General features: G+C 43.1%; 2 protein-coding genes across 10 annotated transcripts; both read right to left on the reverse strand.

Moving 5' to 3' along the window:
- Window positions 1–3,569: 3,569 nt before the first annotated feature.
- On the reverse strand, window positions 3,570–33,147 carry LOC110489255 (zinc finger MYM-type protein 4). Of its 2 annotated transcripts, XM_036971110.1 has the most exons (29): window positions 32,433–33,147; window positions 30,431–32,108; window positions 30,030–30,176; window positions 29,760–29,821; window positions 29,359–29,511; window positions 29,139–29,190; window positions 24,978–25,248; window positions 24,523–24,712; window positions 24,158–24,361; window positions 23,732–23,882; window positions 23,512–23,627; window positions 23,108–23,284; window positions 22,777–22,927; window positions 22,490–22,662; window positions 19,090–19,234; window positions 15,870–16,001; window positions 14,539–14,576; window positions 13,774–13,909; window positions 12,827–12,939; window positions 12,398–12,596; window positions 11,979–12,038; window positions 9,824–10,033; window positions 8,854–8,978; window positions 8,506–8,683; window positions 8,168–8,319; window positions 7,969–8,083; window positions 7,490–7,747; window positions 5,007–5,139; window positions 3,570–4,812 (listed from the first exon to the last, which is right to left on the reverse strand). In XM_036971110.1, exons 1-29 carry the CDS (start codon window positions 32,463–32,465, stop codon window positions 4,578–4,580), a joined length of 5,787 nt encoding a protein of 1,928 aa, XP_036827005.1. In that variant the 5' UTR covers window positions 32,466–33,147; the 3' UTR covers window positions 3,570–4,577. The 2 variants fall into 2 exon arrangements, with proteins under 2 accessions (XP_036827005.1, XP_036827006.1); XM_036971111.1 differs by lacking the exon at window positions 11,979–12,038.
- A 14,546-nt stretch (window positions 33,148–47,693) lies between these two features.
- Window positions 47,694–69,212, reverse strand: LOC110489271 (splicing factor, proline- and glutamine-rich). 8 transcript variants are annotated; one of them, XR_005041310.1, is made up of 12 exons: window positions 68,305–69,212; window positions 67,487–67,675; window positions 67,064–67,365; window positions 66,857–66,952; window positions 64,817–65,013; window positions 64,644–64,728; window positions 64,447–64,561; window positions 64,317–64,359; window positions 64,017–64,129; window positions 48,941–48,992; window positions 47,932–48,010; window positions 47,694–47,803 (listed from the first exon to the last, which is right to left on the reverse strand). XR_005041310.1 is itself a non-coding variant. In XM_036971114.1 (11 exons), exons 1-10 carry the CDS (start codon window positions 69,064–69,066, stop codon window positions 48,966–48,968), a joined length of 1,929 nt encoding a protein of 642 aa, XP_036827009.1. In that variant the 5' UTR covers window positions 69,067–69,212; the 3' UTR covers window positions 47,694–48,010; window positions 48,941–48,965. The 8 variants fall into 8 exon arrangements, 3 of the variants coding, with proteins under 3 accessions (XP_036827009.1, XP_036827008.1, XP_021417622.2); XR_005041312.1 differs by having other exon boundaries at window positions 47,908–48,010; XR_005041311.1 differs by having other exon boundaries at window positions 47,895–48,010.
- Between the last annotated feature and the right edge of the window lie 2,877 nt (window positions 69,213–72,089).

Here is a 72,089-nt window from a genome sequence, read left to right on the forward strand (position 1 = left end):
CAGCCACATGAGGTCTAGCATTTTCTTGCATTAGGAGGAACCCAGGGCCAACCGCACCAGCATATGGTCTCACAAGGGGTCTGAGGATCTCATCTCGGTACCTAATGGCAGTCAGGCTACCTCTGGCGAGCACATGGAGGGCTGAGCGGCCCCCCCAAAGAAATGCCACCCCACACCATGACTGACCCACCGCCAAACCGGTCATGCTGGAGGATGTTGCAGGCAGCAGAACGTTCTCCACGGCGTCTCCAGACTCTGTCATGTCTGTCACGTGCTCAGTGTGAACCTGCTTTCATCTGTGAAGAGCACAGGGCGCCAGTGGCGAATTTGCCAATCTTGGTGTTCTCTGGCAAATGCCAAACGTCCTGCACGGTGTTGGGCTGTAAGCACAACCCCCACTTGTGGACGTCGGGCCCTCATACCACCCTCATGGAGTCTGTTTCTGACCGTTTGAGCAGACACATGCACATTTGTGGCCTGCTGGAGGTAATTTTGCAGGCCTCTGGCAGTGCTCCTCCTTGCACAAAGGCGGAGGTAGCGGTCCTGCTGCTGGGTTGTTTCCTTCCTACGGCCTCCTCCACGTCTCCTGATGTACTGGCTGGTCTCCTGGTAGCGCCTCCATGCTCTGGACACTACGCTGACAGACACAGCAAACCTTCTTGCCACAGCTCGCATTGATGTGCCATCCTGCATGAGCTGCACTACCTGAGCCACTTGTGTGTGTTGTAGACTCCGTCTCATGCTACCACTAGAGTGAAAGCACCGCCAGCATTCAAAAGTGACCAAAACATCAGCCAGGAAGCATAGGAACTGAGAAGTGGTCTGTGGTCACCACCTGCAGAACCACTCCTTTTATTGGGGGTGTCTTGCTAATTGCCTATAATTTCCACCTGTTGTCTATTCCATTTGCACAACAGCATGTGAAATTGATTGTCAATCAGTGTTGCTTCCTAAGTGGACAGTTTGATTTCACAGAAGTGTGATTGACTTGGAGTTACATTGTGTTGTTTAAGTGTTCCCTTTCTTTTTTTGAGCAGTGTATTATCTGCTACACCAGCCCCAAACCTGGGACTTGTAACTGGTGCTTTACTATTTAGGTAGTGGAATTACTTCAGCTCCTTTAGGCTTTGGGTAAAGACATCCAAATAGGGGTGGTTAATACAGTCTGCTACCATTCTCAATAGTCTTCCATCTAGGTTGTCTATACCTGGTGGGTTATCATTATTGATGGATAACAATAGTTTCCCCACAAACTTGACCAAAATCCAAACAGCAATACTTCGGTCATTATTAGATCTTTAATACACAAATAAATGGCTCACTGTTCAATGTTTTAAAATTCTCTTCAGTTTGTCCACTTTACCAGTGAAATAGTCATTGAAATGATTGGCTACATCAAAAGGTTTGTTATAAATGGCCCATCAACTTCAATGAACAATGGAGATTAAATCGGGTTTTCTGACCATAATATAATTTAAGGTGCTCAAATCTCTTTTCATTGTTTGTCATTTATCTTATTTTTGGTAATATAACTTTAGAGCATCACCCAATCAGCCCGACTTGTTCGCCACTTTTTTTTTTGCACCATAAAAAAATTGTTTTAATTCATCATCGAGCCGAGGGGCACTAACAGTTCCCAGTTTCTTAACAGGTGCATGCTTGTCGACAACCGGCAAGAATCATTTTACTAATACGCAAAGCGCCGCATCTGGATCCTCCTCCTCATACACACCAGACCAACAAATGTTTTACATCTTCAACAACATTTATATGATCTCATCACTTTAGGCCCTGCATTTGGAACTTTGGCTTTACTTGTTATCGCCCCAGTGTTACGATCACCACGGCCAATGGGAACGGACATTGCTTTGGAGAAAAGCTCTGCATCATTAGTAAAGGTTCTGTTCAATACAAGTTGATGTCACAGATACAACACTTTGCATACACTAATTGGTTGAGCGATAACCTGGGTCATGTCAGAGGCATTCGTCCCAGTAAGAAGCTTTCACTTGAGAGGAAGATAACCAGTCAATGTTCAGGTCACCAAGAAAATACATTTCTGTTAGTATCACAGGCCTTCTCTAAAAATCACACATTCTCCAGATACGGAGTTTGCACTTTGTGGCCTACAGCAGCACGCATAAAAGAAGAGGCTTCAGATGAGGCAGGGGAACCTGCAACCACAGGACTTCCACTTCACTGGTCATATAGATCCTTTCTGAGCTTTACAGGAATATGACTCTGAATATATACAGCAACACCTTCCCCGTAGACATGCCTGTGTTTTCTATAGCTGTTATGTCCTTGTATTCCTACTGCTGTCATTTAGGTTAGTATTGTGGAGTAACTGATGTTGATCCAGTCTCAGTATAACCATTATGCTTTGTAATCCTTTTTTAAAAATCACCATTGGCCTCGTGGTGAAATCCCTGAGCAGTTTCCTTCCTCTCCGGCTACTGTTAGGAATGTCTCTGTAGTGACCAAAGCCTAATTAATAACTTCACCGTGCTCAAAGGGATATTCAACATCTGCATTTTTACATTTTTTTGTTGTTGTTTTTAAACCAAATCGTTGCCCTTCTTTGCGAGGCATTGAAAAACCTCCCTGGTCTTTGTGGTTGAATCTGTGCTTGACATTCACTACTCAATTGAAAGACCTTACAGATAGTTGTGTGTGGGGTACAGAGATGAGGTCATTATTTCAAAATCATGTTAAACACTATTATTGAACACGGGATGAGTCCATGCAACTTAATGCGATTTGTTAAGCACATGTTTAGGCCTGCCATAACAAAGGGGTTGAATACTTGACTAAAGACATTTCAGCTTGACATTTTGTATTGTTCTACAAACAAAATCCCACTTTGACATTATGGGGTATTGCGTGTGGCACAATCTACATTTAATCCATTTGAAATTCAGGCTGTAACACAACATGTGGATAAAGTAAAGGGGTGTGAATACATTCTGAAGGCACTGCATTATGGGGGAAAGTATTGCTCATCTAGTAATACACTGACCTGGACTGAGAGTCGGGATGACTGTCGTCTCCATGGGGGAACACACCTGATCATTATAGACGGCCCAGAGGAGCAGGTAGCTTTAACTCTTAACTGACAATGTAATGAATTACATCTAGAGAAATTCCATTCCTATTAAATTCCCAAGTTGTAAGCAAAATTATAGATTTTCTACAATATTAATTTAAGGGTATTCTACTGTGTTTAACTAATAGTATAGAACTTTGGGTGGACAACACCTCTAGGTCCAAATAAAAAGTCAGAATATTAGTTTCATTCTATTTCAAATAGTACATTTCAAGTATCACATTTGCTAGCATTGATGAATGAGTAGTTAAGGGGTTTGTGAGCTGATGACTGAAGTTCATCTGTAATACTGCTTCGCTATGTTGTCATTCTAATTGCTTTCTAAAACTGACTGACAAAATGTAATCAGAGATCTTCACTTTGAGCATGCTTCTTAGATTGTGTTCAGGACTCAATAATAACAATTTAAACCAAAAAAATCATCTGTAATTCTCTGCATTAATAAAGCTTCCAAAGTTAAACATTTGTTTTTCAGTATTTATTTAAAAATATTTGATTTAAAAAAAAGTTTCTCAGAACAAAATCAATGCAATTTTGAACTAGTGTGGGGAGCACTTGCAAGGTAAATGCTTGTCTTTCCAAATGAACAAACGATTCTACGTCCTCTTTCCTGACATCACAAGTGTTCTACATAAAGGAAACACAGAATGACATTTTTTTCCTTCAACATTATACATGCATGTAGGGGCACTGACGTGACATCAAGCATTTTAATTAACAAGTTGAAATGACTCACTATAACAGCCAATTCAAGGAATGTCTGCCAGCCATCAATTTTAGTAGGCAATGGACAACACCACTGATAGCAAGTTATATCACTCGTTGTTCGTACAATATTATCTCATTCCCAAAACAACGAGGCTAATCCCTTTAACACACAAAATCTCAAACAACTTCGCTGACATCACTGGCATTTTTTTCAATCCATTGTAATTTCTACAGTGACCCAATAAAGAAAAACAGGGAATATTGAATTCAGCAGTAAAGGACCTGGTCAGATATGGGATCCCAAATTCTTAAAAGCTTTTGACCATTTCCCCAATCGGAGTCCATGTTGAAGAGGGCTGGAGAGCATCGTCTCTCTCCTATGGTGACGTTACAGAACTTGAAAATAGCTTGTTAACTGGACTTGTTTTTCTCTACGACCACAATAATGCTGACAAAGGCAGTATGGCAGTTCTTAAAGTGATTCCTCCTGCTTTTTCCCATCCATTTGCCTTGTAGTGACCAGACAGCATGAACAGTGTCTCCATTGAGCAGTTGAGCATCTGTTTAGAATTTGCATGTACACACATCTCCTACACAATGTGTGTACATGACACCGTCTCAGTCTAGAACTGTGTGAACCCACTCCTCTGCACACACGGCTGAAGGTGGATCCTAGGAGTCCTTACGGATCAACATGTAGTGTTTGTGTGTAAACAAAAGCTTATAACTGTACGTGTGTGTGTGTGTGTACCAGTCCTCATGGTCAATCCGAGTTGTCGTCGTGTTGGTCGGGGACCCACTCAGGGTCCTTGGACTGGGGCTTGTTCCTCTGGGGGTCTCCCAGATGAATCTCCCTGACGGTGAGGATGCGTGTCAGCATGGTGTCCAAGGTGTGGTCGTCCAGGCCCTGGGAGGAGAACCACATGGGGCTGTTGGGGACGCACGAGCGCTCCGGGAGCAGGAAGAACACGTTAGTGCGCTGCTTTACCGAGTCCGAGCTGGAGGAGAGAAGAGGGTGAGGAGGAGAGCTCTGTGTTAGAGAGGGCTCGTTTTCAGTGATATGAGGAAAGAGCTCAGAAAAGCTGAGTTTTGAAAAGCAATGTCAAGAAGAATCATTTCTGGTTACACTACTAAATGTTAGATTGGCCTGCAACATGGCCTGCAGTATGGGGAGATGGTGTGTGTCACTCACCACTTGGAAAGGTAGAACTCGTACAATCGGACAGGACAGCGGAGGGGATTCTCACTGTTCTCCATCATCTCCAGCACCTCCTCTTTCTCCTCGTCATCCCTTTTCCTCTTCGCTGCCACACCATCTACATCCGCTACACATACACACACCGGTCCATGATTACATACGAATCAAATTTGATCTGTGTCATACTTTTTACAAATGCACTAGTTGAAAACAGCAACCCACACACAAATCCCCTGAAGAGTTAGCCAAGGCAACAGTGGCAAGGGAAGAACTCCCTAATTAGGAAGAAACCTTGAAGGCAACACAGAGATAGTGTTTAATAGTCATGTACAGGGTTGCAGGTGTGATTGCAGGGCACAATGAACATCTTAGGCTGGGAGCTCCAACATATGGAAGAAGTGAAAAAATGAAAATGATATATATATATATATATATATATAGAGCATTATATACATAAACTGTAGCAGTAATGAAGACATAAATGTCCATTGGGGTGGAGGCAGAGTAAAGACTTTAGGAGGTGGGGAGGGAATTACCATAGCGGGAGCACCATGACCATTGAGGGGGCATGGGGACCAAGTGAAGAAAAAGAAAACTGCATTTGGATAGTATTCAGACCCCTTGACCATTTCCACATTGTTACATTACAGCCTTATTCTAAAATTGATTATATAGTTCCCACCCCTCAATCTATACACAATAACCCATAATGACAAAGCAAAAACAGTTATCAATTTTAGCAAATATATTTAAAAAACAACTTTGAATATCACATTTACATAAGTATTCAGACCTTCTACTCAGTACTTTGTTGAAGCACCTTTGGCAGCGATTACAGTATTCAAGGGGTCTGAATACAGAAAGTATTCAGACCCCTTGACTTCTTCCACATTTTGTTACGTTACAGCCTTATTCTAAAATTGATGCAATAGTTTCCCCCCTCATCGATCTACACACAGTACCCCATATAGAAGGAAATATCACATTTACAGTTATGCAGACTCCTCAGTACTTTGTTGAAACACTTTTGGCAGCAATTACAGCCTCGAGTCTTCTTGGGTATGACGCTTCAAGCTTGGCACACCTGTATTTGGGGAGTTTCTCCCATTTTCTGCAGATCCTCCCAAGCTCTGTCAGGTTGGATGGAAAGCGTCGCTGCACAGCTATTTTCAGAGATGTTCAATCGGGTTCAAGACCGGGCTCTGGCTTCAGACTTGTCCCGAAGTCACTCCTGCGTTGTCTTGGCTATGTGTTTGGGGTTGTTGTCCTATTGGAAGGTGAACATTCGCCCCAGTCTGAGGTCCTGAGCAGGTTTTCATCAAGGAACTCGATCCTGACTAGTCTCCAAGTCCCTTCCGCTGAAAAACATCCTCACAGCATGACGCTGCCACCACCATGTTTCACCGTAGGGATGGTGCCAGGTTTCTTCCAGATGTGACGCTTGGCATTCAGTAGAGTTGAATCTTGGTTTCACCAGATTCTGGTCTTAGGTGCCTTTTGGCAAACCGTCTCATGGTGACACCGTTGAGGATGGGGACGTGTCCAGTCTGGTTCCTAGTGAAGTCCACAATCAACTCCTTTGTTTTTCGCTGACGTTGAGGGAGAGATTGTTTACCTGTCACCACGCCGTCAGTGCCTACCTCCTCCCTGTAGGCTGTCTCGTCAACGTTGGTAATCAGGCCTACCACTGTTGTGTCGTCAGCGAACTTGATGATCGAGTTGAAACTGTGCGAGGCCACACAGTCGTGGGTATACCGCAAATACAGGAGGGGACTGAGCACACACCCTTGTGCGCCCCCTGTGTTGAGAATCAGTGTGGAGGAGGTGATATGGTCTTTGACTAGCCTCTCAAAGCATTTCATGATGACGGAAGTGAGTGCTACTGGTCGGTAGTCATTCAGTTCCTTTCCTGTTCTTGGGCACAGGGAGGATAGTGGACATCAGAGGCTTGCAAGTTCCTGTACATTTCCTCCGTCGCACCATAGGGTGTTGGTCATAAAGCATTGCCCACCACCTTTGCGCTTGCCAGAGAGACTGCTTCCTATCTGCTAAAAAAAAAAAAAAACCTGCTGGTTGTCGGAGGAAAGCCAAGTCTCAAAGGTATGTTGCAGAATCTGATGTCTCTCTGGAAGGAGATCCTCGCTCTGAGTTGGCCAAGTTTGTTCATTAATGATTGAACATTGATGAGTAGTATACTCGGTAATGGAGGACTGGTCTCCCAGCGTCTTAATCTCACCACGTCACGTCCGGCGTCTTTGCTTCCTACTCTCCGGGAGGACTCCCAAGCAGCTTGAGGCCTCGCCGAAGAAGCTAGTCCATTATTTTCCAGTCTCATGGAAAAATAATTAAAATCCTGCAATGTTTTATCGGAGCAGAAACATATGCAAAACACAGTATCAGAAAGAGAAAGACACATGAACAAGACAATAGCAAAGGGTAGAGAGGTGAGTGAAGGAGACAACAAAAAGACAAAGCACCTGCTGTCTCAGTAGCTAGGTCTTTCTTGGGGATGGGCGGGTAGAAGCGCAGGAAGTTGGACTTGGTGTTGTCGTGGATGGACTTGGTGCAGCGCATAACGTGGGCGAAGGAGAGCTGGCGGTGCTGGGCCACCGTCTTGAACTGGAAGAACTTGGTGCAGAAGAAGAGCAGCGTGTTGAGCAGCACGATGGGAGAGTAGGCCCCCAGCTGTTTACAGTCCCACAGGTACTCCTCCTCCACCCGCGAGTGCAGGTAGCCTGGGAGGGAGGGAGGGGAGAGATTCAAACATGCTAACAACACAACCCCAACACCATCAACCTACCTACTATACCTAAACGGAAAGGAAGAGAGTGGGAGTTAAGATGGAGGAGCGAGATATGGAATAAGAGGTCAAAGCAAAGGCCTTAATACCATTTTTTTTTGTTATAAACTTTATTTTCCCCACTGGGAGTACGAGTGTGTGTATGTGCCGTCTTACCACTGGCTGTTATGGTAGGTTTGAAGCCTTTCAGCAGCTTGGTGATCTCCAGGGTGAACTTGCCATAGAAGAGATCAGTGAATATGTTCTCCATTCGCCCATTCTGAAATAAGTACTGCAGAAAGAGGGGCCATTATACATGACATTTAACCGAATGATATCATCAGAAGTGAGTTTTTTGTGTGTATGTCTGTTCTACCTGCTGGATGCCGAGGCAGAGATAGAACAGACTGTCCTGGCTGTAGGACTCTCCGTTGGGTCGTTTGACTTCACAAATAAACCGACAGAGACCGTAGCCCAGCTCTGCTGTAGTGCACTTTAAAACATCCTCTTTAATCTCCATTGGTCGCGCTGTAACGGGGAAACAGAACGTCAAGGTTAACTTATTCAGTCTACTAAGTTAAACGAGTCCCACAGGCAATTAAGAGGTAGGTTGAATTCTATAAAGGAGGCAGTAAATGAGGAAGAAGCAAAGCAACAAAAATGTGTGATATCAGGATTTTCACAATAGGCAAGTGTATCAGTGAGCAGACCCACAGCCAAAACGAGGCTTCTCCAGGTCAGGCTGGGTCTTGCTCCACTGGACCCATCTCTTCCAGGCGTCCACCCCGTACATGTGCTGCAGTTTAGGGGGCTCGCCGGGCACCACGTCACTCTGCGCCTCACCCAGTGACGCCACCACTGACGCAGTCTCTGCTGCTTTCGACTTGCGCCTCTGTGGGGTCAACATGGTAGTCACAAACATACACTGAATTAGGTAACACTTAACTTGAAGCCCAGTGTCAAGTAAAGTGTTACCCATATTTACAAAGAATGAGGAAAATTAAAAAAGGCGCACTGCTGGGAGTCAAAATATGGATTTTTTTTTTTTTGGGGGGCTCGTGCCTTTTTCTTCTGTGGCAAGCCATCCCGAGCTTTCCTTCTGGCTCTTCGTCGTGGAGGAGAAGGTGGAGGACTGGGACTTCGATCCCTCTCCTGATCCCTCCAATGGGCCATCAGCTCCAGGGTTTCTGGCAAAACGATAGAGATATTTGACTACAATGAGAATGAGGCCAGAAGAATTGCAGTGTGTAGTATCAAAGAAGGGTTGTTACATGGTTAAACTATAACAGGGCAGTTGAAAGATGGAGATATATAGAGCTAGAAGCCATTCACTATAAAGTCAATATGTTTTGACCATATAATTACCCTCATCAGAGATTGACAGTCTTCAACCAAGGTATAAGTAGTTTCAGGTTCCTTGGTGTCCACATTACCAACAAACTATCATGGTCCAAACACACCAAGACAGTCGTGAAGAGGGCACGGCAAGCGGTACTGGAGCGCCAAGTCTTGGACCAAAAGGCTCCTTAACAGCTTCTACCCCCAAGCCATAAGACTGCTGAACAATTAATCAAATGGCCACAGAACTATTTACATTGACCCCCCCTCCATTTGTTTTGTACACTACTGCTAATTATGTAGTGACTTCACCTCTACCTACATGTACAAATGACCTCGACTAACCTGTACCCCCGCACACTGACTTGGTACCGGTACCCCCGGTATATAGCCTCCACATTGACTGTGTACTTAGCCTCGTTATTTTATTGTGTTACTTTAGTTTAGTAGGTAAATCTTTTCTGAACTATTCTTGACCTGCACTGTTGGTTAAGGGCTTGTAAGTAAGCATTTCACGGTAAGGTCTACCTACACCTGTTGTACTCGGTGCATGTGACAAATAAAGTTTGATTTGAAGTGCTATACAAGTTACACTGGGAAACTTGAGAAACAAAAAGTCTCAGACTCAGTCCATGTAAACAATGATCGAAATCAGGAATCCCTGAGAAGGTGGGAAAATTCCAGCATCACTCACGGACAGGGAAGTCAGCCTCTATGTCCATGATTGGGGGTGGGGGTGTGATGGGGGTGTGGATGTCCATGATGGGTCGGAGCGTCTCGTGGGCATAGGGTCGACTGTGGCGTGAGGAGACGCCGGGGGTGGGAGGTGGCTCGTCGTGCCAAGAGGTGAGGAAGTTACTCAATTCTTCTGTGTCCAGGTCTCCACTGTAGGTGCTTCCCTGGTCTGGTCCCCGAAGAGAAAACACAAAAGCATTTAAGTTATGGGACAGCTCAACATATTCATTGGTAACCCCTGTTATTTACTTGACAGTTTAGTAAGAACTACTTGTTAAAATAGTATTAACAAACTATGTTACAGTGCCTTCAGAAAGTATTCACACCCCTTGGATTTAATTATTAAAAAAAAAAAACGATCTACACAAAAACTAATGTCGAAGTGGAAGACAAATTAACATTAGAAAAAATAAACATGAAAAAATGAAACACTATATCTTGATTAGATACTGTAAGTATTCAACCCCTTGAGTCAATCCATGTTAGAAACACCATTGGCAGAGATTACAGTCTTTCTGGGTAATTCTATGCCCATTGTTACTTTCAACATTTTTCAAGCTCAGTCAAATTGGTTGTACTGAGAACTACAATCTTGTTGATCAATCCTCAGGTTTCTCCTATCACAGACATTAAACTCTGGCCTGATGGTGAAATCCTTGAGTGGTTTCCTTCCTCTCCGGCAACTAAGTTAGGAAGGACGCCTGTATCTTTGTAGTGACTTGGTGTATTGATACTCTATCCAAAGTGTAATTAATAACTTCACCATGCACAAAGGGATATTCAAATGTTGTTGTTTTTTGTACCAATAGGTGCCTATCAATAGGTGCCATTCTTTGCTAGGCATTGGAAAACCTCCCTGGTCTGTGTGGTTGAATGTGTGTTTGAAATTCACTGTTCGACTAAGGGACCCTAAAGATAAATGTGTGGGGTACAGAGATTAAGTAATCATCCAAAAATCATGTTAAACACTATTATTTATTATGTGACTTGTTATGCAGATATTTACTCCTGAACTTATTTAGGCTTACCATAACAAAGGGGTTGAATACATACTAACGCAAGACATTTCAGCTTTTCATTTAATAAATTTGTTTTTTAAAAATCGAAAAGCATAGAGTGCATTCGGAAAGTATTCAGACCCCTTCACTTTTTCCACATTTTGTTACGTTACAGGCTTATTCTGCAAACACCTGTCTATATAAAGGTCCCACAGTTGACAGTGCATGTCAGAGCCAAAAGGGTACAGATCTGGCACAGCCACTTCTCAGTAAAAGGCACGACAGTCCACTTGGAGTTTTCCAAAAGCCACCTAAAGGACTCTCGGACCATGAGAAACTAGATTATCTTGTCTGATGAAACCAAGATTGAACTCTCTGGCCTGAAAGCCAAGCGTCATGTCTGGAGGAAAACAGGCACTGCTCATAACCTGGCCAATGCCATCCCTACGATGAAGCATGGTGGTGGCAGCATCAGGCTGTGGGGATGTTTTTCAGCGGCAAGGACTGGGAAACTAGTCAGAATCGAGTGAGACCTGAAAATAGCTGCGCAGTGATACTCCCCACCCAACCTGAAAGAGCTTGAGAGGCTCTTCAGAGAAGAATGGGGGAAAACTCCCCAAACACAGGTGTGCCAAGCTTGTAGCATCATACCCAAGAAGAGGCTGTCATAGCTGCCAAAGGTGCTTCAACAAAGTACTGAGTAAAGGGTCAGAATACTTACAAGTGATATTTCAGTTTTAATTTTTTATAAAATTAGCAAAAAATTCGAAACACCCATTTTTGGTTTGTCATTACGGGATATTGTGTGTAGATTGAGGGGAGGGGGGCAATTGAATATATTTTAGAATAAGGCCGTAACATAACAAAATGTGGAAAAAGTGAAGGGGTCTGAATACTTTGCGAATGCACTGTAAACACAAGGTAAGTCCGATCTTAAACTGGGCTGTAAAATAAAGCGTTCCCTATCATCTCCCACGTCCCTCAGAGTTTGGTTGTTCTAGACAGTCCTTAAAGTCCCAGCCTGGACCACCCCTAGCTGTCCAATTGGCTCATTCATCCCCTCACCTCTCCCCTAGGTGGTTGCTGCAAAGGAGAATATATCCTCAGTCAACTTACCTACAATAAGGGTTAAAAAAGAAGAATCTATAGTAGAGAGGCGAGGCAAACTTCTCATATCTGAAAAGGGGGAAAATAAGCTCAATGAACCAATACATTACCTGAAAAAAAAAACGCGGAATTCATACCAATAGCTTTTTACACTCTTGTTCAACTGTGAATTGCTTTTAAAAGAGAGACTTGGTGGAAGCGCCAAGAAACCCCAGTTATAACACACATTCACCGCTGTAGCTTGGCCTATGAAGCCGTAGAGGTCTCACAAGATCCAACTGGCTCATGTTCATTAGGCCACGCAACAGACAGAAAATGTTGTGCAAGTCCATGTAATCTTTCCATGTCGCAGTCCGTTTTCTTTCATTTGGTGCATAATGAACATGACCCAGGTCTCATCCCAATCCCTGACTCCCGCCCCTGGTTACCATCTTGTACTGCTGGGGCTGGCCTTTCAGGGGGTCGCTGCGGGGACTTCTCCCTCCCCTCCTCGGCTACCATCTCGGCCATGAGGATGAGGTCTGCCTCAAACGGGTCAGAGGGGATCTTCTCCTTGATGTCCTGGATGGTCTCCACGATGCGCTCAGCGTTGTCCAGAGTCACCGGCAGGAACATGGGCACGGGCAGCTGGAAATGGGGCGGATAAAGGGTTAGATGTGGAGGCTATGAGGGCTGCAATTCTTTACTCATGTTGCGCTTCTGTTCTGCAAGAGCATGTATCAGCCAACCTCCAACTGCTATTCAATGTTAGTTGGTTTCAAATGAGTCCAGAGCACACAGCTCGTTTGAGAGAATTTGAGGAGAAATCTGTGTACCAGACTGAGGTGAAGTCTAGGTAGTGTTTGGTGTTAACATACCGGTATGGGGAGTCCAACAGGCTGGGGGGCGTACTGGGTGTACAGGTTCATGGGGACTGGAACATACACCGGTACTGGGACAGGCACTACGATCACCTTGGGGAAATTGTCATCTGTGGACCAACAATGTCAAGGTAAATAGAAACACTAAATTTAGATGTGTGCGCCTTTTGAATATGTACACTACATGACCAAAAGCTATGTGGACACCTGCTCGTCAAACATCTCCTTCCTAAATCATGAGATCTTTACACCACTCCGGCTGACACTCGGCATTGCACAGTCATCTGCTCGGCCATGGAAACCCATTTCATGAAGCTCCCGACGAACAGTTCTTGTGCTAACGTCGCATCCAGAGGCAGTTTGGAACTCGGTTGTGAGTGTTGCAAGCGAGGACAGACAATTTTTACGCGCTTCAGCACTCCCGTTCTGTGAGCTTGTGGCCTACCACTTCGCGGCTGAGCCGTTGATGCTCTTAGATGTTTCAACTTCACTTACAGTTGACCAGCGCAGCTCTAGCAGGGCAGAAATTTTACGAACTGACTTGTTGGAAAGGTGCCACGTTGAAAGTCACCGAGCTCTTCAGTAAGGCCATTTTACTACCAATGTTTCTCTATGGAGATTACATCGATGTAATACACCTGTCAGCAATGAGTTTGGCTGAAATTGCTCCTTTGAAGGGGTGACCACATACAAAAGTATGTATTCAATGGCCTATCATAGCCATTTTGTTTTGGTTATGCATTTTACTTGAATTATGTGTTTTATCCCCTAATTCACCATGTTTTCATTTTAAAGGGGGAGGGGCCTGTTTTTTTTACCTCTCCTGCACATGTTATTTTTGATACCTTTTAAACCTTCATATTGTTTTGTATTTTCTTGAGTGCAAATAAATAAAAAAAATAGTGCATGTGGTATATATGCTGTGTGTGTGTGTGGTGTTGTACCTGTCTGGCACCCTGAGGTGGTGAAGTTGGGTTTACACATGATGCCCTTGTTCTGGACCATAGGTTTACAGAGTAGTGCCTTGTTCTTCTGAACCTTGGGTGGAGGGGCCCGAGGGGCCTGAGTCTGTGTGCTGGCCTGCCACACAATGAAGAGACTGTAAGTAACCATGGGACAAACCTAATACCACTTGAAATTCACTTAGTTTCCAATTGACATAAACGCAGGAGTTCCAATTTGCCACCATGTGCATAACACAAACATACACTGGGTATACCAAACATTAGGAACACCTTCCTAATATTGAGTGGCAGCCCCCCACCCCACTTTTGCCCTCTGAACAGCCTCAATTCGTCGGGGCATGGACTCAAGGTATCGAAAGCCTTCCACAGGGATACTGGCCCATGTTGAGTCCAATGCTTCCCAAGAGTGTGTCAAGTTTTCTGGATGTCCTTTGGGTGGTGGGCAGGTAGCCTAGAGGTTAGAGCGTTGGACTAGTAACCGAAAAGTTGCAAGATCGAATCCCCGAGCTGCCATGGTAAAAAAAAAAAATGTTGTTCTGCCCCTGAACAAAGCAGTTAACCCACTATTCCTAGGTTGTCATTGAAAATAAGAATTTGTTCTTAACGAACTTACCTAGTTACATAAAAGGTAAAATACAAATTTGAATAAAAAAAAATATTGATACACACAGGAAACTGTGGAGCGTGAAGACCCCAGCAGTGTTGCAATTCTTGATGCAAAAAGAACACCTATGCACAACTCACATTTCCAACATACTTCACATGTCTTCTTGGAACAGTCCCTGTAATGACGCAACAGAACAGGAGTTAGTTTTAAAACACCACAGTCAGTCAGGCAGGCCTGCTAATGAGATCATTTATCAACCTAATTTCATCTGTAATTAACCTGCACCTTAATGGGTGTCAAAAGGCTTTGCTATTAGCAACAACCCAACCCTATTCAAAGACATTTACTGATGAATGAACACACTGGTTGAACACTCTCCAGTTAGACTTAATAGTGTACAACACCTTGTGTGTATACCCGTGTGTATACAGTAAATTGTATTTAACTGGTAACCGACTTTAACCGAGTCCGCGTGTGTATGTTTGAGTTTATTTTGATTTTTACAGGGACAGTGCACATTAATCAACGTTTCAGTAAAAGTGCCGGTTTTAGCCAGCCGGGCTAATTTTCAACCGCAGTCCCTGGGCAGGTTATTAAAAACAATTACAATATAGACAATCATTGAGCAGTGAGCACACGCAGAGCAACATAGGACAAGCAAGACGTAGCATACAGACAGAGCAACATAGGACAAAAAGCAGCAAGACAAAATTCATAAAAGCAACAAAGTGTTTCCACACCTCACAAGCTACAGACAACAGACGACATGGAAAGCGGAAATACACAGCTAGGGATTATGATCACAAATCTGATTGCTCTTTAGCCATGTATTCATACATTTTGTGAAAATGTGATAGGTGGTGCAGTTGTGTGTGTCTGATGGCAGTGTGCTCCAGACATGGGAAGCTCTCACAGAGAAAGCAGATTTACTAAAGGTGCTTATCCTTAAGGGAACTATACAGTCACCTCTCATGGCAGACCTTGTGGATCTGCTGCCATATGTTTGGGTTTTCTGTTTAACAAACATACTGAGTGGAGGGGGAGCCAGGCCATTTAGGATCTTGAATACAAGACATGCGTCGGTGTATTGCACAAGATTTTCCCAACTCAGGAGTTCATGCTTTCTGAGGATGTAACAGTGATGATGGCTATTGGGCTTCCTATCAAGCACTTTGAGAGCCTGTTTGTAGACAGACTGAATAGGTTTTAATGTTGTACAGCAAGCTTGGGCCCAACTAGTCAAGCAGTATGTTAAGTGGGGGAGTATCATAGATTTGAAGTACAGTTTTGCTACCGCAGTAGTCAAACAATTTCGTATAAATCGGAAATTAGCTAGGTTGAATTTGGTGATCTGAATGACCTTTTTCACATGCTTTTTAAAAGAGAGGTTGGAATCAAGTATGTTGCCATGGTACTTAAAATCAGAAGCCACCTGGAGCTTCTCCCCTGACACAGACATCTGGTATACCTTGCAGAGCAGTGGTGTAGTTGGGCTGGCCAATGGGGGAGCTGGCTAGTGAGACTACGTTGGCGATGACGGGATCAGACACGCTCGTAGCAGTGGTAGTACTGGAGGGGGATTGAGCGATTGAGATGGCCACTGGAAGGATGAGTGGAAGAGAAAGAATGAGAGCGTGAGAAAAAAATGTTGCAGTTATTACACAGTGCTTATGGAACGTGATTAAAATGGACTGTTTTTTTGTCAACGAGCTACACAAAAATACTAATTTCAAAATGGGAAGAAAAATATATATATTTTCAATAATGAAAAACAAAAGTAACACTAATAAACCTTGATAGAAAAGGTATTCACCTCCCCAAGTCAATACATGGTAGAAACACCTTCGGCAGCAATTAGAGCTGTGATTCTTATTGGGTAAGTCTCATAAGAGTCTTGCACACTTGTACTGTGGAATATTTGACCATTATTCTTTTCAAAATTCTTCAAGCTTCTATCAAGCTTGGGGATCATGGCTATACGGCAATTGTCAAGTCTTTCCATACATTTTGAAGCAGATTTAAGTCAAAACTTTAACTTGGCCACTCAGGAACATTCACTGTCTTCTTGGTAAGCAACTCCAGTAAATATTTGGCTTTGTGTTGTAAGTTATTGTCCTGCTGGAAGGTTAATTCATCTCCCAGTGTCTGGTGTAAAGCAGATTATCCTCTAGGATTTTGCCTGTGCTTAGCTCCACCCCGTTTCTTTTCATCCTGTCAAGCATACCCATAACATGATGCAGCCACCACCATCCTTGAAAATAAGGAGGCAGTTACTCAGTGATGTGTTGGATTTGCCCCAAACGATGCTTTGCATTTAGACTCAAAATTGAGCTGAGGTGTATCCTGTTCCATTGATCATCCTTGAGATGTTTCTACAACTTGACTGGAGTTCACCTGTGGTAAATTCTAAATTATTGGACATGATTTGGAAAGGCACACACCTATCTATATAAAGTTCCCACAGTTGACAGCACATGTCAGAATAAAAACCAAGCCATGAGGTTGAAGAAATTGTCAGTAGAGCTCCGAGACAGGATTGTGTCGAGGGACAGATCTGGGGCAGGATATCAAAAAAAAGGTCCCCAAGACCACAGTGGTCTCCATCATTCTTAAATGGAAGAATTTTGGAACCATCAAGACTCTTCCTAGAGCTGGCTGCCCAGCCAAACTGAACAATCGGGGGAGAAGGGCCTTGATCAGGGAGGTGACCAGGAACCCGATGGTCACTGACAGAGTTCCAGAGTTCCTCTGTGGAGATGGGAGAACCTTCCAGAAGGACAACCATCCCTAAGGTGAAGCATGGTTGTGGCAGCATCATGCAGTGGGGATGTTTTTCAGCGGCAGGGACTGGGAGACTAGTCAGGATCGAGGGAAAGATGAACGGAGCAAAAAGTAGAGAGAGATCCTTGATGAAAACCTAATCCAGAGCGCTCAAGACCTCAGACGGGGCGAAGGTTCACCTTCCCAACAGGACAACGACCTTAAGCACACATCCAAGACTTAGGGACAAGTCCATGAATGTCCTTGAGTGGCCCAGCCAGAGCCCGGATTTGAACATCTCTGGAGAGACCAGAAAATAGCTCTGCAGCGACGCTCCCCATCCAACCTGACAGAACTTGAGGATCTGCAGAGAAGAATGGGACACACTCCCCAAATACAAGTGTGCAAAGCTTGTAGCGTCATACCCAAGAAGACTTGAGGTTGTAATTGCTGCCAAAGGTGCTTCAACAAAATACTGAGTAAAGTCTGAATACTTACGTAAATGTGATATTTAATTTTTCTTCCATTACAATTGTTAACATTTCTAAAAACCTGTTTTGCTTTGACATTATGGGGTATTGTGTTGATTGATTAAATTATTATTTTTCCCTCATCAATTTTAAAATAAGGCTGTAACGAAACAAAAAAATGTGGAAAAGGTCAAGGGGTCTGAATACTTTCCGAATGCACTGTATGTATGTTTTGGGATATTTTAATCATTTTCACTGTCATTTAGGTCATTATTGTGGAGCCACTACAATGTTGTTGATTCATCCTCAGTTCACTCCCATCACAGCCATTGAACTCTGTAGCTGTTTAAAAAAAATCCCCAATGGCCTCATCTCTAAGGAGTTTTATTTCCTGTCCAGCAGCTCAGAAGGACAGCTGCATCTTTGATGTGTCTAGGTGGTTTAATACATCATCAAACAGCATAATTATTAACTCGACCATGCTTAAAGATATATTCAATGTCTGATTTGATATTGTTACCCATATACCAATCACTGCCCTATTTTAAGAGGCAGTCGAAAAAATCCCTGGTCTTTGTAGTTGTGCTTGAAATTCAATAGTTCACTGAGGGACCTTACGTATGTATGGGGGACAGAGGAAGTGGTAGTCACATTCAAAAATCATGTCAACCCCTATTATTTCACACAGAGTGAATCCATATAGCTTATGTGAGTTGTTAAGCCAAATTTTTACTTCTGGCCAAATCTTACTTTACTTCTAATTTTACACTTGCAATAACAAAGGGGGTGAATACTTATACAATGACAATTTTAGTTATTACATTTTTATTAATTTGTAAAATAATCTCATTTTATTATCCACTTTGACATTATGGAGTATTTTGTGTAGATCAATGACAAAAAAAAAAAAAAAGACAATTAGAACTATTTCAACCGCACTTTGTAAAGCAACAAAATGTGAAAAAGATTCAAGGACGTGTAGACATTCTATAGGCAAGGAGTGTACCGAACATTCAGAACACCTTCCTAATGTTGACCTCAGAACAACCTCAATTCCTCAGGGCATGGACTTGTCAAGTTAGCGAAAGTGTTCCACAGGGATTCTGGCCCATGTTGACTCCCAATGCTTCCCACAGTTGTGTCAAGTTGGCTGGATGTCCTTTGGGTGGTGGACCATTCTTGATACACACGGGAAACTGTTGAGTGCGAAAACCCAGCTCTTGACACCTACCATACCCCAATCTTTGGTCTTGCACATTCACCCTCTGAATGGCACACATACACAAGGTCCCAATTGTTGCAATGCTTAAAACATCCTCCTTCAACCCATCTCCTCCCTTTCATCTACACTGGGGGACGCCGAGACTTTGTGTGTACCTCTCTTTTCAAATCACGAGCTGTGAGAGGCAACACAAGGACATGTAGTACCCTATGATGAAACAGTATCCTAAGTCCTACCCTTTTGGCCCTGGGGCTTGCCCTGGGTCTGGAGGCTGCAGAAGTCGAGCAGACACTGGAGGTTGCAGAAGTGCTTCACCTCGCCCAGCATCGGCAGGGTCTCAATCAGCTTCCCCTGGCGCTCGCACGCGTCACACTTGGCCACCTGAGGCAAAAATCAAGATGTAGAAAAGGCAGTTAGAGAGTACCGCAGAGTAAGACTTTCTTAAGATTTAGCCAGGTGGGACATGCACATACCAGTATGTAAATGTTACCTCAAAGTATCAGTAAAGTCAGAGCTGGTAATTTAGGGGGATAGGGGGGGGGGGGGGGATTTGGGATTATTTAAAATAATCTGAAGAGGTTTTAGGGGTTTGATGGCACAAGAGGGGAGCCCAGCCAACAGAGAGTTGCAGTAGTCCAGACGGGAGATGGCCTAGGACCTGCGCTACTCCCTGTGTGAGGTAGGGTCGTACTCTATGGATGTTGTAGAGCATGAACGAGTCACTGCTTTGATGTTTGCAGGTAAAGACACGAGGTGTTTTTCCTCAATAGGCATACTGCTGTGATCCACACTCGTGCTCTGAGTGAATTCTCTTGAGTACCTTCTTGTGAGGACGAGAGTGTGGAGAATGCATAAAACAATACATTTGAGAAGCACTCTCACTCCCCCTACTGTATTACCTCACTCTTCACCTCCCCATTCAGTGAACCTTCTTCCAAGATATACACAAAACAAACGTTTTACTTAATTATCAGCTAGATATATGAATCGTAATAATCAAGCTAACCAGCTAGTCAAACAGGCAAAAATGACCTAAAACTAATTTTATGCAAGGTAGATGTACCTTTTGTGGGTAGCTACCAATTCTAGCCCTATTGACTTACCCATTCACTGAACCATCTCTCAGCCAGGACAACAATGGCAGTAGAAACTAAACAAGAAACACAAAGCAACTGTTTTACTTCATAATTATCTGCTAGCTACATGTGAATCGTAATAATGCACACCAGTAGTGAGAGTACGTGGTGCAGACAGATCCTCTCCATGTCACCTGGCAGGAGCGGTCTGCCAGGTAGGATGCAAACCAAGAGTGTGCAGAGCCTGAGACGCCCAGCCCTGAGAGGGTAGAGAAGATCTGATGGAGCCTGAGACACCCAGCCCTGAGAGGGTGGAGAAGATCTGATAGAGCCTGAGATGCCCAAACCCTGAGAGAGTGGAGAAGATCTGATAGAGCCTGAGATGCCCAAACCCTGAGAGGGTGGAGAGGAGGATCTGATGGTTCATGGTGTTGAAGGCATTGGATAGATCTAGGAGGATGAGAACAGAGGAGCGAGAGAGTCAGCTTTGGCAGTGCAGAGAGCCTCCGTGACACAGGGAAGAGCAGTCTCGGTTGAGTGACTGGTTAGGGTCTGAGATAGTTGGTCAGAGAGAGCACGCTCAAGTGTTTTGGAAAGAAAAGGAGGGATACCGGTCTGCAGTTCTTGACGTCAGAGTCAACGAGCGTTTGCTTTTTGAGGAGGGGAGTGAATCGGGCCATTCTGATGGGACGCAGCCAATGATCAGGAACGAGTTCATAAGGGAAGAGAGCAATGGGAAGTCTCCAGAGATGGTCTGGAGAAGGGTATGTGGTCGAGCAGGCAGGCAGGTCAGGCGGCCGGACCTCAATAGTTGCAGGGCTTATAGGCTGAGTGAATGAAGAGCAGATGTCTTCAGCTTTCGTTTCAAAGATGTTGACAAAGTCGTCCGCAGAGAGGAACGAGGGAGGGGGTGGAGGATTAAGGAGGGAGGAGAAGGAAAATAGTTTCCTATGGGTAAGAGAAAGAAACGTGACATTTAAAGTGACAGAAAGTCGCTTTAGCAGTGGATACAGAGGAAGAGAAGGTAAAGAGGAGGGAGTGAAAGGATGATAAGGCCGTCCACAAGTGTAGTTTTCCTCCATTTTCGCTCAGCTGCCCCGCAGCCCTGTTCTGTAAGATCGCAATGAGTCACTCAGCCATGGAGGCCCGTGCCGGCCGGGAGGAAAGGTGAGGGAGAAGAGAGAAAATCTCCCCCCAGGAGACATTAGCAGCCCTGTGCCACCACCGCAACGAACAGATGCTCTCGGGCTGTGAGGGGAAAGCTGGAGTAGCAGTCTTCTCTGGGGTGTTCCATGTCTCCGTCAGGGACAAAAAGTCAAAGGACTTAAGGGTAGCATAGGCTGAGATGAACTCTGCATTGGTCCAAATGTAACAGTACAAATTTAGACCGTCCCCTCGCCCATACCCGGGCGCGAACTAGGGACCTTCTGCACACATCAACAGTCACCCTCGAAGCATCGTTACCCATCGCGCCACAAAAGCCGCGGCCCTTGCAGAGCAAGGGGAACTACTACTTCAAGGTCTCAGAGCAAGTGACGTCACTGATTGAAACGCTATTTAGCGCCCACGCTAACTAAGCTAGCCGTTTCACATCTGTTACACTCACCCCCCTTTTGACCTTCCTCCTTTTTCCGCAGCAACCAGTAATCCGGGTCAACAGCATCAATGTAACAGTACAAATTTAGACCGTCCCCTCGCCCATACCCGGGCGCGAACTAGGGACCTTCTGCACACATCAACAGTCACCCTCGAAGCATCGTTACCCATCGCTCCACAAAAGCCGCGGCCCTTGCAGAGCAAGGGGAACTACTACTTCAAGGTCTCAGAGCAAGTGACGTCACTGATTGAAACGCTATTTAGCGCCCACGCTAACTAAGCTAGCCGTTTCACATCCGTTACACAAACAAGGCCAGAGACCAGGAATTCCACATAAGTTGTGCGCGTACTGTAAACTAAATTAGAAGGGTTGCATCCAAGGGGTGGGGAGCGTCTGTAAAGCCTACAGCGAGAGGAGCAAATGGGTACAGAAATCACACACACAGATGCCAAAGAGCAAAATGAGATCTGAAAATAACTAGGTAAGATATTTAAGTGAGAGAGTGGTGTGGAGCCTTCCTCTCTTTCCATCCTGGAATAACTCGGCAGAACAAAGAACCGTCTTTGTTTCGGCGGCAGTCTTAAGTTCTGCGACGAGACTGCTGCTGACATGGATGCCGTTTACAGCCGCCGCTGAGAAAACGGGGGAGACCGAAGCACTTACACTAATTGCCCTGCCAACAGCGATTCCAACTGCCACGTTGGATATACCATTTGGAAAGTTCAATTCATTCACTCATGTGGTTTCTTATTCCCCACTTCTTCCTTCCACCTGCACAAATATGAGAGAACAAGTCTCCAAGTTTTCAGACAAGTCTACAAAAGTCTGTAGTGGAGTCATTTCAGATCCATTCAAACTGAAAGAAAAAGGGGATACACACCAACAGAAGACTGCTCCTCAGTATTGAGCCTCATTGAACCCTAGGTGTTTTGTTCAGTTCTTTAGCGTGGTTCCTTCCTATACCTGACAGAAGAGCAGGGTGTAGTGGGACTTGCACTCATCCGAGCAGAACTCCTCCACCTTGCCTCCGTACTGGCCCGTGACGGCCTCCTGCGCGGTAGAGGCGCAGTAGGCACAGGTTCTGCAGTGTTTCCCCCAGCGCTTGGTCAGGTCGTGCTTGTATAGCAGCTTACAGCCTGGATATGGCGGAGAGAAGAGGGCGAGAGACAGGGAAATGTGTCTTTAAACACCAAGGCGCGAACTCCTGGAAGTAGCAGGCCTATTAAAACATGTCTGATCTCCATCCTCACCTTCACTGCAGAAGGTGTAGTCCCTATTGTTGATTCTCTTGACCTCCTTGGCTGGCTTCTCAATCTTGCAGTACTCGCAGCGCGCCATCTCATAGTTGATCTTTCTGTATTCCTCGGAGCAATTTACTGAACAGAGGAATACCATCTTATCCTGTAGGGTTGCAGACATACATTCAATCAACTCTACAGCAGCATTAACAGAGGCTGTCGACATAGTGTGTTTGTGAGAGGGCGAGAGAGTTCCACAAAATGGAGGAAGATGGAAAAGCAAAGAGAAGAGAGAAAGAGAAATGAGGGGGATAGAGAGAGATATTAAATACAGTATAGGTACCTTGAACTGAATGAGCTCGGGCTTGGAGGAGAAGAGGCGGTGGCACTGGAAGCAGGGCAGTCTGGTCCCTTGGGATCCCCTGTCCCTGGTCTGGCCCGGGGCCGCGGGGGGAGCTGTGGTCCCTGTGCCTGGGGTCACGTTCATCTGGCTCTGGGAGTTGCTCTTATTGAACTGATCCTACAGGCCACAGAAATATTATAACACTGTAGTGTCAGTGCAGGACAGCAAACAGTACTTTGTACAGCGTACATGGCTATGTTTTATTAACAAAGCGTAAAATATCAAAAGCAAGCGCTATTAGAGCCTCAATTAAGATCATTGAAGATCATTAAGTTGCCGTCCTTGAAATGTTTCTACTCTAACGTTTCAACTGAGCTAATTCATCAACCCAGAGGAGGTGTTACCTGAAAGGTGACGACACAGTTCATGGTGCAGAAGTTCCGGATGGAGCCGTCCGACATGGCCAGGTGGAAGGAGGGCACCGTCTTCTGACCACAGGTGTTGCACTCTACCTGAGCACCTAGGTCGACACGAAAGGAGGAGAGTGTTATGAATGTATATGCATACGGGTGAGCGAGCGAGAGCACGGTGTACATGTTGCCGAGGTGGTTAGCCTAGCTATACCTGAGGAGCTGACGGTCTGTACTTTGTGGGCTGTAACACAGCCAGTAGAGCAGAACATCTCCAGCTTGCCATCAGAGTCGGCGCTGTCGACCATCTCCACCGGTGCGCGGAAGTTGCGGCACATAGTACACGCCACAGACTTCTTAGCTTTCTGAAAAACCAGACCGACAACGGAGGACGAGAGAGTGAGTGCTTTTGCTAGCATTAACTTACAGGTAGATGGTTTTTATGTACTGGAGAAGATCCAAGGTCCCTCCCTGGGACCTCCACCTCCGAAGAGCTTTGAGAGGAATTGAGAAAACAAGGGTGGTCGGAAGCAAGGATTTGACAAATTGTAACGTTTTTAGAAAACAGCCCTAGTTACAGTCCACAGACCAACGGCTTCTTCTGACTGCGTGACCTGTATCTCAGGGATCAGATTCTTACCTGTTTGAAGGTGGTGACACAGCCGGCGCTGCAGAAGGTCTTATTGACCCCCTGCATGACCAGCACGGTGACCTTGCCATAGCAGTAGTTGTTGCAGCTCTGACAGCTGTTCATGGACAGCTTGTTGGTGGAGCGGAAGCGCGTGAAGCACACCTCGCTGCACAGCCTGTGCATGCTGCCCTGGAAGATCACCTCGTGTTTACTCTGTGTGGGAGAGAACAAACTAAAACCCACTATAAAAAAAGTCTGTCAATCCAAAAATTCTCACTTCCCTGTCAACTCTGACATTACCAGTTTTATATGGCCAATTTTGTTACTCCTAGCAACTACCACACTGACACGCGCAGAGACCATAAGTCCCTTACAATGCAGGCCTTTTTGCACATGCTGCACTTGACGGCCCCAGTCATGGTGGAGAGGGAGGAGGAGAGGGTGGAGACGGCAGAGTTCCTCTTGAAGTTGAAGGAGGAGAGGCAGGTCTGGCTACAGAAGTCCTTCACCGTGCCCATGGTGTCCACAGGAGCTGTGATCACGTCCTTGGGGTTTGCAATCTCCCTGAGGGGGGTGATAAGTTCATAATTGATCTACAAACATATTTTTGTTTACATTCAGGTAGCTCACAGTGCCTTACATTAAAATGCATGTGGAAAAAGGTAGCACAACGGAAGTCAAATGTGAATCATAGAGTAAGGCTTAAGTACAAAAGGTAAATCAAATGATTTTTATTGGTCGTCTCCTTTGGAGTTTGGTCCATTCCTTTATCTTCCTTAAATAATTATCTACATAGCTACTCCATTGGCATGACAACAGCAAGACTCACTTGAGGCAGTAGTGGCAGGGTTTCTTGGCTGGGCATGGGGCAGTCGTCTTGACGACAGACGGTGGACTATAGGAGGTGAGGCAGGACGTGGAGCAGAAGAGGTCCGAGGAGCCCTTCCTCTGGTAGGCTGTTTGGCCCTTCAGTAACACCTTGTTACAGGCCGAGCAGGCCACCCGCATAGCCATGGGCATCAGCGGAGGGATGGAGGAGGCGGCCGGGGTCAAGGGAGGCATTACAGTCTTGGAGAGGGAGGTCACTGGTATGGATGTGGCTGTGAATAATAGAGAGGATGGGTGGAGATTGAGGGAAGAGAGAAATATATTTTGCTCCTTGAGAGCTTGCGGTAGACTATAACGATCCACTCACAGCCCAGGGATGTTTCTGCCATGAAAATATATATTTTTCAGGTTGGGATGTCAATCACATTTTTGGGATGTTAAAAAAAAACTATTTCCGGCCTCTCGAGTGGCGCAGCGGTCTAGCGGCTAGAGGCGTCACTACAAATCCGCGTTTGGTCCCGGGCTGTGTCGCAGGCGGCCGCGACCAGGAGACCCATGAGGCAGCGCACAATTGGCCCAACGTCGTCCATGTTAGGGGAGGGTTTGGCCAGCCGGGAAGTCCTTGTCCCATTGCGATCTAGCGACTCCATGGCGGGGTCATGTTTCGGAGGGCGCATGGCTCTCAACCTTCGTTGCAGCGATGCGACAAAACGAACTACCAATGTGATATTACGAAATTGGGGAGAAAAAGTAGACTTACATTTTTTTTAACGCTTTCCGTGTAAACTTTAACACCTGAAACCAGATATAAAATATGTAGAAAAGATAACGTACCACCAGTGTCTTCAGAAAGCATTCAGAGCATTCAAAAAATCCTCAGCAACTTACACACAATACCCCATAATGACAAAGTGAAAACAGGTTTTTTGAAATTGCAAATTTATTAACAATACTAAACAGAAAATCCTTTATTTACATAAGTATTCAGACCCCCATCCTGTTTCCATTGATCATCCTGGAGATGTTTCTACAACGTGATTGGAGTCCACCTGTAGTAAATTCAATTGATTGGACATGATTTGGAAAGGCCCACCTATCTATATAAGACCCACAGTTGACAGTGCATGGTAGAGCAAAAAGGCACCGATCTGAGGAAGGGTACCAAAAAACATCTGCCGCATTGAAGGTCCCCAAGAACACAGTGCCCTCCATCATTCTTAAATGGAAGTACCAAGACACTTCCTAGAGCTGGCCGCCCGGCCAAACTGAGCAATCGGGGGAGAAGGGCCTTGGTCAGAGAGGTAACCAAGAACCCGATGCTCACTCTGACAGCGCTCCTCTGTGGAGATGGGCAAATCTGCCAGACGGACAATCATCTCTGCAGCACTCCACCAATCAGGCCTTTATGGTAGAGTGGCCAGACGGAAACCACTCAGTAAAAATGCACATGGCAGCCTGCTTGGAGTTTGCCAAAAGGCACCTCAAGGACTCTGACCACGAAAAAAACAAGTTTCTCTGATCTGATGAAACTAAGATTGAACTATTTGGCCTGTACAGTCGTGGCCAAAAGTTTTGAGAATGACACAAATATACATTTTCAAAGTTTGTTGCTTCAGTGTCTTTAGATATTTTTTCAGAAGTTACTATGGAATACTGAAGTATAATCACAAGCATTTCATAAGTGTCAAAGGGTTTTGACAATTACATGAAGTTGATGCAGAGTCAATATTTGCAGAGTTGACCCTTCTTTTTCAAGACCTCTGCAATCCGCCCTGACATACTGTCAATTAACTTCTGGGCCACATCCCGACTGATGGCAGCCCATTCTTGCATAATCGTTGCTTGGAGTTTGTCAGAATGTGGGTTTTTGTTTGTTCACCCGTCTCTTGAGGATTGACCACAGTTCTCAATGGGATTAAAGTCTGGGGAGTTTCCTGGCCATGGACCCAAAATATCAATGTTTTGTTCCCTGAGCCACTTAGTTATTGCGTATGCCTTATGGCAAGGTGCTCCGTCATACTGGAAAAGGCATTGTTCGTCACCAAACTGTTCCTGGATGGTTGGGAAAAGTTGCTCTCGGATGTGTTGGTACCATTCTTTATTCATGGCTGTGTTCTTAGGCAAAATTGTGAGTGAGCCAGTGAGACATGAATGGTCTCAGGATGCTTTACTGTTGGCATGACACAGGACTGAAGGTAGCGCTCAACTGGTCTTCTCCGGACAAGCTTTATTCCGGATTCCCCAAACAATCGGAAAGGGGATTCATCAGAGAAAATGACTTTACCCCAGTCCTCAGCAGTCTGTACCTTTTGCAGAATATTAGTCTGTCCCTTATGTTTTTCCTGGAGAGAAGTGGCTTCTTTGCTGCCCTTCTTGACACCAGGCCATCCTCCAAAAGTCTTTGCCTCATTGTGTGTGCAGGTGTCCTCACACCTGCCTGCTGCCATTCCTGAGTAAGCTCTGTACTGGTGGTGCCCTGATCCCGCAGCTGAATCAACTTTAGGAGACGGTCCTGGCGCTTGCTGGACTTTCTTGGGCGCCCTGAAGCCTTCTTCACAACAATTGAACAGCTCTCCTTGAAGTTCTTGATGATCCGGAAATGTTTTTGGGGGATTCAGTTCATTTGATTGGCAAAAGGGACTTTGCAAATAATTCCAATTCATCTGATCACTCTTCATAACATTCTGGAGTATATGCAAATTGCAATCATACAAATTGAGGCAGCAGACTTTGAAAATTAATATTTGTGTCATTCTCAAAACGTTTGACCACGACTGTATACTAAGCTTCACGTCTGGAGGAAACCTGGCACTATGTCTACGGTGAAGCATGGTGGTGGCAGTATCATGCCGTGGGGGTGTTTTTCCAGCGGCAGGGACTTTGAGGCTAGTCAGAATCGAGGCAAAGATGAACGGAGCAAAGTACAAAGAGATCCTTGATGAAAACCTGCTCCAGAGCGCTCAGGACCTCAGATGGGGATGAAGGTTCACCTTCCAATAGGACAACGACCCTAAGCACACAGCCAATACTACGCAGGAGTGGCTTTGGGACAAGTCTCTGAACATCCTTGAATGGCACAGCCAGAGCCCAGACTAGAAACCGATCCAACATCTCTGGCTGGAGAGACCTGAAAATAGCTGTACAGCAATCCGCCCCATCCCTCTTGACAGAGCTTGAGAGGCTCTACAGAGTAGAATGGGAGAAACTCCCCAAATACAGGTGTGCCAAGCTTGAAGCGTCATACCCAAGAAGACCCGAGGCTGTAATTGCTGCCAATGGTGCTTTAAAGTATTGAGTAAAGGGTCTGAAAACTTATGTAAATGTGACATTTTTATTTTTTATAAATTAGAAAAAGTCTAAAAACCTGTTTCTTTTACATTTGGGGGTATTGTGTGTAGATTGATGACGAATATTTTAGAATAAGGCTGTAACGTAACAAAATGTGGAAAAAGGCAAGGGGTCTGAATACTTCAAAGGCACTGTATATTTTTTTAATAACACAATCTTTGAGAACTATCAATTACCAAAACAAAAGCTAGACATCAGTGAGAATTGACAAATCCAAAAACAATTGATTTAGCAGTATTAATTTTGTTAGTATGTTTGAGCAAAAGAACCCGTCATAAGCAAGGCAAAATGCATAGAATAACAGGAAATTAGCTTTAAAACTGCAAACGTTTCTCAGCTCCATGGCAGAATATGAATAATCAAAAGAAACTTGCATTAAAACTGCACAAATGTATCTCAGCTCTATCTAGAACATTTTAGAATTGCAGGAAATTGGCTTAAAAACGGAACACTATCTCTACCCCGCCAAAATAAGGGTTGTTAAAGTTCTGTTCAATTCGAAAATTGTTAAATGTTAAAATTGCCCCCTGATCTAGAAAAAAACCTGCAGCCAAGCTTCGACATTAAGGCAGTTCTTCTCAAACCTGGGGACACATTTTTGTTGTTGCCCTAGCACTACACTGATTCCACTAATCAGGTTTGCTGAGGATTTGATTAGTGGAATCAGGTGTGTGGTGCTAGGGCAACAACCCAAAAAATATGCACCCATTTGGGTCCCCAGGACCACGATAAAGAAACACTGCCTCAGGGCTTTGACCGTTGAGCAACCACTAACGTGTCCTGATGTGTACAAATATCAAAGTGCTCTGCTCACCGATTGGGGTAGGGGCGCCGCCCACAGAGAAGACGTTACTGATTTTCAACTCCTGTAAATAACAAAAAGGTGACATACATTTAACATGCACACAGGATTTGGGATAAAATACACACACAGCTTGAACTATATGCATCGACGTCAATAGACAACGTTCATGTAACTCAGACAACTGAATGGTCCCGTTAGAACAAGGCCAGTGAGTTTAGAGATGTCGTACCTCCGCTGCGTCTGGTTCATCCTTGATGCCCTCTGTGAGGACGACTGGAGCCAGGGCCTGGTCATACTCCTCATCTACTGGCTCATCCTTCACATTCACCATGGAGAGGGTGTCAACGCTGGTGGACACAGGCTCTGCTGTCGGCTGGGCAGACTGCAGAGAACATTCAACAGCAGCATGCAACATTCAGTAAGAATTGTAGATGGAATCATGCAAGTTAATGATGAATGTTTACCCGCCATCCATTACACAGGTATTCTGACAAAGCCTTCACAACACCTCGAAATCTTTAATACACATAAGCAGTGGCCACATTTCTGCCAAGCTTAAGCTTGTGTAGTCACTCGGGAGGAAATTAATTCACTCTATTCTTTCGGTTGTGCTGGAGAGAGGATACTCACATCCACAACTTTGACTGGCTGTCCTGTCACTCCATTCTCCAGCCCTGCAGGACTGTCAGAGCCTGCAGAAAAACAAGCAACCGGACTTTCAGCTTGAGATTTGATTATTTATTTTTTAACAGTAAAACCATTACTGAGAAACAGAAGTGTACTCATTAGCATCTGAATATTGTGAGGGACCACACTAAACATTCAAGTAGTCGGGTCATGTCTGAACATCATGCAGCCAAAGACTGTATATTCCAAAGACTGACTCTTGTGGACTCTCACCTTTACTGTTCTGTGGGAGAAAAGCTTCGCTAGAGGTGGGACTGGGGTGAAATGGTTTGACATCTTCAGAATGGTCCCCCTCCATAGGTGGAGACGAGCCGCCAGCCTCCACAAAGCTGGTCTGCTCAGCAGGTTGCTCGGTGTCCTCTGTCGTGGAGACAATGTTTGAGAGATGGGACAGTGTGAGTAAGGTGACGTGTTTGAGGTCTGAGGACTTGACACTGGGGCATTCCATCACCAATTGAGTGACAAGCATGAGAGCGAAGTGTTTAGGGTGGCATCTCATCCGTAAAAACAAACACAACCTGAAGAAATGAATGAAGCAAACTACGGAAACAATTGATAATCCCGATCCTAAACTTGTATAGCCAACAAAAAGCTGCAGGCAGCAGTCTTATTACCTGTATCCACAATAGAAGGCATGGAATCAGTGTTGTCCACTTGCCCGGTCTTACTGGGCTTCTCTCGTTGCTTCTCTGTCAGTGCATCTGTCCCGGTGTCCATCTTCTCCACTTCATCCCCATGATCCAGGGAGTTGCTGCTAAAAGCGTCCATGTCGCTTCCCTCTTCCACAGCAGTTATCACAGGCATCCCCTCCAAGTTGTGTTCCTCCTGCATCTGTTCCTCCTCCACTTTGATATCATTGACCTCCATCTCATCATCAGCATCCACCACTCCCATGTCCAGAGGTATGTATGTGCTGTCTGTTCCACCATTAGTTTGTGAAGTATTTGTATTGCCTGTTTCTTCCACAGTCTGGGGTGGATCTGAGCCAACGGTTTCTCCGACTGCCTGCGAAGCATCCGCACTGGCTGTTTCTCTTTCCGTCTGTGAAGCATCCACGCTGGCCGTTTCTCTTTCCGTCTGTGAAGCGTCTGCACTGTCTGTTTCTGAAGCATCTACGCTGGCTGTTTTTCTTTCCTTCTGTGAACCATCTGCACTTGCTGTTTCAGTCTGTGAAGCATCCACGCTGGCCGTTGCTGTTTCAGTCTGTGAAGCATCCACGCTGGCCGTTTCTCTTTCCGTCTGTGAAGCATCCACGCTGGCCGTTTCTCTTTCCGTCTGTGAAGCATCCACGCTGGCCGTTTCTCTTTCCGTCTGTGAAGCATCCACGCTGGCCGCTTCTCTTTCCGTCTGTGAAGCATCCACGCTGGCCGTTTCTCCTTCCGCCTGTGAAGCATCCACGCTAGCCGTTTCTCCTTCCGCCTGTGAAGCATCCACGCTAGCCGTTTCTCCTTCCGCCTGTGAAGCATCCACGCTGGCCGTTTCTCCTTCCGCCTGGGAAGGATCCACGCTGGCCGTTTCTCCTTCCGCCTGGGAAGGATCCACGCTGGCCGTTTCTCCTTCCGCCTGTGAAGGATCCACGCTGGCCGTTTCTCCTTCCGCCTGTGAAGCATCCACGCTGGCCGTTTCTCCTTCCGCCTGTGAAGCATCCACACTGGCCGTTTCTCCTTCCGCCTGTGAAGCATCCACACTGGCCGTTTCTCCTTCCGCCTGTGAAGCATCCACACTGGCCGTTTCTCCTTCCGCCTGTGAAGCATCCACACTGGCCGTTTCTCCTTCCGTCTGTGAAGCATCCACACTGGCTGTTTCTCCTTCCGTCTGTGAAGCATCCACACGGTCTGTTTCTCCTTCCGTCTGTGAAGCATCCACACGGTCCGTTTCTCCTTCTGTCTGTGAAGCATCTACACTGCCTGGTTCTCTTTCCGTCTGTGAAGCATCTACACTGCCTGGTTCTCTTTCCGTCTGTGAACCATCTACACTGGCTGTTTCTCTTTCTCTCTGTGAATCCTCTTCACTGGCCATTTCTCCCACAGTCAGCAAGGCATCTGTTATAATTTCTTCCACTGTCTTTGAATTCTCTACATAGGATTCCTTCACAGTTTCTGAATTACCAGCATCCCCTGCCCCGTCTATGGTTGAGGTACTTGCACTGACTGCATTGGTAGCATCATCCCCACTGTTTCCATCTGCCGAGGCTGTTGGTGCGTTGTTGCGTGATGCTCCTGGGCCCACAGAATCCACTGATGCTCCTGCCTGAGATGGCTGCTTCATCTCCTTGTTTGGCTCGCCTGTATGCTGAGTTAAGACAATATTCTATTAATAATGGTCCTATAAGTAGGGCCCTGAGTTTTTCATTACCACGTGACCTGACCAGGACAAAGTCAAGAACACAGTTAACAGACAGATCAAGTGTCATGGCTACTGGGGGTAATGTCAAACTCATGCTTACAATCAAATACCAACGTAGTGAGAACCAAATAGAACCAAGTTTGAGAGTGCAGTGTTTAAGTTTGTTGATTTTCTTGGGCGGGAAATTAAGTGGAGGGTCGATATAACTAACTACTTCGCTTGCAGAAGACATAACTAATTAGCTAACATTAATTCAAAAACGTTAATTACCTCTGACTGGTCCGCTTTCTGTGATTCAGCCATGACTTGCTTCCAACGGCAAAAAACGACTAGCTCTTATTGTCACTCACTCACAATATAGGTCCACCAAAATATACTAAAAACGGATCAGAGGCTTGCTAGCCAACATGCATTAGCTACTTCTGCCGCCTCCTTGTTGTGGGGAAAGCTAGCTAGGTAACGTTAGCCAGCTAGTAGCAACGATATGTTGCCAGCTAAAACGAGTCTTAATTTGAATTACCGAACAAGGTTCTTAGGCTTTGCCATGCATATGACGTTAACTTCGGATATATCAATGCCGGTGAGTTATAACTTTACAGAAGTCAAGTCCTTTGCATTTTCACTCTGCACAGCTCCTCGAAGAAACTAGCGAAACATACATCTGCGTAAACATGGAAGACCTGGCTATGTCATTTCCTGATTCACATCTACATTGCAACACCTCAGTTCCGCCAACAAGAATAATGAAAGCCAATTTATGATTGATCTGGCAATGCGATTCCGGAGGGTGTGGCATAATTGCGAAGCCTCGGGAGGTTTCAATATCAAGCTCCACACCACATCTCTGTGCTCCTCCTAAATGTTGTAACAATGTAAAGGGCTCTGTTCATGCCTGTAAAGCTCCGCGTTGGCATGATTGGTTGATGGTAGGTGGAGACGGGAGGTCATATAAACTTACTTCCTTTTGACAACAGCTTCGCTATGTGAAGCTCAAGAAGTATGAAATACCTGACTTCTGCAGAGGCCATATCACAGTAAATGCTGTATTTATCGGATTATCAATTTATAACCTGTACATGGTCAAGCCAATGTCTGAACGTGACTTTTATTCTGAAAGATTTCAAAATCGGTGACCCAAAAGTACTTAGTTATTCTTGCATGCTTCACAGATGTGCCAAGCGGTCAAGATTAACTACGGTAACTACTTCTGGGTCACGGATTTTTGGAATTATTCAGAATAAAAATCCAATCCTGTATACTTTGCTAATTTTGGCACAATTATCAATATTCTATACTAATTATCATACAAAGAATAATTAAAAAGTATTTCTATAAGATATTGTCATTTTATTTTTTTCAAGCCTAAATGGTCAACAATGTTTTTTTGTGTGTGTACTCCTCTATCATTTAATGCGCCATACAACATTATCTGTACATTGTGTCGCAGTAAAAGGGGAACTCATGAGCACTTGTAGTTTCCAAATCCAAAGTTAACACCCAGATGAGTGTCACTGCTCATTTGGCAGCCCTTATAAAGTGGCACGTAAACTTAAATCCAGTATTTTTTTCATATTGGACATACATAAAACTATTACGATCCTCTGGGTGTAAACTCTGTAGATTTGGAAACTATTGTAGAAGTGCTCCTGAGTAGAATGGACCCACCCTTTTACTGCGACACAATGTACAGATCATCTTTTTATGCTGCAATATGTATGTCCAATATGAAAAAAAGATTGGATTTAAATTGATGGGCCACTCTAGCAACTAAAAGTGGTCCTGAGTAGAATGGACACCTTTTTACTGTGACACAATGTACAGAGGCCAAATTATAATGATTATTATGTAGTTAGAGAGGTGAAGGTACCAGCTGAAGGATTGGAAATTTGACTCTAGTAAACCAAAAGAATGCCATGCAAAATGAATATGCACAGAACTGTTCTGTCTAATTTAGCATGCCATCATACAGGGCAAGCTAGTGATTTGAAATCAGTATTCTATATGGCAGGGTTCCCCAGCTGTCGGCCCGCGAGGCACGTTGGTGATTTGATTTTGCCCTCCAGGTTTTTTGAGCAAAAAACAACACCAGGAAATCAGCTCCAAGTGATTTTTATTTAAGAAATCCATTCCCAAGTATTCCCACGCATACTAGAGACATGACCGTATACAAAGCAAGGTTTGAAATTATTATATTTTAGTCAAACATATGTGTTTGGGCTTCTTGCGGTCAATTTGCAATCTACAAATTATTTGTAATTACGTTCCAGCCCCCAACCATCTGCTCAAGAAAGAATTGGCCAGCGGGCAGAATCTAGTTTTGAACCCTGCTAAATGGGAACATGTTGCTAGAGATGAATGTGACAGAAGAATATAAACAAACTAGATTAATTGTTGTAATGCGCCCTTGCGTGCAGCCTATGAAACGAGTAGGTCATAGGAGAATAACTTGAATCTAGTCAAATTATTAACTTTGGTCGAACCAGGCTGCAAACTGTTCTGCAGCCTTGTGAAGCAGATGTGCATCAAGTTTGGAAAATGCGGACTAGATATCCGGCAAAAAATGAGTTAACCTTGTATCCCCATTTACCTTTTTATGTTTATTTATGTCTCTATACACACACACACACACACACACCATCCTCTGCTCACTCACACATAACATGCATACATTTATATTGACTCTACGCACACCCACTCACATACAAGCTGCTGCTACTCTGTTTATCTTATATCCTGATGCCTAGTCACTTACCCCTACATATCTACCTCCATTATAAATATGGTATTGGAACTGACCCTGTATATAGTATGCTTACTTACTTATCATGTTCTTCATATTTCTTCTTATTTCTTGTTTTTTTTCTTCTAGTTATTGATTATTGCTGTGATTTGAGTTTGCAAGAAAGGCATTTCACTGTACTTGTGCATGTGACATTAAAACTTGTAACTTGAAAAACAACATATAGCAAAACGCACGTGTATGGCGTGACTGCGGCATCCCCAACTAGTGTTGCGTACTGCTCCATTGACAATGAATGACTTCCACCAGAACGTAAAGAGTTTGATACATTTGGTGAACATAAGGCTTAAAGCAATTTATGCTTAATCTGATGGTGTGACGCAATTGCAGAGCCTCCGGAGGCATGTAGAGACCAATTTGAGCTCTGTACTACCCTGCCCATTTTTTTTTTAACAACGTGGAGGGCTCCATATAGCTCTGCATTGACATTATGGGTTGAGGATATGTGGAAGCAGGAGGTCCAGTATAAACACAAACTCACTTCCTTGACAACTTCCTTCTTCTTAGCTAAGCACAATAAATATAAATGCCCTGACTTTTGCATAGGCCCTATGCAGTAAATTATGTACAGCCACTGCTGACATTGGATTGACCATGTACAGCCTTTTAAAGGTTATAAATGGTCAATCCGATAAGAAGTCAGGGATTTCATACTTCTTGAGCTTCACATAGCAAAGCTGTTGTCAAGGAAGTAAGTGTGTTTTTATATGACCTCCCACCCCCTATTTAAAATGTTTTATTGTCCAAACATTATATGGGAATAATAGGCATTTTATCTAAGAAAATGTAGTATATTTCTGAACAAAGTACAGAGTTTGGGAAACCCTGCTATTGGATGATCGAAATAGAGTACCACAGTATGAGTCATAACACCCATAAAACCTAGTGGTCAAACAGGGTTCCAATCGTTTTTCCAATAGGGGATTTTATAAACACTTAAAATAAGGGCTGTGTTTCATGTAAGCTTACCTTGGTGTGAAGTTTTGATAAGCATGTAAATCTCTCTAGGACAAGGTGACTTATCAATATATTCCCCTATATTTAGCCCACCCCCCCCAAAAAACATGAAACGCTAAACAGCTGCTAATCTGCCGAATCGAGACAAAGGTAAACATTTCTGGATTAACTATCTAATGTTAGCTACCGTAATTTCTGGACTATTAAGCGCACCTGAATATAAACCGCACCCACTGAATTAAAAAAATATATATGTATTTTGTACATAAATAAGCCGCACGTGTCTATAAGCCGCAGGTGCCTACCGGTACATTGAAACAAATTAACTTTACACAGCTTTTAAACGAAACACGGCTTGTAAACAAAAATAAATAGGCTGAAACCACTGAAGTCATCTCCTTCGGTGTGGGAGTTGAATAGCTTCAGAGCTGCTGACCCAGACTCGTCCGTACCCTGATGGACAGGCCTTTACGTCTCATAAATCTTAGACACCACGATGGTCCACCTCTAAAATCCTCAAACTTCATTGCGGTGGCGATTGTTTTGGCTTTCAGTCGGATCTGCACAGTTGAAACACCTCGGCCGTCTGCTCTCTGTGTGTTGACCCAGTCTTCAAGCTCATTTTCTAGTTCGGGCCATCTGCTTTTCTTCCCTCTGAAAGCTTTTGTTGTCTTCTTGCACGGAGTCAGTTCCTCACGCTGCTGTTTCCAACGTCTTATCATCGACTCATTAAGGCCAAGCTCCCGTGCAGCAGCTCTATTTCCTTTTCCAACAGCCAGATCGATCGCCTTCAACTTGAAAGCTGCATCATATGCATTTCTCCGTGTCTTTGCCATGATGTGGGTGACAAAATGACTACCGTAATCAGAATGATGGGAAGTTTGAGCGCGCTCCATTTACGTCACATTATGTGACGGTGCTCAGTTTTTTGGCGGCATGAATCTTGCGAAAGCGGGGAAAATCCATAAATTAGCAGCGTCATTGTATAAACCGCGAGGTTCAAAGCGTGGGGAAAAAGTAGCGGCTTATAGTTCGGAAATTACGGGTAAATGTAGTAATTAATAAATTGGCTACATTTCTTTAAATGGTCAAGTCTGTGAACTTTTTTGTGCAAGTTTTTAAATTGACACAATACCTGTTAGCAAAGTTGTCAGCTCGAGATGACGTGCAGGAGCTTGCATGAATTTGTAGTCTTGCATGATGTTTACTTTAATGCTAATTAGCATTTTCGAATCTGAGAGTAAATAGAGCCAAATATATTGATAAAAGTCCCTAGAGATTTACATGGTCATCAAAATATCACGCTAGTGTAAGCCAACACGAAGCACAGCCCTTATTTGAAGTGTTTCTAAAATCCCCTATGAGAAAAATGAATGGTGGAAAACCATTTGGAACCATTTCCCTGTTTGACAGCGAGGTTTTATGGGTATTATAACACCTCCATTCTGCACTAACTGTGATTTTTATTTAGACATTTGGAACAACACAAATAATCTTAACATTTAAAACTATATAAATATTAAAACACATACAAAAATACACATAAATATCAAAAAGAAGTAACAAAGACAAATAGAAACAAACTGTAGTATATAAATACAAATAAAAAAGATAATTATTACACTATTAACCTATTGCTAACAGAAAAACACACAGTACAGTGTTTCTGTGTGTTCCCTTAGTGCCAGATTTCTAATTGCCAGAGACTGCACAATAGCAGTCAGACATGTCAACACCTCTCTCCATCTTATCCTCTCAGCCTCCATAAGGGCCATCTCATGCTTATCAATTGTTTCCCCTTTTTTGAACCTCATTGTTTTTTCCATGTTTTCATGCAGTTTTGGTGTTCTGGACTGCTGTCGCATGAAGTCAGCAAAGAACTTGCATGTTTCCAGTCTGTCAGTCCTGAGTTTTCTAAATACATTTTCTTCTTAGAAAAGAGTTTGCAGCATAAGCAGAAGAGGCTGTTGTTTCTTTCAGAATGCACCAACCAACTTCTAGGGATTTTTTTCACCACTCACCAAGGTCTTCCTGAAATACTGGTGGTGGCAACTTCTTCCATCACTCTCATTCCTTGGGGGGAAAAAAAGTCAGTTGGTACCTCACTTGGTCCTCTGCAAACTAGTTGTGTCTGAATTATGTCAGTCAGAACTGAAGGCCAGTCAGTAGGGTCATCAGACAGTGGTTCATCCTCAGCAGCAGGGTCTGTAGACAGTGGTTCATCCTCAGCAGCAGGGTCTGTAGACACTGGTTCATCCTCAGCAGCAGGGTCTGTAGACACTGGTTCATCCTCAGCAGCAGGGTCTGTAGACACTGGTTCATCCTCAGCAGCAGGGTCTGTAGACAGTGGTTCATCCTCAGCAACAGGATCTGTAGACAGTGGTTCATCCTCAGCAGCAGGGTCTGTAGACAGTGGTTCATCCTCAGCAGCAGGGTCTGTAGACAGTGGTTCATCCTCAGCAGCAGGGTCTGTAGACAGTGGTTCATCCTCAACAGCAGGGTCTGTAGACAGTGGTTCATCCTCAACAGCAGGGTCTGTAGACAGTGTTTAATCCTCGGCAGCAGGGTCTGTAGACAGTGGTTCATCCTCAGCAGTAGGGTCTGTAGACAGTGGTTCATCCTCAGCAACAGGATCTGTAGACAGTGGTTCATCCTCAGCAGCAGGGTCTGTAGACAGTGGTTCATCCTCAGCAGCAGGGTCTGTAGACAGTGGTTCATCCTCAGCAGCAGGGTCTGTAGACAGTGGTTCATCCTCAACAGCAGGGTCTGTAGACAGTGGTTCATCCTCAACAGCAGGGTCTGTAGACAGTGTTTAATCCTCGGCAGCAGGGTCTGTAGACAGTGGTTCATCCTCAGCAGTAGGGTCTGTAGACAGTGATTCATCCTCAGCAGTAGGGTCTGTAGATAGTGGTTCATCCTCGGCAGCAGGGTTTGGTGGGAATGCTGCTACAGGCATTTCTAATGGAGAGCACATGGGCATTATTTTACACATGTTATTCACAGCATTTATAGTGGTGGAACATCCCACATACATACCCAGTAATAATTAAATCATCATTGTTACCTACAATATGGAAACTTAAAACTTTGCAAAACGGAAATGAAATGATTTATTTTGTTTATGTTATGCAGGGATGTACACACATAAACACATGCGTGTACCCACACACACACCAGTGTGCATAAACACACCTGAAGAATCCTGCTGGGGAGAAGTGGAAGCAAATGGGTCTTCATCCTCAGACTCAGACAACATTTGAGGAGTTGGATGGCTCTTCATCCTGAGGCTCCGAGATCATTTCTGAAGAGGCCTGTGTGGCTGAGGAGGTAGATGGCTCCTCCTCTTGAGGCTCCGAGATCATTTATGAAGAGGCCTGTATGGCTGAGGAGGTAGATGCCTCCTCATCCTGGCCAGTGCCAGAGGGTGCTCCAAAATATTTCAGAAGTGCCCCTGAATTTGAATTGAATTACAGTATATGAATCTGACACCCTAAATACATGTGTTGCACAATTAAATATACATGTCATTATGCACAATTTATCAAACCTTCAGAATAGGAACCAAATTAACCATACAACCTCCTTGGCTAATTCTAGGCATAAAACACACCAAAAGACTCAATATATCACAAAAGATACAAAATATTGTGTTTTAAGTTATCCTACAGCATTGGAAATTCCTTACTGAGCTTAGGACCTAGTCAAAACAATCACAGAAAACCTTTACGATGTTACCTCAATGAAAGTTAACCAAATCAATAATGTGCTAGTTAGGTTGTAATCGTTTTGCTGCACATTATCATGGTGAAATTGTGTGAAATTATATCCAAGCTAGTTGGACAGAAAACAGAATATTGTCGCCCTGTGTAATAGCATAGCAAGCAACATAAGCAAGCAACATAGGATAACAAACATTAAGTGTTACGCTAGCCTATTTCATAACATGCATAATATTATACTCATAAAGAGATGACGTAGCTGCGTATCTTTATATTTTGCACATTTCTCCTCTTCTTTTTTCCTCTTTGTCCTAAACTGGGCGCCTGATGCCTTAGACCTTTTTCTTATTCTTTTGTGTTGATTTGGCACTCGAGCATCAATACATTACCCATCCCCCAACACTGTCAACCAAGAGTCAAGACTAAACCAATTCACCTCAGTGGTGTACAGAGTGGTTTTATATTATTCTTGATGATTTCGCACAAACCAGAAAAAAAAATGTGAAACTATATATTCATAGAATTATGAATTAATTGTGGTTTATTTGGTAACATTTCATAGTGTGACTGATTTGGCTAATTGCATTAGTACTGTACAAAGTTAGAGGTGCGCTATTTTATAGATTCCCCCACTCTCCCTACCTCGGGCTTCCAGTGGGGAGGCCTGAGGACAACCTGCCCCCTTCCCATCTCGTACTTCTGAGTGGGAGACCTTCCCAGGCAGTAGCCTGCCTCGCTCACAAACTAGAATCAGAGCGCCCACTCCGACAAGGTTAATTGACCCACAGTGACATGATGTCATTGACATGACGTGCAAATGAGCGATAGAAAATCGCACAAATGCTAACGTTCCAAATATTTTTGTGCAGGCACCCCCGGCAAGATGCTGCCCTGGGCGGGTGCCCATACACCTATATCCGCCACTGGGTGGGGGTCTTGTGGTGGGCAGAAGGATATCACCACAGCTGGCCTGGGACATGATGAAGGCTGTTCCAGCCAGGTATCCATCCACGCCTGTATGCATTCCCCTCTTCTCCACCCTGATGTGCCTTGTGGTTAGGTGTACTCGCCCTGAGCGGACCCATATTACTGGCCTTACCTCTGCTGGTGATTGACTGGGTACGATGAGAGGAGTAAGGTCGTATCTCGCAATACGTATTCTCCCTGGTCCAACGATCCTACAGCGTTTAAAATATATTGTCCTCCTTAAATCGGCCCATTCTCTCTGCTGACAGTGACAGAATACAAAATAAGATAGTGTAGGCCTATTCAAACATGTCCTAACAGGGGCAGATCACACCAGGCGGCGGAGCTTCCGGCTATGCTTGAATCTTACAATCTCAGCAGCAGCATCAAAACTCTGTAGCAGCATTGAATGGGTTGAATTTTACAATCTCAGCGACCTGGATTGTTGGGCTGGACCAACCTGGTCCATTTGAATAGAAGCATGAGGAAAATGTTGTTCAACATGTGAATGAATGTGGTTAATTGAATGGGTTTAGTTCAGCGGTTCCCAAACTAGGGGTCGCGACCCCATGTGGAGTCACCTGATATGAAAATGGGGTTGAGGGAGAATTTCCCAAATCCTGCAAAAATAACAATAAAAACACATACACATACAAAGTATTTAGTCAGCCACCAATTGTGCAAGTTCTCCCACTTAAAAAGATGAGAGAGGCCTGTAATTTTCATCATAGGTACACTTCAACTTTGACAGACAAAATGAGAAGAAAAAAAATCCAGAAAATCACATTGTAAGATTTTTTATGAATTTATTTGCAAATTATGGTGGAAAATAAGTATTTGGTCACCTACAAACAAGCAAGATTTCTGGCTCTCACAGACCTGTAACTTCTTCTTTAAGAGGCTCCTCTGTCCTCACTTGTTACCTGTATTAATGGCACCTGTTTGAACTTGTTATCAGTATAAAAGACACCTGTCCACAACCTCAAACAGTCACACTCCAAACTCCACTATGGCCAAGACCAAAGAGCTGTCAAAGGACACCAGAAACAAAATTGTAGACCTGCACCAGGCTGGGAAGACTGTATCTGCAATAGGTAAGCAGCTTGGGACCAAAGTACCAAAGCCTACCATCAGTAACACACTATGCCGCCAGGGACTCAAATCCTGCAGTGCCAGAAGTGTCCCCCTGCTTAAGCCAGTACATGTCCAGGCCCGTCTGAAGTTTGCTAGAGAGCATTTGGATGATCCAGAAGAAGATTGGGAAAATGTCATATGGTCAGATGAAACCAAGATACAACTTTTTGGTAAAAACGCAACTTGTCATGTTTGGAGGACAAAGAATGCTGAGTTGCATCCAAAGAACACCATACCTACTGTGAAGCATGGGGGTGGAAACATCATGCTTTGGGGATGTTTTTCTGCAAAGGGACCAGGATGACTGATCCGTGTAAAGGAAAGATTGAATGGGGCCATGTATCGTGAGATTTTGAGTGAAAACCTCCTTCCATCAGCAAGGGCATTGAAGATGAAACGTGGCTGGGTCTTTCAGCATGACAATGATCCCAAACACACCGCCCGGGCAACAAAGGAGTGGCTTCGTAAGAAGCATTTCAAGGTCCCGGAGTCTCCAGATCTCAACCCCATAGAAAATCTTTGGAGGGAGTTGAAAGTCTGTGTTGCCCAGCAACAGCCCCAAAACATCATTGCTCTAGAGGAGATCTGCATGGAGGAATTGGCCAAAATACCAGCAACAGTGTGTGAAAGGGTATATAACAAAGTATTGAGATAAACTTTTGTTATTGACCAAATACTTATTTTCAACCATAATTTGCAAATAAATAAATAAAAAATCCTACAATGGGATTTTCAGGATTTTTTTTCTCATTTTGTCTGTCATAGTTGAAGTGTACCTATGATGAAAATTACAGGCCTCTCTCATCTTTTTAAGTGGGAGAACTTGCACAATTGGTGGCTGACTAAATGCCCCACTGTATATATATAGCACCAGTCAAAAGTTTGGACACACCTACTCATTCAAGGATTTGTCTTTATTTGTACTATTTTCTACATTGTAAAATAATAGTGAAAACATCAAAACTATGAAATAACACATATGGAATCATGTAGTAACCAAAAAAATATTTTTTATATTTGAGATACTTCAAAGTAGCTACCCTTTGCATTGATGACAGCTTTGCACACTCTTGGCATTCTCTCAACCAGCTTCACCTGGAATGCTTTTCCAACAGTCTTAAAGGAGTTCCCACATATGCTGAGCCCTTGTTGGCTGCTTTTCCTTCACTCTGCGGTCCAACTCATCCCAAACCATCTCAATTGGGTTGAGGTCAGGTGATTGTGCAAGCCAGGTCATCTGATGCAGCACTCCATCACTCTCCTTCTTTGTCAAATAGCCCTTACACAGCCCAGAGGTGTGTTGGGTCATTGTCCTGTTGAAAAATAAATGATAGTCCCACTAAGCGCAAACCAGATGGGATGGTGTATCGCTGCAGAATGCTGTGGTAGCCATGCTGGTTAAGTGTGCCTTGAATTCTAAATAAATCACAGACGGTGTCACCAGCAAAGCACCCCCACACTATCACACCTCCTCCTCCATGGGAACCACAACATGCGGAGATAATCCATTCACCTACTCTGTGTCTCACAAAGACAGAGTTTGGAACCAAAAATCTAAAATTTGGACTCATTAAACTTAAGGACAGATTTCCATCGGTCTAATGTCCATTGCTCGTGTTTCTTGGCCCAACCAAGTCTCTTCTTCTTATTTGTGTCCTTTAGTAGTGGTTTCTTCACAGCAATTCAACCATGAAGGTCTGATTTGGCTGAGAATCATTGGTGGATAGCAATATTCAAACTGTGTCTCTGATTTTCAAGCAAAGTACCCATAAGGGCCACTAGATGTCATAATATTAGATAGAAATACAAATTCTAGATAGAACAGAAGGATGTCCTGTATTCATGACAGCCCTAGTGGCCTGATACTTCCCCAACAGGTTACCTTAACCTTTATCTAGTTTTTTTTTAGATTTCTCCTGGTTCTACAACTTGTGTATTTGGACACCCCCTCAAGTTAGTAGATTTAGCTATTTCAGCCACACCCTTTGCTGACGGGTGTATAAAATCGAGCACACCACCATGCAATCTCCATAGACAAACATTGGCTGTAGAATGGCCTTACGGAAGAGCTCTGTGACTTTCAAGGTGACACCGTCATAGGATGCCACCTTTCCAACAAGTCAGTTAGTGAAATTCCTGCCCTGCTAGATCAGTCAACTGTAAGTGCTGTTATTGTGAAGTGGAAATGTTTAGGAGCAACTCTGCATAGTGCCAAGTTTGGTGTAGGAGGAATAATGATCTGGGGCTGTTTTTCATGGTTTAGGATAAGCCCCTTTGTTCCAGTAAAGGGAAATCCTAATGCTACAGCATACAATGACATTCTAGATGATTCTGTGCTTCCAACTTTGTGGCAACAGTCTGGGGAAGGCCCTTTCCTGTTTCAGCATGACAATGCTCCCGTGCACAAAGCGAGGTCCATACATAAATGGTTTGTTGAGATCGGTGTGGAAGAACTTGACTGGCCTGCACAAAGCCCTGACCTCAACCCCATCGAACACCTTTGGGAAGAATTGGAACCCTGACTGCGAGCCAGGCCTAGTCACCCAACATCAGTGCCCAACCTCACGAATGCACTTTTTTTTTCTTTTCTAAAAAAAAATTAGAACCTTTAACGTTCTTATAAAGTTGTTTAATTGAAGGAACTTGTATTTACAGGTACTGCACATTAAAAAGCTCATCAGTGGTTGGATTTATTTATTATTCTGTGACAAATTGCCAGTCCATACTCTATTCTGAGCCTACACATACACCTTGCCAAAAAAATAACTAGTGATCTAATTTCGAGCCTTTCCAACTTACAGTATTTTCCGGGTAAGAAGATTTGTAACACACTTTGAAAATGTAGTACCATCCAAGGCTCTTTTCAGGCTAAATGCCTGGGATCAACTGAAAGACCAGCATACAAAGTGGCTTGCATAACTGAGCAGTCCTCAATTAAGACCTGTTGTTCCGAAACATGAAACCCAGAACCCTTCCTTAGTGGGTCGTGGGAAGTCACTTTATTTTTCCAGGGGCCTAATCAGGGTGTTTGTGAATCTTGGCCTTCCCCTACTGGAGTTTTAGGGAAGTGATCTTACTATCCAGCTCGTCCATAAACCCTTCATCCACAGATTCACTGTCCCCCTCCTCCCCCTTTCCAAATCCTTCCGTGGGCAAGAATATGTGAAGCTGTGTGCGTGCTGGCATAGGAGCGGCGGGAGGCCACGGTTGGCTGGGGAGGCTCAGGCAGGGCGTTCCTCTCACTGTTAGACCCTCCCCTTGTGACGACTGGCGGTACTGTATCACCAGAGGACGGAGCTCGCCTTGCTCCGTGGCCAGGGTCAGGCTTTGTGATCTGGGCTTCACCAGCTTTGGGTTGGGTCTGATGGGGTAGGAGAAGTGGGTGTACACTGGTCTGCTGCTCTGGCTTAGGTTATTTCCTACTACTGTGTCACAGGACATGCAGAGAGGCAGAGGTCGTTTTCGCAGAGGGTGACGGCGGTTGCGGGAAAACCCCTCGAACAAGGCTCGTTCTCCCGGGGTGAAGAGGGAGGGCTTGCTGATGCTGTGAGAAGAGCAAGTCAGACAGATAAAGATGGGACAGAGGCAAAGAGAAACACTGATCAGCAACTACGGGAAAATAACATAAAACATACTGTAAAACTAGACATGACGCCATAAAAGGTGAAATGTTGACACACTTTAAACATCCTTTAATCATTTGTGTTTCAGGAGCCTGAACAGAAACAAACCAATTACATTCAAACAAGCATTTAAGTCCTACTCTGCCAAAGGAACCGGTTGACCAGTGAAACATTCATATTGTACATTTGTCTTCATTGAGGAAATACAGTATTGAGTCTTGTTGAGATAGACTGTGTGAATTAAGTTAATTAGTTATTCAAAACCTGAGATGAGGACATTAACTGACTGCAGCAGAACATGTGGTGTCAGGGGATGTGTCCTGCTGGGGAGTGTTTCCATTCGTGAGGTATTTAAGTGCCTCACTCAGGTTTCACCTCCTATCCCCCAAGACACACAAACACAGCAATGTGTCCCAAAGAGAGACATATCCTCTTACACCTGAGATTTATGGAGGAAGGCGTCTGTTGTCAAAGCAAAGCGAAGTGTGTAAAGTACCTAATTTGATTCTTAATTGCTGGGAACTGCACAACTTGCTTTGCTTCTTTCCAACAGAAGTTGGGGCAATTAAACGCAATTTCCAGACAAATTAGGAAATAATCCCCATCCTTCCTCTCCTCATTATCCACTCAATTCAATGTATGATAACGTATTATGAATCAATATCACAATATTTTTCAGATACAAAGAGAACAGTTTGGATAGGCAATTGCGAAGGATTCTTACACAATGTATCTTTTGAACGTTGCACCAATGAAAATACAGCACAAAACCCACGTATAAAAAGTTCCTCCATTATATCTGGTCCGCAATTAAGTCCTCCAATAAGAACAATGCATTCAGCATCCAAGGCTATAGTGGTTGCATGGGCCCCAGTCTGGTACCTAGAAGTACGGGTATCAGCTTACCTGAGCGGAGTCATGGTGGGCTGCCTTTGCGGGGCTTTAACGGCAGCTAGGGAAGGCAGTCGGACAGTGTCACTTTGCCGGGTCCCATTGGGCCGAGGCAGAGGGGGCACAGAGTTGGACTGGAGGTAGGTTCGAACTAGAGCTCTGCTCCTCTGCATGGCTCTCTGGTTCCATAGCCCACCGGCATCCAGGCTAAGGCCAGGACGGGCTCCGGTGGTGCTCATGTCTCCAGCGGACTGCACAGGCCCGTCTCGGTGTGTGCACTGGCACCCCTGGGGGTGCATGCAGCCAGGTGAGGCTGATCAATGATTCATGCCCATTAAAGATGCATCGACGAGGCAGGCCAGGTGGATGCCAACTACTTTATTCCCTCTACCCTTCTTCCAGGGGTCAACTTACACAGGTAGGTGCAAGTGGCTATTGTGGGCCATGATTCACCTATTTATTTTACAAACTTCAGAAGTAATCAAATATTGCAGGGCAGATGTTTGGAGTTGAGACATTTGGAAGCATTCAAGTCAGAGCATGGACTACTTAAGTCTGCTTCATGTTGAATATGAACAAGTCAAAACCACTGCTTTCAGGTTCTTTAAAATGGTCATATATACACCAAGTTACCATTAGTATTTCCAGCTTAGTCTTCGGCTGCCCTGTGTGAACCCAATGATTACATCAGAACAGTAATACAATAAAATATATGGATTTTTAAAAAAGTCATGAAATGTCTACTCTAAGTGACTAAAGCAAGGGCATTGGGGGCAGTGTTTCTGCCCAAATAACTATTGCCTTAGACTAGTGCCAGGATCCAAGTCAAAAAAAAAAAAAAAACACATTCTCCATTCCTTGTTCCAGCCTGGTGTACCTTCAGCTGAACCATCTCCAGCATTGACAGCCAACCCACAGGATACAAGAGTGATCCAGCACAGGGAAACACAGCACCTTCCCCTTAATTGTAACTGGACAATCAGAGGCTTCCCAGACAGGTGAGAATAAGCATTTTGTGTGGTTGCGAGTTTAAACGCTTTGATATACTGGTAGAATGGAAGTCACAAGGCCTCAGTCAGAACAAGATAAATAGGTCAACCAAAATCTACTCATGGCAGATCTATAAACATACTTGGTGACGCATGTAAACATGCACATAAGTTCAATCAGTTCTATTCAATTGTTGAATAAGTAAAGAGGCAGTACTTTATTTTACACTTTAAATGGCATTGTAATTATGGTCATTTGACAAGCTTCACTAGGCACAATTTAGTACCAATTGTGTTAACTTACTATTTTGCCTGGTAAATTCCAGTGGAAACAGTAGTGTAAAGTGCTACCAGTTCTATTAAAATGGCCAAAACATCCCTGTGGATAGTAGTCGTCTCTAGAGATGCACTATAACAATTACAGATGTATTAAAAAAACAAAAACACAAGTCTCAAAGTTGAACCTTTTATTACAATAGCTTGTAGAAAAAATTAAATAATCTCCCGTTGAACTTCTAGCTTCTCTGCTGGTTGGAGCCTGGTGCGGCATCAGAACTCTTCCCTTAAGGGAGTGAGAAAAGAAAAATGGAATCAGTCGCTACAAACTGTCATCCATTGGAAATGTGAATCAAGGAATAACAACGCAACCACACCATTTAGACTAACATGTTGAAGAACAGTTCAACCAACCCGCAGAACCATTTCCGTGCTTTAGGAGAGACCAGAAAGGCCCCTGCTCCGGTTTGTACAGACAGTCTCTTCAGTTAACCTGCAAAAAAAAAGGTACATAAGTCAACTTCCACTAATAACAAAGCAACATTGCCAAAAACAAGGATTTCCATTCGTTTAGTATAAAGCACGTAACCCCGTAAGGTTGATGTCCATGCCTCTCGGAAATCTAATTAACATGATACAAAAATCATAATCAAAATGTGTCAGTTTAAGCTAGAGATTGGTTGGGTCTCAATCTACCGCATCCACTTATGTCACACTTGCGCATCTGCAGTGGAAGTTGAGAGAGCTAGAGCGGTGTTTGTCAGACAGACATCCTGAAAATCTGTATTCACAAAATCTGTCGCGTCCAAACGGTTTGACCCTATAAACTATTATGACCCCTCTATGGAAAGATGACTCACAAACACAATGGTGTTCTACGTTTTTCTCTACGACCCCCACAAGAGTCTTGGGACTTGTGTAAAGTTGGTACAGCTGATCTACCAACTTCTGTCTGTAGCGTGCAAATAGTTTGGGCTATACACTAATTTGACACTGCTGTGGAAAAGGTGAGACTCAAGAACATGTTTGTTTTTGCCCTAGGACGCCCACAGGCCTCAACTGGTTCCCCCGGTACCAGTTGAACAAAGTACATATGGAGACTTTAATATCTCAGATATAGAACAGACTTCAGAACAAACATCTCTTAGATGTGTATGGGCTAATAGCAGTATGGCTAAAAATACTTTCTAATAACTTCATACTTCAAGTCTTAAAAATAGCTGAATGATCCTTAAGACCTTAAATTCCATATAACTTAGTAGACACCCCTACCCAGCATAGCAAGGGCTTAGATTTATGGGTTAAGAGACAAATGCTTCAAAAAGGTAGACAATGCCTCTGCAACACTACATCAATTCAGACTAGTATTTGCCCTTTGGTGCAATGACAGTCTTCCACCTAGCCACTCGGGGAGGTAGCTTACCATATGTTAGACCAGGAGCAGCTCATCAGCCTCCTACAATCACCCGAGGCCCCTGCAGTGAGAGAGAAACAATGAGTTCGAAGCTAGGAACTTGGGAAAGACATTCCTATACAAATAGCTGTGGAATTGAGTGCTAAACTACATGGATGTAGAGGATGTTTATGGGAATTTTAAATTACAAAAACTATAGTACAGGCATGCACTAGATTTAATTGACTGACATACTGTAAAATGTGAAAGTAAAGAACTTGTGCCAAAAAGACATACATAAAAAAATAGAGCAAACCCAATAATACGGGTGCATTTTGACAAGTAGTAAGTATATATATCCTAGGTCACTTTATAGCTAATGTTTTTTGTAACTTCTGTGGTAACAGGCAAATGCGTAAGAGCCATAACACCAATCATGCAAATACGTGAGAACTGGAAACGGTTACAAAGCAAGGTAAGCTTGACTTGGTTGACACTGGAAAAGTATTGTTATAGCAAATCCCCAAAACGTCAGGACCTATGAAGACGCTTTCACCTTATACCTCATGATGGGTATTTGCGACGTCGGTCTTGCAGAGCGAGTTTGGAAAGGGCATAGCCCTTCCAGTAGCAGCCCTAAGGCCCTGGAGGGTAGTTCTGGCATCACACTCTGAAGGGGATACGGAGAAGCAGACTGACCACTCAAAGAGGAGACCTCCGAGGGTAAATGGATCACAGTGCAGACAGACACACGACAGCCCTGGGGCTGATTTCACTGCTCATGGTAGTTCTCTACACAAGACGCTTAGTCCAAGATTACCAACACTAAGTTTGCTGCATGAGACACCGTTTACATACAAGCTGCTACATCAAGGTTGGCACAGTCCTTGTGAACTGTACAGAAAAACCCTTTACAATTGATTGGCTGGCTGGCCACTGGCTTGAGAATGTCACTATAATAAGGACAATTGACAATACTTTGACGCATGAAATGCACAAGGGGGGAAACAGGCTGCCATTTTTTGACAGTGCCACAGATCATTTCAAAACACAGGAGAGAGAAAGAGAAAGTGCCTTTATGGCAGCTGCCACACTAAAGTGAAGTGCTCTTTATGCATATCTAGGTTGTGAATGACACAGATAGACCCAAACCCAGTATCTTGACTGTCCACCCCGCCCAAGAACAGCCCAGTGGATCAACACATTCTAGTTGAGCTTAGCAATACTCCAAAGTTACATTCTACATAAGTTAGGCTGTTCCCTAAATCAGCAAGGTGATTATTATTACCTCACAGTAAATAAATTAAAGCTGGGTCTAACAAAAGTCACATTAAACTAAAACCTTCCTAATTTACCTAGGGGAACAAATGAAAGTAATGAGTAATGAGCCGTAAACCATGAAAATTGAAGGTTGCCGATAATGCATGTCCAAAACAAAAACGGGCTACTGGTATGTGACAAGACAGCATTTCTGCCTATGACAAAGACCTCAAATATTAGTACAATTCACTGCTCTAGTATTTCTACATTGAGAATGCTGTGGACATGCCCGAATACCCATACTTGCGTTCTAAATAGGCTGAGTATGCAACAAAAAAAAAAAATCAATAATATGCAACATACTGATAGAGTATACTTTAAAATGCCCTGATGGCACTCATTTCAGCTGACCAATTAGATATGGGGATGCGCTACCAAAATCAAATAGTGGGAAAGAATACAATCTCGCATGACTCATTCTCAGTGTGAGAAAATAGAACGTCATAAAATGTTAATTTTTTGTAAATAGTATGGTTTATATGCCAGAATGTTAGACTAATTTTGGCTCTTCATTTAGTAGAATTCAATGCACTTTCCCATACTTCAATGGAACAGGTGGACTGCGAAAGATATAGGCTCTCTTCAAGTAGTCAAACAAAACTAACCCCCTTCATTCGGACGACGTCGAATAGCAAAGCTTCTGCGGCGGTGTTCAAATGTAGGCTAAGTTCAACTTAAAATGATAGTGTTGCACCGTAGGCTAAATCTTTGAAACCTAAAGGTGATCTGTTCTCATGGAAGTGTGTTTTGTTCTTACTAAATACTAAACCATCTTTTGATTACTGAATGTGTCGGCACCGGGGACTCTGGATGTGTCTGGGTTGATGTCATGTAGATTTATATATATTTTTTAATTCAGTCCTCCTGTTTAACATTATTTAAACATTTATGATCAAGCTGTTGCAGTCATCATCTCGCTCCCAATGAAGTGCTTTAGTGTATTATGTTGCTGACCAGCGGTGTCAGAAGGTGGCCCAAAAATTGCCAAAGACTGCTGCCACCCAAGACCGACTTCACTCTGCTACTGTCCGGCAAACGGTACCAAAGCATCGGCTCTCGGACCAACAGGCTCAGACAGCTTCATAAGACCACTAAATAGTCAAATGGTACCCAAACTATCTGCACTGACCCTACAGTCACTAGACACATACACCAGAGTTTCCCAAACACCAAGGTGTGCACGGTCTGGTTTTTGCCCCAGCATTACACAGCTGATTGAAATAGTCAACTAATCAAGCTTTGATAATTTAATAAATAAAATAAAAATTTAATTCAGCTGTGTAGTGTTGGGGCACGTTTGTTTTTCTCCCTCTTTGGGGTCCCAAGGACAGAGTTGTGGAAACGCCAAGATTTTTTTATTTAGTCGCTCAGTAGCAAAAAGTTAACGCCTACTCATTCCAGGGGGTTTCCTTTGACTATTGTCTACATTGTAGAATAGTGAAGACCTCAAAACTATTAAACATATGGAATTGTTTAGTAACCAAAGTGTTAAATCAAAATAAGATTGTTCAAAGTATCCACCCTTTGCCTTGATGACAGATTTGCACATTTGGCATTCTCTCAACCAGTTTCATGAGGTAGTCACCTGGAATGCATTTCAATTCACAGGTGTGCATTGAATTTCTTTAAATTCTTAATGTGTTTGAGCAAATCATGTGTTGTGACAAGGCAGGGGTGGTCTACAGAAGATATCCCTATTTGGTAAATGACCAAATCCTTATTTGGTAAATGACCAAATCCATATTTTGGCAAGAACAGCTCAAATAAGCAAAGAGAAACGACAGTCCATCATTACCATAACCTCTTGAAACTAGGGGGCACTATTTTTATTTTTGGAAAAATAACGTTCCCAAAGTAAACAGCCTATTTCTCAGGACCAGATGCTAGAATATGCACATAATTGTCAGATTGGGATAGAAAACCCTCTAAAGTTTCCAAAACGGTCAAAATATTGTCTGAGTATAACAGAACTGATATTGCAGGCGAAACCCTGAGGAAAATCCAAATCAGGAAGTGCCTCTTATTTTGAAACGGTTGATTTCCTATGCATCCCTTTTGGCCATTGAAAGGGATATCAACCAGATTCCTTTTTTCTAAGTATTCCCTAAGGTGTCTAGAGCCTTTAGACGTAGTTTCAAGCCTTTATGGTGAAGAATGAGCGTAAACGGCCAGCTGAGGGCTCTGAGCGATTCTTGCGTAAAAGACAGAGGTAGTGATTTTTCCTCTCGCTCCTACTGAAAAGCCAATTGTCCCGGTTGATATATTATCGAATAGATTGTTGAAAAACACCTTGAGGATTGATTATTAAAAAAAGTTTGCCATGTTTGTCGATATTATGGATATAATTGCATTTTTTTTCAGCGTTGTCATGACCGCTATTTCCGGTGGATTTCTCAACAACCAACAAACGGAGGTATTTTGGGTGTAAAAATAATCTTTATGGAACAAAAGGAACATTTGCTGTCTAACTGGGAGTCTCGTCAGTGAAGACATCCGAAGATCAAAGGTAAACGGTTCATTTGATTGCTTTTCTGATTTGTGACCAAGCTTCCTGCTGCTAGCTGGACATAATGCTATGCTATCGATAAACTGACAAATGCTCGTCTTGCTTTGGCTGTAAAGCATAATTTCAAAATCTGAGATGACAGGGTGATTAACAAAAGGCTAAACTGTGTTTCACTATATTTCACTTGTGATGTCATGAATATTTTCTAGTAATATTTTTGGACCGCTATGCTAATTAGTGTAGTTGATGACAATTCTCCCAGATCCAGGATGGGTAGTTCCAAGATTAAGACATGAAGGTCAGTCATTACGGAAAAATTTAAAAAACTTTGAAAGTTTAAGTGCAGTTGCAAAAACCATCAAGCTCTATAATAAAACTGGCTCTCATGAGGACAGCCACAGGAAAGACCCAGAGTTACCTCTGCTGCAGAGGATAAGTTCATTAGAGTTACCAGCCTCTCAAAATGCAGCCCATATGAAGTGTCCATTTGGAGATCTGATAGTATTTATAATTGGCTTAACGCACCACCAATGAGCTGTGGAGCTACTCAAAGTAACCAATTCCTTCAACTCAAAAAGAAGCACTGCTTCTTATCTCTTGCGCAAATAGCCTTCAGCCGTGTCTGTCCCGAGCTCACTGGCACAGGAAACTGAGGGCCCAGAATATTTTGCACAATATTGCAACATTCGCTAGTGCAAGTCTCTGGGCCTGACCCAAGTTAAGTTGATACAATGTTTCAAGTTCATTGCAGACAGGCCCATGCATAGCCAATGTGCTTTATATGATTTAAAATATATACTACCTGCAAGTTGCAATGTTTTTGTTGGCTTTACGTAGACTAATTTCACAGTTGGCAATGGAAGTTCCCTTTCAGTTTGTGTCATTTACATAGAATGTTGAGTAGACCATGACAATGATTTGGAAATATGAAGAGATTATTATTAATGAAACTGTTACAGGAAAATATGCACATGAAAACCATAACTGGCACACAGATCGGTAGAAATATATAGGCATTCCACATAAGGAAAAAAAAAAAGGTGGCTAACTCCGTGTAGCCCATCACTGGCAACTTCAGGAGAGTAAGGGCAGAATCTGCAAAAGCCAGCAGGAGAATTGTTAAGGTCTTTTTCTTCTGGTTGTCTACATACGGAAGAACGTAAAAACATTGATTTTTTTAAAGGTCAAAAGAATAGACGACTCAGTCAACCAAGATTTTTTTTAAAGTCGGGGACAGCCCCAATTAAGATAACTATATTGAATTGGAAATTATCCATTATCAGGCTGGTTAATTCAATGCCTGTCTGTTGAATTAGGAAAAACAATCACCCACACTTGGCCCCGCCCCGCCTACTCAGGAGCCGCATGCATCACGGTATGTGACTATGAGTAAAGTATGTAGTACGCTAATATGGGTATTCAGACAGTCTGAAATCTGATAATACTGACTCGTTAGAGGTTCTTCTGAGTTTTGCCTTAATATTGAAATGGACAGGGAAAATATCGCCAGCCAGTGTTTCATTGCAGACTCCCAAAACAAGCCAGTCCATGTAGCGCACACGTCAAGTAAAAAAGAAAAGGTCAACAGGATGAGTCTCATTTCCCCAGACAAACCCCATTCCCCCCAGAACAAATGTCAAGCCCTGAATATTGTTTGTTTACACAACACTATCTCTATTGCAAATAACTAGTTCGACTTGAGTCAGAGTCCTGTGCTCAAGTACTACGATACACCTTACTTGCAACATTTTGGCCTAGGTCTAAAATGTAGGCTACTGTATCAAGGTTTGCAATATAGGCAAAGTAAATGCTGTTGTAATACTAGGGAAACACTGGACAAAAGACAAGCTTCACAAATCACTTCTATTACTTGATGAAATAGGATGTCATAAATAGGATGTCATAAATAGGATATCAACAAAGCGCCGCCCACCAACGATTTATTGTGACTACCAATCGGTTACAAGTCCCTTCTACAGTGCCAAGGAAGCCATGAATTCAATGTCAAAATCCTAATGCCAGCTAAATCCAACACCACCCCCCCACACGTTTGTGAGAACTTTGCACTTGGTTTCAAAAGGTCATTACAGCTTGAAAGAGAAGGATCTGCAAAAGGAGTTGTGTTGACTACACTGGCCTAAAGTAGAGTTGAGGGTATTCACCATCATACACTATTCATTGTTGAGCCAGTGACACAGCCATCCATATACAGCTCGTTTCATAGAGACCAGCTTTGGTCAAAAAATGAAAGGGAAAATATCAGATACTGCACAGGCTAAAAAAACAAACATTGCCACAAGTTCACATACAGGAGGGAGGAACAAGTACTGCACTGTGATTCCATTTTTCAGAAGTGTGATGCCAGAACCCCTGTATCGTCACATTACGTGAGAGGAAGGTAGAGCAGTTAAGTTTGGCATATAAACAAATCATAAAACAGGAACACTTACCTTCAGTGGCTCTGTAAGCATACCTCTCGCTGCACACAAGTCCAGGCTCTACTGTCCACTGACTTCTGCAGAACTACTGATCCGCAACGTAATCAACTGCCGGAGCCTCTACTGTGGAATGGGGCAGGCTGGCTGTTGGACTTTATTGCACAGCTACTGCACCCCCATGCACTCACGACACTTGAATAAGACAAGCCTCTCGCTCCTTATAGGTACGCAGGTCTCCTGAGTCTGCTGAAGGGTGACGGGGAATAAGGGGAAGTTCTACCAAAGACTTCCATTGGTTATACAAGGTCTTTGATACAAAACTATCAGAGTGGAGTCCTTCTATAATCCATACAAAGCCAGGACAACACTATTCTAAAAATATATATACACTGAACAAAAATATAAAAACGCAACATGTAAAGTGTTGGTCCCATGAGCTAAAATAAAAAATCCACACGCACAAAAGGCACATCAAATTTTGTGCACCAATTTGGTTACATCCCTGTTAATGAGCATTCCTCCATTGCCAAAACAATCCATCCACCAGGTATACCATATCAAGTAGCTGATTAAACAGCATGATCATTACACAGGTGCACCTTGTACTGGGGACGATAAAGGGCAAATAAAATATGCGGTTGTCACACCGGCCTCACAACCACGTGTAACCACGCCAGCCCAGGACCTTCACATCCGGCTTCTTCACCCGCGGGATCAGAGACCAGCCACCCGGACAGCTAATGAAACTGACGGGTATGTCTGTAATAAAGCCCCTTTGCAGGGAAAAACTAACTATGCTTGGCCTGGCTCCCAAATGGGTTGGCCTATGCCCTCCCATGGCTTTGCCCCTGCCCAATCATGTGAAATCCATAGATTAGGGCCTAATGGATTTATTTCTGTTGTCCAATTTTCTTATGCGAACTAATTCTGTAAAATCTTTGAAATTGTTGCATGTTGAGTTAATATTTTTGTTCAGCATATATATAAAAAACTAAGGGGTGGTCTACATCCCCACTACAGGTGCATATAAACAAAGCTAGCAACATTTTAATCATTAGTTTGTCCCCTGATCTGTGATTCCATCTGCAAATGTAAGAGTATGATACTATGGCTGTGTTTAGGCAGGCAACCCAATTCTGATTATTTTCTCACTAATTATTCTTTTGACGAATCAGACCAGCTCTGAAAAGATCTGATGTCAAAATAACAATTAGTGGGACAAATAACAGAATCGGCCTGTCTGTAAACACAGCCCAAGAAGCTAAAATAAAGCAACCCATGGTAATTCTTTGTTAACATCAGATCTCCACAGATCAAGTCTAAATTCCATTTAAAATGAAGTCAGATCATTCTCAGTATATTGCTACTACTGGGCCTATATCCAACTGAGTTGCCTGTAGGCCTACATTAGTATGCCAGTTGACCAACTTGGTGAGTAGTCCAGCAAGAGCTGACCGAGTACACCTAGAAACATACACCCTAACAAGCAGTGCCAGATCCAATCATTGGTCTTGTTATTCAGCCATTCAGGCAAACTGGATCCCATAGTCTCCCAAATCATCTAGATCCATTGGCAATAACACCCAGTAAGAATATTAGATGGGGTGTCTGTTCCAATCAGTCGTTAAAATCAAAACTATTTCACCAACTGGTACCCTGTTACAATACTGAACACCGACTTGAACCTTAACTGCCAACTCTTCACTAAGGCAAGACTGTCTTCATCAGGTTGGTTGGTCTGTTTAAGACAAGTCATAGGAGTAAACTGTATTAAGTGCTACTCAGTTAGGCCTATGATTTCTTGGTTTAGAAAGGTCTCCTTACACACGGCAACCTTTAATAAGGTGGCCAAACCTGTCAAAGAAGAAATGTACAGAAAACAAACATTTAATGGTTTACATTACTTTTGTCAAGGTACTCAGATATTTGAGTAGACAACGGGTTAGATAAACTGAATGTTTAGTCATTTGATTAACATGCTCCACAACCATGATCGATCTTTTTGCTGTAATTCTTGAGCTCAATTTTGCCGAAATTGTAAGAGCCTATTGAGTTCAACTACATAGTGACTGGTGCTATTTCCATACCGATGTAAAAAAAAATATATATATTTAAAAAGGGTGAGAATTTCCTATCTTCAGTAAAGAAATGTTCCTACACAGAAAATGTTAAAATATTTTTTTTACCAAAAAGAAATCTATTTTAATTGCTGAGATATCTACCCTTTGGTGTGTGTCACCTTAAGTCTCAGTTGGAAAATAGATTTAGAGGTGTAATCAAAGACTTAAAAAAAAAAAAGTTGCAAAGTGCTGGCACTTTCATAACACATCTTCATAAATGCGTGAAAGATATCTGCCCTAATACTAGGGGAAGTTTGAGCCCATTATTTAATTCCCCAGAGTCAGGTGAACTTCTGGCTACCATTGGTCTATGCATCCAGATTGAAGAAAGGTAGTTTAGCAAGACAATGCTAAATAGCTTAGCACAAAGATGGGACGTTCAGGCAACACCCTCAAGACTTCTGGTCTTTGCGCTAAGCTAGCACAAACGCTAGCATTGGATCGCGAAACTACCCCTTTACCGCTTCCATGATGGTTTCAGACTTGTCTAATCTGCATGTGAAAATTCAGTGACAGTGGTACTCGCTGGAATGAATCAGTTCACACCACTCTTGGTTTATCAACAGCGCTTAGGCTAGGAGAGCTACTAAAGAAATCCAGGGAAAGAGCCATAAATAAAAAGGAGGCTGAAAAGTTCTAGGTTAGCATTGAGGGCAAAACCACACGCTACCGGTCCCCCTCACAGTTTCTCGTAATAACATGACCATTTGACTAATGACTTGCACACGTTAGACAGTGGCTGGAACTAGAATTTAGGTTAAGATTTGTAGATCCTTTTCATACATTCTGTTGTATGATACATTCATTGGAATGTAACAGATTACATAATGCAATGCCAAGAGACTTATGAATGAAGTGCTGCTTTTAAAAACATTAGAGATGGTCAAGGTGGACCTTGGTTCAATATGTAGCCAACTTCGGAACAGTCCAACATAACTCTGTTATCAACGCCAAAGAAACAGCAGTTGTCAAAGACCATATCACTTCAATTAGGGCTAGACAAAGTCATACGTTTAAAACATTGTTAATGAAAGTTGAAAAACTGAACCGAAACTGTCATTTTAGCAGACTTTCCAAGGGCATTACTAAATCCAGATTAAAAAAAGAAAGTGTTTTATACTGCTAGAAGCATTAGTCACGTTTGACACCAGGACTGCTTATTTCCGTTGTCAACATTGGGCCCCACAAGTACAATTTCTACTTGGCCCAACTGTGCTCTAAAATGTCAACTTTCTTGGCTTTAGCAATACTGTCTCAGTATGCATATTTGTTCAATTTCATTCACATGGGAACATGGTGATTAATAACATTAAAAAGTCACCCCCAGGCATTCCAACATACTAAATCCAGGGTAAGCTAGGCAATATATTAGTCAATAATTGACCCACTTATTAGATGGCGGCTAGAGCAAAAGGCTTGAAAACTCCTGCTGGGCTTATTTAGGGTAACTCGAAATTGGGCTAAAATAAACTTTAAGAGGGTTTGGAGAGAACCAACTGAAGTCTTTATTGTAAAGTTACATGTTTTTACTTCAAATCTTAAATGGCACAAAACACAGCCATTGAAAGGTGAGAAAAGTTGACATTTATCACCATTTACGACACGAGTCACAGAGCATGATACAACTGGAAAGAAAGTTATACATAGGTGAGATAGCGCTATGATCACTGAGGGTGACCAAAGTATTAATTTCACACTACTCCAAATACAAAATCAAAAAAAGAAAAAACCTAACTTGCCATAAAAATGAATGAGTCTTCAGGCTAAAATGCAAGAACACTTTCAACTTAAATACAACAATTATGACTCAATGTGAAGATGTTCAGAGAATCTACACAAAAACGCTGCTATGAATGACACTGAACAGATTTAAAAGCGGGGCTTCTTGGCAGGCCCATCAAACTCCTCACGGACCCTGCCAAACCCTTGGTTGTTAGGACCCAGTCCCCCCCGGCCTCCCTGAGGGAAGTTTCGCTCATTTCGCTATTGGGATTAACAACCATACCAAGGAGCCAGATTGGAGGGGTGGGGAGGGCAGTGCGGTGCACACAGTTCAAGTCCATATTGAGGGGAGGGGGTAGAGAGAGTTGGTTTTGTTTGAGAGCCATGACAAAATAAACAGCAGGAGACATGTCCAAGGGAAACGTTCGTTGAAATAGTTCCAATACGCAGATCCACAGGTGCCACAGGTAACATACAGAGAAGGAAGAAAGGGTAATGTTTTCGTTAGTTAGGTCCTACCATAGTCTGCTGTGCATGCCAAAGGCTGGGCTACATCATTCACTACTGGCATCAAGTGGAGCATTTTGGGGAAGACAGCCGGTTTGCTATGGCCCAACGGTTATATTTAATGCCAAAAACCTACAGGTAGGCCAGACAATAAATGCACTTCAGCGCTACAATTCCACCACAAATTCTTTGTGTAGAACTATATCAGGCCTATTTAACAATATAGCTGTAAATCTGTTGCTCGCGCTGCCTCTATTGCTTAAAACACACTAGTAGGATATCACTGCACGACTACAGTATTGCTGACCTTTCAAATGGCAATAAAATAAAAATGGGAAAAATATGATTTTAATCAATGAGCCCACAAAGTCCTACTCATTTGTTAAACTTGAAGCTTTCATGGCTTTAGTAAAACACTGGACCGAGGGGGGGTAAATTTCACATTACAAACTACAAGTTTAAGCGAGTCTACAGGATTGCCAATAGGCTAGAACTAATTAAAGTAGATGTTCATTAGCCTAATCCTGACATGTTACTTGCAGGGTCTACGCTTTATAGAGTGCCATTTCACCAACCAAACCTTCTACAATTTAATAAGCATCACATATTTGGAAATATGCCAGTAGTTGACGCAAAATAGGTCCATATTGGTTAAGACTCAAAACTGAAGTTTCACAGCAGTTGTGGCAAATCCAGATTATCTACTGAAGTTCCTGGACGAAAAGACCATGTTCCATTTTGCATACACACAAATTGCCACCCTGCTGCTGTACAATTCCGGTGGCAAAATAAAACATTTTTTTCCAAAGGTGAAATTTCCCATTTGAAGTAAATCTCAATGTTATGCAAATGGAATGTTTTAGGGTCCTTAAACCATTTTAGTGATTTGGCTTGATTGAGAAACTCGCCCCAGCCACGATTCACTTCCTCATTGTTCGTTGTGCAGCATCAGAGCATACCAAAAAACATGTCCTTTTAGAAACAGACACACTGTCAGTATAGTAACGTAGGTCTTTAGATGTTGTACACATGACATTCCGAACTTTATTCACAACGTTATGTTCCATTTATTTGACAAGCCATTTCTTCTACCAGCTGTGTTGCGCAGTCTGTGTCCATGTACTATAGGGACAGGCTCAGCCTGCAAAGCTGTGTGAGGTAAACAGCACGACTCAAACAAAATGGATCACAACGTTGCGAAGAAAGTTAGGGGAAACAAATTGTGTACAACATTAAAGACCTACGTAACTACACTAAATGGATGTGTTTGGGTGCTTTTGTTCATGTCTTTGGCGTGCCCTGATACAATTCCTCAGCGCTCCTTGTGTCGTATCGCGGCTGGGGTAAATTTCTCAAAATAAGCCACATCACATTGGGTGTCTGGACTAGAGGTCAACCGATTCTGATTGTTCAACGCCGACACCGATTGAAGGACCAAAAACGTTACCGATTAAAATCGGCCGACTACATTTTTAAACATTTTTTTTTAATCATGACAAGAACAATACTGAATGAACAAAGAAAACGTATTTTTACTTAATATATAAATAAAAATCTATTTAGCCTCAAATAATGAAATATGTTCCGTTTGGTTTAAATAATGCAAAAACAGTGTTGGAGAAATAAACGTGCAATGCTCAGAACATGAGAACATAGGAAAGCTGGTGGTTCAATATTCCCGGTTAAGTTATGACTCGTCGACCATTTCTCTATACCATTTGAATTTAATATATTTTTGACTATTGGATGTTCTTATAGGCACTTTAGTACTGCCAGCCTAATCTCGGGAGTTGATAGGCTTGAAGTCATAAAAACAGCGCTGTGCTTCAAGCATGGCTAAGAACTGCTGGCAAACGCAGTAGTGTGCTGTTTAAATGGATGCTTACAAGCCTGCTGCTGCCTACCACTGCTCAGTCAGACTGCTCTATCAAATTATAGACTTAGTTATAATACAACACAGAAATAAAAGCCTTTGGACATTAATATGGTAAAATCCAGAAACTATAATTTAGAAAACAAAACGTCTATTCTCTCGGAACCGCTCCGTATTTTATCGAACAGGTGGCAACCAACTCTAAATATTGCTATTACATTGCACAGCCTTCAATGTTATGTCTTAATTATGTAGAATTCTGGCAAATTAGTTCAGTTTGCAACGAGCCTGGCGGCACAAACTGTTGCTTTCAGTGCAAGCAGAGTCAGGGTATATGCAAGAGATGTGATAATTTCCCTAGTTAATATTGCCGGCAAACATTAATTTATTTTAACTAAATATGCAGGTTTAAAAATAAAACACTTGTGTATTGATCTTAAGGCATTGATGCTCATGTTAGGTACATTTGTGCAACGATTGTGCTTTTTTGCAAATGCGCTTTTGCTAAATCACACATTTGGAGAAGTTGAAGTAGGCTGCGATTCAATGATAAATTAACAGGCACCTCATTGATTACATGCAACACAGGACAAGCTAATAGTAGTAATAGTAGTATAATAGTAATATCAACCGTGTGTAGTTAACTAGTGAGTATGTTAAGATTCCTTTTTTTTTTACAAGTTAAGTTTAATGCTAGCTAGCAACTTACCTGGCTCCTTGCAGCAACAAGGTCCTTTTGGAGCTGCACTCACGTAACAGGTGGTCAGCCTGCCACGCAGTTTCCTTGTGGATTACAATGTATTCGGCATCCAAAAAGACCGCTTACCGATTCTTATGAAAACTTGAAAAATCGGCCCTAATTGAGCGGCCATGTCAATTAATCAGTTGACCTCTGGACCCTTCTAGAACATTTCAGTTTTACATCAAAGATAGAGATTTACTTCAGATATAGGAATGATGTATTTTAAGGTGTCCTAAACATTTGTTGACCTTTTACCCCAGTCATATTCAGAATACTTTGGTTTGAATTAGGCCATGTTTCACACTTTAAAATGCCTAAACTCTAAAAATGAAATTACACCTATTGGTATGTTGATGTAGGCACTGTGTAAAAACTGTATTAATCGTTGATTCTACTTGGACACAATATGCCTAACAAAAGCAGGCTTAGTTAAGGAAGGCTTAGCCATAGCCATTTTCTTCAAACAAATAAATGCTTGGCCAATTAATTGTAGTTCTAATGTCAACAATAAATGGCATCCCAATTTGTCATTGCGTCCGTGTGTGTAGCGGCAAGACCAGACAGTAACATATCTACTAGCCATCTTCCCTTCAGAGCAATCTTACCTTCCCCATGCGATCCCTGCACTATAAAAAGGTGGGGTCATTTTGCATTGCTTGCACCAAAGAACAGAAAAACTGACACGTGGAGATATCAGTAAGACATGTTGTCGAACTGCACAATCCAGTATCGAAAAGCAACATCTGCTCACCTATTGCAAAAGCAGCCGACCTGTTGTGCCGTTTTTCCTGCCAGATTGTTTTGCCACCCTTGAGTCAAAGCGGCCGTGTGCCATTACACTAATTGATAGATCCTTGACAGTATAAAAACTTAACTCATACAAAACGCAAGCTGTATCACTTAAAACGGACTTAACAGCTTTGCGTCAGAACATTTAAGGAAGTTACCAGATATTTAACTGGTCAACTTATTAATTGCATTTAGCCTATAGCATAAAAAAAAAGGACATTAATACACCTGCCTGCCATAGGCCTAATGCGGATGCCTTCATCACATTCTGGGCTTTAGAGGGTTTCACCCACAGGGTACAAATAGCACACGTTTCCAAGCAGTCAATGCAATGCCTGTCATCCTCAGTTCTTCATATTCTGTTATGCAAGTTGCACTAAGGAGCTTACCCATTAGCTCAATGGTATGTCAAGAGACATTTGCTTCATAATGCAACCTGTACTAAAACCCCTCATTTGAATTGCTTCGACAAGGTGGTGGCTGGGGAAACATTACAACAACTAGGTAGTCAATCCATGCCACAATAGAACATTGCAGGAAGTTCACTTCACACTGAGGCCCCTAAAAATATTTCCAGGTTTCACCAAAACAGCATCTGTACCATTTCATGTGATAGCATGAAGTTCAATGATTGTATGGGGAAAGTACTAAATCCACAAATTGCCACAAAAAAATGCTGCCGGGTGACATCTTTCCACTTGCCAAGAAAAAGTGCCTGTCTGGCTCACACAAGACAGGGCTTGCAACTGGTCCATTACACGAAGGAGCTTTGAGAAAGCACTGGAACACAATTCACCGGGTTTAGTACAGGTTGATTATTTTCAGCTGAATTACAGGCTGTAAGAGTAGAGGAACTGAGGGAACATGCTGTTGCTGAAAACAGCCGTTGAGCACAAATTTAATCTCAACATGGCAGAGATGCCGCAGAAGATGCAAACAAGCTTCATTTCTTCCACACGCTTCCAAACTTGGCCGACCGGAGCAAAACCCATCTACTTCACTCTCCCTGATGACAACTACAGCAACCAGTGGAAAAACCCACACTCAACTGGGCCCTATTAGTTTTGGAATCCATTTGGAATACATTACCATTTCGTTGGGCATCATGGCTCCCCCAGTGCTGGGTCCCCCCATGCCTTGGTGTCCCATGGGGAACTTCTGGTTGGGTGAGCCAAATTGATTGTCTAGTAGGGACAACAGGACTAAACGTCATACATTAAAATGAGAGTCAGGGCAGCTTAAGGGCAATGTCATCATATGCTTTTTTAAAGCAGTCAAACTAGGTACTCTCGTTCCAAAACACATTTCTGGGTCAAGCTGAAAATCAAGATATGGGTTGCAAGAACTCGTTACAATTCATGAAAACAAATTGTTATAAGATTTACTCACCAGCCATGCCCATGGTGCCACCCTGAGTCATTCTCATATCCCTCTGAAATCAAGACAGTAAGAAGACGCAGCTCAGTTACAAATGTCAAGGTCTGAATGGTTGTATGATACTCTGCTCAGGTTAACTTACATTGTCCATGAAGTTGCCACTCCTGTAGGCCTCCTCACGCTTGCGGCGCATTTGCTCCTCAATCTCCCTCTGGCGAAGCATCTCTTCCTCGCGTATGCGACGCTCCTCCTCCTGCCTGTTATGCACACTGCCAAGTTTCAGTAACATTCCAATGAATAAATTGTGGAACAAACAGTAACTCAAACCAGTTTCAATACCTGAGCTGCATCTCTTTCCTCTTCTGCATCTCTGCACTGTGCATCTCTTCCATGCGCCGTAGTTCCTCCTCCCGCCTCAGCAGATCTAAACAGAGTGCAAGAACATACATCTAAGACAATGCTAAAAGCTTTTCTATTTTGAAAAGTGGTCGTTTGTCCCAAGCTAAACTTGCCTTGGCGGATCATGTTGGCCTGGTGCACATGGAACGCATCGTCCATCTCTCCCTCCAGTTTCTCACGGGCTTCGCGAATGTTCTTCTCCACCTGCTGCCGCTGCTGCTTCTCCATGTCATCCAGGGACTTCCAGCGCTTAGAGTATTCAAACTCAAATGTGCCAGGACGGGCAAACCTGGGCGGTTCCTCCCGCTCCCTGCAGCCACAAGTTGTTAGAATAGAAAGTTGTAACCAAGACGTGCATAGAGGGGTACTCAACATGGGTAATAATTTTATCAGAAAATCAACTGGAATGGATTTTTAATCTCTTGAGTGTAGGGGGCAGTATTTTGATGTTTGGATGAAAAACGTACTCATATTAAACTGCCTATTTCTCAGGCCCAGAATATGCATATAATTGTCAAAAGTTTCCAAAACTGTCAAAATATTGTCTATGAGTATAACAGAACTGATATTGCAGGTGAAAAACTGAGGAAAATCAAACCCGGAAGTGGCCTCTATTTTGAAAACGCCATGTTACATAGCCTGCCTTCAATCCATTTAAAGGGATATCAACCAGATTCCTTTTCCTATGGCTTCCCCATGGTGCGAACAGTCTTTAGACAGTTTCAGGCTTTTATTTTGAAAAATCACATCCATTTTCTCTCTCTACTAATGAAGCTACATTCCCGGTTGATATATTATCGATTATATATTGTAAAAACAACCCGAGGATTGATTATAAAAACGTTTGAAATGTTTCTATGAACATTACGGATACTATTTGGAATTTTCATCTGCGATGTCGTGACAGCTTGAGCCTGTGGATTTCTGAACATAACACACCAACAAAATGGAGGTATTTTGAATATAAAATGAATCTTTATGGAACAAAAGGAACATTTATTGTGTAACTGGGAGTCTCGTGCGTGCAAACATCCGAAGATCAAAGGTAAGCGATTTAATTTATTGCTTTTCTGACCAATCTACTTGGCTGCTAGCTGTTTGTAATATTGTCTACTGAGAGAGATGTGCTTACATAAACGCTTGGTATGCTTTCGCAGAAAAGCTTTATTGAAATCTGACACGCCAGGTGGATTAACAAGCTAAGCTGTGTTTTGCTATAATGCACTTGTGATTTCATGAAAACTAAATATTTGTAGTAATTTAATTTGGCGCTCTACAATTCAGCGGTGGTTGACGAAAATGATCCCGCTAACGGGATGGGTGCATCAAGAAGTTAACAGCTGTCTCATCTACCAACCCAACATCTGGTAAGCACTTTAGATCAACAAATACCACCTTAACGAATGCCCGTTTTGGATTTATAATCCTTCTTAAACATTGTGTTTGAGCTACAGAGTTGTGGGTTGTGGCACTGGATTTTTCTATTTCTGCACCCATAGATAGCAACCAATTGTCTGTGTGATTAACGGGGGCTGAGCTAGAGCTGTGTTGGTGAGAATGCACATCCAACCCGGAAGCCAATGTGTTGGAGGAAACACCGTACACCTGGCCCGCATGCACTGCGCCAGGCCCGCAACACCCAGGAGGCTGGGTCCAGATTTTTAATACAAACTATTAAAAGCAGAGACTCACGAACACGTTACATGTTTTGCTCTACGGTTCATACAAATTCATTTGTGGCGGGTTTTTGCTTTGGCAGTGCCTATTTTTATTGACATTTGTCAATAAAACTCAGGAATGCAACAGTTTGTCTAAATGTTTTTTTCTACTTGAAGCCCTTGTTGTCCTGAAAATAAAATGGTATTCCACTTCATCGTTAAGGCAAATATGGACATGCAGAGACATGAAAAGCAGATTGCTGGAATCTCTGTAATGATAGGGCTAGCAGCGCAGTTTGCATGAAAAGATCTGCCCGGGCAGCACCTGGCCACAATAGCCATGTTTCCAATTCTCACCTTAACTCAAAATGAGCATAACATCCAAAGGTATACTGTGGTTGTGGTAATAAGAAAACAAAACATGCACACCTATCAAGCACAAAATCCCATATGCTATTGAATTAAAGCCATTTAGTTATATGAAGTGAGGGTTACTTATGATAGTTGTGGTTCTTCTGTGCCAGTTTCTCTGGTAGACCATCCTCATCATCATATTGTTCAAGAGGCTCAACGACAATTGGACGAGGTGACCTAAGACATTAAGAGTATCAATTACAGCGTAACAGCATGAGCCATTAGGAGAAAGCTTCATATGCATTTCATGTTCTACTTAAAGTTGCCAAATAGATGTATACAACTTACGTGGTGAGCAAGAAGACGCCATCGTTGCAACGATCCAGGGCCTTTCGTGCAGCAGGCTTAGAGGCAAATTCAACAATGCCCTTGCCAGTGGAACGCCCGCGATCATCTACAATTACCACAGCTCTCTCTACCACTCCAAACTGGGAGAAGGCCTCCTCCAGTAGCTCATTGGAAACGAAAGGTGACAAGTTCTTCACAGACAGTGCAGCAGAGTGAGTTGCGAAGCGCACCCGAAGAGGTCTGCCTTTCATGGGCACATCATCCAGTTCAGCTTTAGCTATCTCAGCCAATGCACGGGATTCCTGGAATGGTAGAAATGCTTTTAAACTGTAACTAGAGGGGGCACTAAACACCAAAAATTACTTTATGGTAGAGCCAACTACCAAAATGACAATGGTTATGCAACCAGTGTGGTGCACTTACCAGGCGTATGAAGCCAAAGCCTTTGTTTTTGTTGATGAAAATCTCACTGGGCTCGCCATACTTCGCAAACAGCTTCTTGAACGTGTCATCTGAGATATCATTGGGAAGGTTGCCAATGAAAAGGCGGCATCGTTGAGTGTATGTCTTCTCGCCAGGTCTGCGCAGCGATGACAACGTCGCTCTCAACTCCTACAGACAGAGACAACGTTCAGTTTCAAATACTAAAATGTCAATGATAGTGTTACTTGAAATTAACCTTAATCGTAATTAAACTAAACCAAAATGTAAAAGTATTTGGGATAAGATTAACTATTAGGATTGTATGAAATTATCATGGGGACAAAGGATCCAGTTAGTACTAGCTAGCTGGGGTATATGCATGTTACTCAACCGGTTTTACACCCCCCCCAGTTGAAGATAAAGGCCCAACTTTTAGTTTACGTCTTCTCAGTCGCCTATTCCATGCGCTTGTTAACCGCGTCGTGTGGATGCATATATATAAATTAGCTTTCAGTAACATTGTCGAAATGTACCCGTGGTTTAATTTTTTTTCAATTTAAAAAATATTTACACCGTCGTCGCTAGATTCACACAAAATGGCCGACGTGTCTCCCATGTAACAGTTAGCCACCTAGCTTAATTAGCTAACGTTCGCTGGCTAACTCCGCAACGTTTTTGAACGGAAAGCTTTACTAGCTCAGTGGGTCCACTTGTATTTAACATAACACAGCTCCACAGCTAACATTAGCTAAAATACAGTAGTTAATTAACATACCAATTACGGAATGTTAGTTTGACTGACTGACGTCCTTACTAACCTTGGGGTGCTGGGCTTCCTCGGCCTCCATTTGAGTATTCTGAGTTTGAGGTTCAGGTTTTTTGTTAAAGGGTGCAGATTTATGCCCATTTCCATTGGCGTTGCCTGGTCTTTGCTGGTTCCTATTCATTTGGTTTGGTGGGGGAGATGAAAGTGCTGGTTTCTTCATTTGGTTTGGTGGGGGAGATGAGATTGCGGGTTTCGGAGGAACAGGCTTCGGAGGTGGGGACTGCATTTTTGGTTGACCTATCGGCGCTGCTGCTGCGGCTGCTGGAGGTGTAGCTGCGGCTTTCGGGGGTGCTGCTGCGGCTTTCGGGGGTGCTGCTGCGGCTTTCGGAGGTGCTGTTGCAACAGCCGGAGGTGCGGCTACAGGTGCTGCAGTCGCTGGAGTTGTTGCTGTAGGCGCCGGAGGTGCTGCTACGGTCGCCGGAGGTGCTGCTGCGGCCGCGGCCTGCTGTTGCTGTACGGGGCCCTTCATGGTTAGCGCAGGGCCAGGAGTAGGTGGTGGCCGAATCGGTTGAGCGCCTGGCTGGGAAATAGTAGGTGGCATAGGCTTCTGAGGGGTCATCGGACGTATCTGGTTGGGTGGTTTTCCAAAGTTACCGGGATGAGGCCCTCGTTGAAAGGGGTGTTGGTTTTGTCTGAAATTATTCAGGTTACCCATTCCACCTCGCATCGGACCACCAGGCCCAGCTCCCCGGCGTTGAAATCCAGCTCCACGGTTATTTCCTCTAACGTTAATGTTAAATCTGTCCCGAGACATTTCAACGTTGTAGGATCACTGGATAAAATATGTAATATATCGTTAAGCGTAAACAAAGCGTTTAAGTATGTAGCTAACTAACTGCTTTTGTTCCGAACAGCTCTCCTTCTTTTCTAAAATGGCGATTCAAAAACATCGTCGTAGTGATTTTGAAAGGAATCCCACATGCGCCTGCGTATCTCCGCCCAGATGTATCTACATACCGGGCGTCTCCATCTGATGTGATATTTTTTTGGGGGGAAACAAGCCTGTTTCTTTATATATATAAAATACTTTTTTTTGATGGAAATCATAATAAGTTCACGGTCCATGTAACGATTATCAGTCTAATAATCTAATACACTTGTTCAAATGGAATAATATAATATTCGTATGAATTTCTCAAGTTCTCAATTGTCTGTTTAAATTGAAAATGTTTTTACATTTCTCATTTTTCTGCACTGTACAATTTAGATTTCTATATAGTTTTTCACATGTATCAAATGTCCTTTATTTGTTTGAAAATTAAAGTTGAAATATTGGTGTGGCTTTGAAAACTGGGTGATTTCTAGTATGTGGCTCAAGTGGAAGCTACCACTTCAGTGCAGGGGGATTAGCCTATAAATAATGTGGAAAATGAATGTTGTCCTTGGAGGCTAAGTCACACACACACCAGATATCCCAAAAGCAATTTTATACCAGTCTAACTGAATGGCGTTAACTATTTTGGTACGGTCACTGCGAAGACATGAGCTGTGTTCGAATACCCATACTAACATACTGTATACTATGAGGATTCTGTGTTATGCAATATAGCCCGTTACCATATATGTGATTGAATATTATCTGCTGTTGGCTTGTGTGGATGTATGTGTTATGCAACATAGCTGATTTGAGACATTGTTAACAGTTTCAGGGCCATGGGCCTTTCTCATGATGGAAAAATACAGAATAACATGAAGACAGGGACTGTGCAATGAGTTGGGGGGGCACATTCAGAACGTAGTGTTGCGAGAACAAACGGTATTTTGTTAGATAACAGTAGCCAGGTGCCTGATAACAGTATGTTCTACACAGCTACAATGACTGACCGCTGAAGCGCTCAGGGGGCTGGGACCAGCCTCTGCGCCAACAATCAACGATAGGCTGGGTGAGTCTAAACCACGCCCAGTCTCTACTCTGACAGGCCGGCTCGGAAGCAGGAACTACCTCTGTCAGAGTATATTTATAATATCTTTGTCAGGAACAAGTCAGTTCTCTGTTTTGCCCTGCGAGGTGGGACAGAGAGCCCATATATACGAAAATTGCATTTACCACTTATTGCTTAGCTAATAAAAAATACATAGTATACAATCGGTGACTCAATGTCATATTTATCCTGATACCAGATTCGAATTGACGCAACTCTAACAATACTACATACTTAATGAGTATATACTACATACTATATACTATTAGTGCATTTTAGCATACTGTAAAGGAACAGCATCCTTTCAGTTGAGCGTACAAGCTCTTCATCTGTCTACCGGAAGTTGATGCTGTTGCTATGCAACCTCTTGCTATCTAGTTAGCGTAACAAATGACTAGTAAGACATTTTATGACATTTATTTTAGACATTCAATCTGGTGTGCCAGAGTGAGCTCGTAAATTCAGCGCGTTGTCCGTTTATAAATTCAGAGCGCACTCTGGACTCTCACCCCGAGGAGTAGGGTTGATTTGAGCGTTCTGACCTTAGCTTGGGTGCTTGACTGCCATTGTAACGTTGGCTAGCCTCTTCCAGACACAAACGAGACCACTCTGACCATTTTACTCGCCCTAGCAGAGCTGGTTAGGCAGTTTTCATGTTATCCAGAGCGTTGGTGACTGTAACTGTGCTGATGGCAACAATTTAAGGATGCTTTTTTGCGACGTTTAATGACACTGGCCATATTCAACACACTCAGACGAGAGTGATATGAAATCGGAGTAGATAGCCAGAGCGAATTTACGAAAGCACCCAAATGTCCATTGAGAACGCAGAACGACTATACCATTCCAACATAGCGTGTAAGATAACTTATTTGAAAAGTCATTACTTTTTTACATTGCTCAACATTTTCTTAACGTTTGTCATAATTAGTTTGTATCCGCTCTCGTTGTACTTCGGCTGCATATTTTCCGCCATTTTCTTCAAATCTAGAAACGATGTGAAGCCACGTACATTTCCTGAAGAATTGCATTATGGGCCCTAAAGTACTGAAATAGTGTCCGGTGCGTGTATACTTCATATTTTTGCGAATTTAGTATGACATCTGGGAACTTTTGGCAACTATATCCATACAATTTTATTTTTTATATATATTTTTTTTATTTCACCTTTATTTAACCAGGTAGGCCAGTTGAGAACAAGTTCTCATTTACAACTGCAACCTGGCCAAGATAAAGCAAAGCAGTGTAACAAAAACATCAACAGAGTTACACATAAACAAATGTACAGTCAATAACACAATATAAAAATCTATGTACAGTGTGTGCAAATTTAGAAGAGTAGGGAGGTAGGCAATAAATAGGCCATAGAGCCGAAATAATGACAATTTAACATTAACACTGGAGTGATAGATGTGCAGATGATGATGTGCAAGTAGAGATACTGGGGTGCAAAAGAGCAAGAGGGTAAGTAATAATATGGGAATGTGTAACGGCAGATTTCCTCCTCTTCGTCTGAAGAGGAGTAAGGATCTGACCAAGATGCAGCGTGGTAAGTGTTCATGACGAATTTTATTTAAAAAAGCACTGAACACTATGAGACACAAAACAATAAATGTGACCATTAACCAAACCGAAACAATACCGTGTGGCGACAAACACACACACGGAAACAAACACCCACAAACCAACAGTGAAACCCAGGCTACCTAAATATGGTTCTCAATCAGGGACAACAATAAACAGCTGCCAATGATTGAGAACCATATCAGGCCAAACACAGAAATAGAAAAAACATAGAAACACAAACATAGACTGCCCACCCCAACTCACGCCCTGAGCATACTTAATAAAGACA

Source organism: Oncorhynchus mykiss, chromosome 32 (genome assembly GCF_013265735.2).
Source record: "Oncorhynchus mykiss isolate Arlee chromosome 32, USDA_OmykA_1.1, whole genome shotgun sequence".
Taxonomy (NCBI): domain Eukaryota; kingdom Metazoa; phylum Chordata; class Actinopteri; order Salmoniformes; family Salmonidae; genus Oncorhynchus; species Oncorhynchus mykiss.

Coding starts and splice junctions, on each gene's coding strand:
- LOC110489255 (XM_036971110.1), bottom strand. CDS start 32,465: ATGGCTGAATCACAGAAAGCGGACCAGTCAGAG. Junction 23,628..23,731: donor ACAGACCGTCAGCTCCTCAG/GTATAGCTAGGC, acceptor GTGTCGACCTAG/GTGCTCAGGTAGAGTGCAAC. Junction 10,034..11,978: donor TTTTTTAACCCTTATTGTAG/GTAAGTTGACTG, acceptor TTCGGGGACCAG/ACCAGGGAAGCACCTACAGT.
- LOC110489271 (XM_036971113.1), bottom strand. CDS start 69,066: ATGTCTCGGGACAGATTTAACATTAACGTTAGAGGAAATAACCGTGGA. Junction 64,562..64,643: donor AGGAAAGAGATGCAGCTCAG/GTATTGAAACTG, acceptor TGTGCATAACAG/GCAGGAGGAGGAGCGTCGCA. Junction 64,360..64,446: donor GTGGCAACTTCATGGACAAT/GTAAGTTAACCT, acceptor TCTTGATTTCAG/AGGGATATGAGAATGACTCA.